The sequence below is a fragment of the Lathamus discolor genome, chromosome 4, assembly GCF_037157495.1.
Source record: "Lathamus discolor isolate bLatDis1 chromosome 4, bLatDis1.hap1, whole genome shotgun sequence".
In the NCBI taxonomy this organism is placed as follows: domain Eukaryota; kingdom Metazoa; phylum Chordata; class Aves; order Psittaciformes; family Psittacidae; genus Lathamus; species Lathamus discolor.
Window position 1 is genome coordinate 40,298,986 of NC_088887.1, and position 72,089 is coordinate 40,371,074.

Here is a 72,089-nt window from a genome sequence, read left to right on the forward strand (position 1 = left end):
TGGGCAACCTGTTCCAGTGCTCTGTCACTCTTACAGTAAAGAAGTTCTTCCTGATGTTAACGTGGAACTTCCTATGTTCCAGTTTACACCCATTGCCCCTTGTCCTATCACTGGAGTTAAAGTCCTGCCTGCTGCTGTAAGGGGTTTGACCCTGCAACCTGTGTGCTGCCGGATGCTTCCCCAAGAGCCGCTTCCCTGGAGCTGGTGTGTCTGCTTGCCTAAGAGCCCTGCACTGGTGCTTACACATGAGGGACACATCTCCTTGCCCCTCTGTTGTAGGATGCTCTGCATTGCCCCTCCAACAAAAAGCCTTCTCTGGCAAGGGTGAAGTGGACTTATGCCTCCTCCACACGTCTGACACCCTGAGCCTTACCTGAGGCTGCAGTTACAGCCACCAGCTCAATAACGAGCATCTGCACCTCTTCCTATGAATAAAGAAAGTCTGTACAGCTAGGTGAATATGTCTTCACCCAGCAGTATTCTTGGACCATTTTCCCTCTTTCTCTTCAACACACGAATAAACTCATAATTGTAAAGCTGCCCTGAGAGATGGTGGAGAATTATTTCTTCCATGCTGTAAGGAGAACTCCAGCACATAGATGTTGCAAATCCTTTGACCACATTTATCCTTATTCTACATGGAACTAAATAAAACCCTTGTCTGCCAGTGTTATGATTCATATAATCAGACACGGTTACTTTATTTGTATTTATTTTTATCCACTGAAAGAAAACAGCATCCTTTTTTTCCCAGATTAGAGTAATTTTTATTTTTGGGTTTTTTTTTCAGAAATAGCAGCATATCTCAGAGTGGAAGATGTACACTTAAGGACATTATAACACTGGAAATAAAGCAGCAGCCATAAATTCAGCAAGAAGTCTGGGCATTGCTCTAATAATAAAACAACATTTTACTGGTGATGATGCCTATTCTAGACAGACAGCGACAGCTGAGTGTCAGTGATGAATGAAGCAGTTCCTGTGTGTGTATACATAGACGCTAGCAAAGCCACCGGGACTTGGTATTCTTTCAAGTGATGTTAATTGGGGTTTTGCCATTAAAATTAGCTTGAGCAGATTGAGCCCCCTAATTATGCTGAGTCTAATTGTAAGGATCTACAAGAAAGAATTTAAATAAATAATATTTTTAAGCCTCTTCAACAGTATGAATGAGCATTTGACACCCGACCAAATGATTTCAAAGTGAGATAACCAGAAACCTCTCAAGCTCAGACCTAGCTGGAGACTAAGAATGAATTCACTTCCAAAGGCAATAACCATATAATTTCAGGGTGGCTTGATGCCACCTGGACAAAAGTACCCTGATGAGCTGCAGATGTCAGGCGTCCAGTCAACCTAAACAAAAACCAAACCAACTGCACAGTGCAGATGGATATAGCATTGTCCAGCCTTGGCTTTAGAGAATGTAAATGTCTGAAGAGATCATTAACACTCAGAGACCAAAGAATGAAATATTCCTCTGGTAAGCACTTGGTTTTAATTAAATGGCAGCTGTGTGAAGCTGCTAAAAGATATAGAGGATTACAAATCTTGAAAAGATACATTAATAAGACTACCATTGGTAGTATATCTAACTACCACTGGTACATAAGCACATCCTCTTATCTGCACATAATTACTGCTATTAAAAAAACAAATGCTGATGAACCAGTGTTGCAACCCCCTTTACCTTTATTCCAAGTAGGTTTTAGTTTATCTCTGACTCACTGAGTTCTAACATGGGGAAAAACATTTAAAAAGGACTCCGGTCTGAGAGACATAACTGTTTCGGAGTCTGATGCTTAACCAAAATGACAATTCAGTTTTTCTATGCCAACTACCATAGCTCAGCACTGTAATCTATTATTTCTTCATTGTGACTACTTAATAGCAATCTATGCACAATGCTCAAGTCTAAAATGATTAGATCAGCTATTATAAGAGAAGTTTGGTTGACAAAGTCTTGATAGAAGACAGCAATACCAGGATTCTTGCTAATAGCTGTACTTCATGTGTCTAAACTTACCTGAATGGGACTAGAGCACCAAGGTGTTCACAAGAAGATACATTAGCAATGATTCATTTAAGGCACTGAAGTCCCTCTCAGCTTGCCCCACAGGACATGCATTTCATCCAACACCTTTGAAATGAGAAGGGAGAGTAGCAACCCAATGACAATACTACAACTAAAGTTTACTTTCATTTCAAAGTGAGCTTAGGCATTTCAAACTGGCGAAGGCATCTAATTATATTTTTTTAGGAGTTCCATATTAGTACACAAAATCAGAGAATTTATAGTCAGTTGAGAAAAGATTTTCCATTTCTATACAGGCCCGTATTTTCTGATTTATTTATCCTGAGCTGTATCAAGGTTAATAGAGTTATAAAAAATCTCATCACCTATGAATGCAATTACCAAAATGTTTGACATGTAGTTAAACAGGACCCTTCAGCAGGTCCTGCTGCTGAATACATGTTGCTTCATTGGAACCTCCCTGCTGAAGTGCAGACACTCATTTTTGCCAGTGTTTAAATTAAATGTTTGATTCTGCACCACAACAAAGTAAATTGAAGGGAACAGTGGGGATCGATGCTATTCATATTATTTCTACATTATACATACATCTGGGGCTTTACCAAGACAGAAAAATATGATTTTTTTTTACAGTTATTCTTTTCTTCCTCCACTTAAAGTATGTATTTATAGGCAGATTATACTTAAGCACACTATGCATATGTCATACGCGGTTTATACGCACGTGTGTATATAGATTTGAGAGTAAAGTGAAACCATTAAATAAATTTTCCCTTCATTTAAACAATTTTCCACAACAAATAGTTGAAAGGTGATTAAAAAATGCTGCAACTCAAAACAGATTATCAGGCAGTTCCCTCATCTAAATGAATGCCTATGTTTCTGGAAAAAATAGATGGCCTTTCTAAAAGGATGAAGGTACCTTCTGCTGTGACTAATCTTATCCAACCATCTGAGAAAGGCATAGCAGCAAACAATTTACTGAGTGTAATTATTCAGTATGCAGGTAGCAGTAAATAACAAACATGAGTTTCTTAGAGTATACAGTCAGTAGAAGAAATACCTAATTACTGAGGATTTTAGCAAGTCTCTTTTTAGACCACAGTCAACATCCAACTCTTAGGAATAGTGCATCAGGATGTGCTGTGGAAAGACATTGGGCCAACAAATCAGCATTGGATACTGTTGCTGTATTTCTGTGATAGTGATATAATGATATGTGATATAGCAGAATATGGATAATGTAGCAGTCTCATTTTATGAAATACAAGAACTCGCAATCAATCAAGTTGTTAATAAAATATAAAATAATCCTAATTAAATGTTTCTGCTGCTTCATCATCTTCTCTGGTTGTACAAAGTGTATATTGTTTCAATTACAGTATTTTGGAATCTATCAATTCATTATCATCTACATGGCTATTCTCAGAAACTACATGAGCTTGAGATATAAGATGGCTAAAAATGTTGTTCAGACTTCATAGCCCTTCCAAAAGGAAATCAAATATTCATTACATTGATCTCTTCAGCATGTAGAAAGGGAGCCTAAATGTGCCTTCCAGAAATTCAGCATATGCAACATACAGAATGCTAATACTAATATTCCTCACTTCCTACCGTTCTGTGCCCCTTTTGTCTTTTTTGGCTGCTTCAAACAGTGAGATAAGTCTTCTGGTAAGAGGTTGGTCCTTATTTCTTGGCCTCATTCTCGTAAGATAAGAAGTTACTGGAAACAGTCCATAGCTGTTGTTCCCCTGAGAAAGAAACTTCCTGTTTTTTGAATGGCTTCCTTCCTGACCCTCATGTTATCAATGTCTATCAATGCTAAATTATCTTCCAAGGATCTAAAGACCCTTAAATTTTATAATTTCATTTTAATCCCACATACATTTTTACCTTCTTTTAAGTCCTAGGGTATGCAAATGTATTAAAATAATAATTTTTATTTTTAATTAAATATTTTAAAAATTTTTAATTTCTTAGTGCTAAACTGCTATCCTAAGCGCCTTTATTGTAAACATTAATGAAGTTTAAAGCAAAGACAGTGCTGGTAGCATCACCTCTGTATTGCACCTCCTCTTTCAGAGCCTTGAAAGATTTGCAGGTACATCACATAGACGGTTTACTTTATACTGTCTTTTAGATTCTTTGGTGGATATGTGGAGAATTTATATGTCTAATAATGATGTAGACAATGCCACATTACCTAGTATTCTCAAAGCTTGACCAAAAAAAAAAAAAATAAAAATACAAATACATTAAATGTGTTAATGGGCTAGTAAACAGTCACAATAGGGGTTTGCATATTTTCTTCCTTGTGCACTGGTGTTTTTAATAGTGACAACTGTTCAGATTACAATTTTATATTTAAAATCAAATTTAATCACCTTTACCTAAATGCAGACTCCATTTTGTCATCCTTCTTTATTGCTGATACCATATCAAGAAACATGGAATAATTCCCCAGTAACAGCGTTTTATTCAAGACTGTGAAGTGGGTTTCTAGGTGACCCAGATGCATTATTGCATATTCCATCTCATTCATTCTCTCTCTTTTGCTCAACATATGTATTATTTAAACTGTAGGTTAGTGTTTTCCTTAGTGTCTCCATATCTTTTGCAGTTTTCTGTCTTTCCACCTACACATATTTTTTGCTTTTCCACTTTATGGCTCTTCATTGTTATGGTATGAGCTGAGTCCCATTGCTTCTCTCAGTTTTGTCATTCTCATATCTAAAGTATCGGTGTTATTAGATGTGGTATCTCCTCTGACATTAGCATATACAGTCTAGTGCTGGTGCTGCTTTTTTATGTTTGGCGGGGGGTGGGGGTGGGGGGAGGGGAGGTAATGCTGTGAATTGAGTTATAGCTTTCACTGGTATTAGTCTTTGCTCTGACAACTTAGGATGCCTTGCAGGATAAGTTTGGATACCTATCAGGTATCCAAACTCTTGAATTCAGTAATATATGAGTATATCTGAGTTTCCATAACATATTACTCTTAACACGGTCACGAGGTTTTAAGTCTCACTGCATTGCATTGACATTTCTGCAGTTTTAGTTTAGAAGTTCAATCTTGCTCCTGGAACACAATTATTCCTTTTTTTTTTCATCATTTTGTTGGTATTCCTGATGGTTGTTTTTTTGTTTGTTTGTTTTTTGTTGTTTTTTATTTTTGCTCAGGATCCTTGACATTTAATGTCCACTCTTCTTCAGCTTCCATTCCAGCCTTCTTAACTTCCCATTTCATTTCTCCATTTCCCATTTCATTTCTCCCCAACTTTTCATCAGCTTTCCTCAAAGCTGTAAGTACAAAGGGGTTTGGAAGGCTGCTGGATTTTCTTTTAATTTCTCTGTATTCTCTTTCTGAAGAAAAACACATAGTTCTGAAGCAAAGAAAAGGCAGAGTTCCCAGCCTCCTAAGTATGAAAGGTCAGCCTGATACAGCAGCTTTCAGAAAACCTTATGAAACTCCTGCTACACATTACATTACATTGTCTTTTAAATACCCAAATGCGAATATAACAGCCTCCAAAAGCAAGACCAAATGCATATGACTTATTAATACAAGAAATAATCCAACAGAGTGGAAGTCAGAGTAACCATTTTAAAGTGCTTTGAGATAGAATGTCTGCTAAATATTTGACAGAAATTATCGTCTCCAATTTGCATGGCTATTTCTAATTCTCAGAGCAGACCTTTGTGTCCTCCTCCCATTGGGAAATACTATGCCACATAATTCATTAATTTTGCCACATAATTCATTAATTTTAAGTAATAAATCAATTTGAAAAGAAAAAAACAAAACACATTTTGATACATTTTGAAATTCACATTCTTCTTTCTTCTGTCTTGAAGTGGGAAGAGGAGACAAATTCAGTACGGCAAACCTGAATTTGCATAGTTTTAAAGCCAGAGACATGGAGTCACTCCAAGTGAATATGGAGATGCTAGTTTATCATGTCCATGGATACTTGTTCATACACAGCACCATCTGATGCTTATGTGCTGAAGAGAAATACTGGTGTTAAACTTAAGTTGTCACACAATTCAGCAAGGTTTGAAAATAATTATGGCACAGACAGTTTGGATCTTATCCCAACCCTCAAAGATGTCACACAATTTCCATAAAGCTGAAACTTAAAAAAAAACCAAAACAAAAAGAAACATCCCACACCCAGAAACCCCAAAACCCCATAAATTTGAAACTTCGGTTGGTTGTAGACAACAAAATTGAGCAACTCACTTAAAATAGCAAAGAGTGGAGAATTCTGGGTAAATACTTTGAAAATAATTTCTATTTTTATTGGTAATAGTCAGGCCAAATTCTGCAGTGCTTCAAAGTTCCAGCTCTCTGCTAACTTTCTTCTGGCAGCCTGTGAGGCTGTTTCCAGACCTGTTCTATGCCAGATGGAGTGCAAAGAGGGAAACAGCTGCCTCTGTCTGCCAGGGCACTAAGGACATGTCTAACCTAAAGTCTGTGAATAGTCCTTCCAGAGTAGGAATTGGTGCTATAAAGCACAAAAGAGGCTAGACATTCTTTTCTTTTACATCAGGATATCTTTACATCATTGCACTTTGCTGAAGCAATGTAAAGTGAATTGCTATAGATGAGAGAGGCTGACCCAACACTGCTGTAAAATCATTGGCATTCACATGGAGAACTTCCCTGTCAGGCACACTCTTTCAAGGGGGGAGGCAGAGTTGGGGGATAAGAGTTGATGTAGGCTAAAAGGAAAAATAAACATTGCCAACCAACTCCTTTCTCACATCCTTCTTTCACATTGCTGAGAATTAATTTGGTTTCTGTATAGTGTCACTATTTCCAGTCAGTTTCCAAATCCCAAATGCTATTTTTATAGAGCCAGACATAAGATGCAATACAGCTAGGGAACATGTTCTTCTCAGACCCCAGACCTGCGGTTCCCTTCATGCAAAGGCAATCAACCAGCACATGGCTGCCCTGGCTCCTAATGCTACTTGTACATTCAGGCTGCATTCATTTGTGAATTGGTTCCTTCATCCTTTCTACTACTGGGGCTCTTTAAATAGCTGAATCCTACTCAAAACAGAAAGGCAATTTCTAACCCACATTTTGGAGATGGAGGGATGCATAGGTCTGTAAGGGTTCATCTCAAAATGAGCAACATACCACAGACATCTGTTCTTAAGTGTGCCTCTGCTTACAGCCAAGACTCCAGCAGCAGGACAAAACCAGCAGCACTGGTGCCAGCAGTTGGCTGTCAGCCCACTGTGGTCCCAGATGAATATAAGGTTGTGGGGATTATATAATGTTTCTGCAAGTGGTAAAAGAAAAGGGAAAATCTCAGCACACCCCTGCACTCCTGAAATTGAAAAGGATCTTAATTTTTATTTATTGATTTTTAAAAAAGCAATGCCAAAACCCAAATGTTTGATGGGGCTGTGAAGGGAAGAAAGAGGAATGAAATAATACTGCAAAAAGGTATGGGATATTTATTACCACTGCTTGTTCTGCACCTAGTCTGCATTCCTAACGTATTCATCTGAGCAATAAGAGTTTAGGGTATGCAAAGAATCTCGGTCTGGGTTTAAATTTCATGCTAGTCAAAGTGATTTTTCTTCAATATATTGTATACTGTATTTGACATACAGCTTTTCTCTCATGAGTGCTTTGTTCTCCAGTGCAGGTAGGTTCAATACACAGGACATTGGTGTGAGCTATTTTTGCCTTTTGAATTATAAATCAATTTTTTATAAGCCATATTGTACTATTGTTCCTACTAATTTCAGTTTCTTCACCAGCTCTTTGGTCCCGTGTTTCATAACTGACGTTTTACTCCAAATGAGCAAGGATCTTGAAGACATCAAAAGCGCCTTGATATTTCTCAATAGACCATGACAGCCTCCTTCATTCTTCATATTTCTTGAAGCAGAGACATCCAGTGAAGGAAAAAAACACAGGACTGTAGTAAACAGACATCAGAAAAGTGACTCACTGTGTTTTCAGTGATGTGACCAGTGGATTTTCGTTGCAGAATTAAGTAGACTAGGGGATTGAGCAATTTACCTAATCACCCAGTGGAGAGAAGCCCACATTAAAAGAAAGTATAGCAGCCATCTTCCATCTAAGATTTTTTTTGGTTGGTTTTGGTTTTGGTTGGGCGTTGTTGCTGGGTTTGTTATTTTTCGCTCAAACTGACTTTTTGTCTCAAACTTAAATCCATTTTTACAATTTTATTTTGAAACCTTGTGTGTGTGGTTTCTTTATGAAAATGAAGGCTTAATGAACAAAATTCTTAAAAATAGCTTAGTGTCCTAATTAACAACCACTATTTCCTCAGTCTTCAAAAAAATTGCCCTATTTGCTATTTGCTATTTGATTTTCGTAAGAATTTAAGTTCTTAAGACTGCTCACTGCAAGCCTTTCTTGGCTGTGTTTCTGACTCCAAGCTTCCCTTTATCTTTACTATTTCTTATATGACGGAGCAAAACCAAATGAAAATCTTTTACTGGCAGTCTTAACATGAACAAGAAAACAACTGGAACACTGCTTCTTGGCTAAAAACAAGTCATGAACATACAATGTGGATGAGGGTGCAGAAGGAAAGTTTTCTTTTTCTTAAATGCTAAACATGCATGAAGTTAATCATGTCTAAGAGGAGACCACAAGAAATAGGACGGGTCTAAAATATGTGTTACAGAGTCTCAGGGTATTAAAAAAACCCCAGACAGCTAGGATATCCTAAACAACAGCCAGGAGACTGTCCTTTCCCTCATTTAGGAGAAAGATCAGAACAATTTGCTTGAAGGCAGTGCAAAGAGCACAACTGTAATTCTCCCATATAATAATAAAACAATGCCCTTGCTAGACTACTAATGGGGGGGGAGAGGGAAGGAAGAAGGGGGAGATGGGGGAGGTTTAGAATTAGCCTCCAGGATTGCTCTCAACAAGGATTAGCTGCCCTTCCTCATCTGCATTTCTACTTAAGGGCAACACAGAAAAAGAGGAAATATAAGGAGACCAAAGAGCTGGAGTTTAGGAAGAGGGAACAGAACTGACTTTGGGGGACATCTTGTGCCTGGTATTTGTGGTGCCAAATGGACCACAGGAAGGTAAAAGCCTGAAGGAGCAAAGACGTGGGATCTGTCTCACACCTAGAATAGCAAAACTTCCAGCCTCGGCTGTCCTTCCCACTAGCAGCGGAGCTAGATCCATAGTACGGATGCTGGGTAGGAATGGCTTTCTAGGTGACCTCCACATTAACCAAAGAAATCAAGGTGCATAGGTATAGTGCAAACAGTGATTCCTAGCTGTGTTTTGTAAATTCCTATATATCCCTTTTTTCAAATGCTGATTTTTGTCATTAATTTTAATGAGATTAGTTCTAACATTGCAGTTAGAGGCATTCTCTTAATACAGCAGAATAAAGCTTGCTCTCTAAATACTTTGCTATTTTAAGTGAAGTGCCAGGACAAAAAACAAACCAAACAAAAAACAGAAAACACAAAACAAAACAAAAAGGAATGTCACATTACAAATGCAATGAAAAAAACCAGCAACATCAATCCAGCCAATGAAAAATGTGTTTCTGTTGATGCTCAAGGGCATATGAGAAGTGTTACAATATATGACTGAGGAAATGCACTCAGTCAGATGTACAAATGATAACAATTTGGGGAAAGATTCAAAACATTGTGAAAGAAATTCCAACAGGCATCAACAAGCAGAACAAATACACTTTCGCAGATATGATGTCTGGGAGGTTTTGCAGTAGCTCATTTGACCATAGGAGGTGATGATGTATCAGGAGATAACATTTTTACAATCCCAGCCTCTGCAAAAGAAAAGGATATTAAAATTTGCAGTAATGTTGCTCATCTCCTTAGTTTTGGGTACATCAGTCACATTGAATTTTCTGTGTGTCACTAGCTTAATCATACATTTTCTCTTGCTATATCTACCACCTGTTGCAGAGTAGTTTCCACTTACCTTTTTTATTTTCTTTTAATATGTCACATTCAGCTTCATCACAGTCTTTAAATGAAACGACATTTTGTTTTCTTGCATGGAAATAACACTATTTTCCAACTAAGATAAACTTTTCCCATGATTTTTTTCATTACCTGCTTCATTTTTTTCTAACTTACTGTGCATTTTGTGGCACAGCCAGTACTAAACCGCTACTGAGAAACTAGAAGTTTTCTTCTGCTGCATAGTGACAGGCTCACTGCGGTTAAGGAAAATGCAGTAGCTTTTAGGTGGTGGTGATGTACTTCCCGGTTTGGGTGCTATTTGGCTTTAGAATCTAATTTAAAACCAAGCATGCTAGCAGCAGTGACCTCAGCCCATGCATAATTCAGACCCTGTCCCACTTCAGGGAAAGATAAGTGAACTGCTGCCTCAGTACTACTGCTATTATCTCAGGGTCTGATCCAAAGACACTATGCACAATGGAAGAAGTCCTACAGAAATCAACATCTTGCTTGCATGGATACTTGTCTAAAGGTTGCAGGGCTGGAACCTCCTCTAGGACCTCTGCCATACAGATCTTCCTACTGACTCTGCAAAGAACTGACAACAGAGAAAGCAGCTCACTGGGTACATTTGGGTTTTGACTGCTTGTTACTGCTCTCCTGTAAGCGTTCCTGTTTGTGACTGAAGGGGGAAAAGGCTTGTCTCCCTCAATTTTCCTTATGACTCAGTGTCTATCATTTGGGTCAGTCTCTTCAGCTTAGAAGGACCCTTGACTAGGCATACAGTTGTTGAAGCTGTGACTTATGAAAGCATGAGGCATACTCTGCAAATCTGCAGACAATGTTGAGCTGGAGGGGGGACTGGTCAACACAGTAGAGGGCAAGACTGGTTCTGCATGACCTGGTCAGGCTGAAATAATGGTCTGGCAGGAAACTCACAGAGTTCAAGAATGCACCTTGGGGTGGGATTATCCCACGTACCAGTACAGGCTGGGGTATGACCTGCTAGGAAGCAGCTCTGCGTGAAACAACCTGGTGGTCAAGGTGACCAGCAAGCTGAACAAGAGCCAGCAGCGTTCCCCTGCAGCAAAGCAGGCCAACAGCATCCTGGGTTACCTGAGCAAATACGGGAGCAGCAGGTCTTCTGAGAGGGCAATTCACCACCATTATTCAGAACTTGTGAGACCCTTTCTAGAATACTCTGTCCAGAATTTTGCTTCCCCAGTGCAGGAAAGGTGTTGAGATACAAAAGTGAGTCCTGCACATGGCAATGAGGATGGCCAAGAACACTTGATGTGTGGGAAGAAGCTGAAAGAGAGGGTTAAATTGAGCTCAGAGAGGTAAAGGCTCAAGGAGATCTTACTATTTCTTTACCAGAGACAGAAAAATGGTGGTGCCAGACTCTTCACAGAGGTGCGTGGTGATGGGACATGCGGCAAAAGGGAAAAGTTGGAACATGCTAAATTCTGATTACATATTAGAAGCTTTTTTACAAGAAGGGCATTCAAGTGCCATGGCACTGGTGCCGAAAGAGACAGTGGGATTTCCATCCCTGGAAATGTTCAAACCACAAGTGGACACAACCCTGAGCAACCTGATCCAATCAGACCTGGTTGTGAGGAGCAGGCTGGGCTAGATGACCATTGAAGGTCACCTTCCAGACTAAATTCCTCTTTCAGTCCATGGACATAGTGGTACAATGGACAAGAGAGAGAGTGCAAAAGGAAAAACAGAGAAAGAGAGAAAGTGGGGAGAGGGGGAAGTTATAATATTCAAAACACAAAGTGAAGTAAAAAAAAAACAACAAAGCAAGGGCATATGCTGATGCTGTAATAATGTCCTAAGAAAAAACACCTCTGCCACATTTCCGTTGAGAAATGGGGCATCATTTTAGAAAGGTACTATTACAATGTTAGCTTTTATAACATCCTTAAGCATCTCAGAAATATACTACTCATTGGATTTATTTTTAATTTAGAATTGTTCTATTTTAAGCTATAAGGCGAATAATGTACTGTTTCAAAGCGTAGCACTTGGAATTTTGCAAATGACAAGATTTGGAGTGATTTAATTCAGCTGTTTCTACATATGTACTGAATAATGTTAATGGTGACATACTAATTCAATACATGAGCATGAGCTATGTTTCCAGAGGATCCCTGCCTCCCCAAGGAAACAAAGCAGGCACTCAGTACTTCTTAGAAGCTTTACTATTTACTTATTCCATTTTACCTCCATACTGACTTTTTATTGAATACAACAGCATTAATTCTCTTGGAATACTTCTATGATCTTTGTAACTTTAGCATATGGGTTCTGATGAACAGTAATTAATATCTCTGTCAGATTTGGAGGGTTTGGGGGTTTTGTGTTGTTTTTTTTTTTTTTTTCCTTGTTTCCTAAGAGGTATTTCATGTACAGACTGATCAAGGTTCATCAAAACTGCCCATTGATGGTAAGAGAAATCTGGGTGCTTTGACCTGATATTTGGGAATATTTAACAAGCTTGTAATATCTTACATGCCAAAACATCCTTGTGACTCATTTCCTTTGTCAACATGAGCTCCAAACCTGAATTCAAGCAAGTCATTCAGACATTTAAAAAATGAGTGCTTTGTACATTGGAAATGCACATTGTGTGAAATTACACTGACCTGCAATTTATGTCATCAGCAAAGGTTAGGTCTTCATAGTGACACAGAGGAGATCCTTATCACTTGAACTAATAGTTTCAGTATCTGTTCCTTCCACAGACTGACCCCCCAGGGAGGCAGGGCAGAGACTTTTCCAGTTGATTTCATATCCATTTGCTATCGGAAAAAAGATGGTCACAGTACTCCTTAAGTCAAAGACAAATTCCCGAGGCAATGGTGCTTGTTACTTTGTTATGAACTCTGCTATTTCAGTTTTTCCTTGCTGTCTTTTCTCGTTTTCCTTCTATTCACTTAATCTTTGTTTGTACATTTATGCTGTCTCTGCCTCCTTCTTTCTAGCCCTCCTTGCCCTCCATGAGGCAATGCAGGCTGCTTTCCTAACCCCTGAAACCCATGATGTCTGACAGTGCTTTAGGACCAAGTGGACCTGCCAGTATGGGCTGTTTCTCCTGTGCTCCTTGAGCAGAAAATCTCTGAGGTGGGTGGACATCTCGTGTTCCTTTTCAGGACCTGAGTGGGCTCTCCAAGGTCCTTCAGGAACAGTGGGTGGTGGGAAGATGGAGACTGGAGCATGCCCAAGCATGCAATTGCCAATACACTGATCATCCAGACACAGGAGCTGTAAACGGATGCAGCATGCTCACTACAGATGAAATCTTCGGAGAATTTGAGATGCTAACACACCTCTCCTGAGCACAGTAAACTGTAGTAGGGTATGTAGGTTGTGGCTGGGTTTGAGTTTTGAGGTGGGCTGTACACTGCATGTCAAATTTGAACCTGAGAACCCTGATGAAGTGTGTGGTTTTTGTAGACAGTGAAAATATTAATTTTTCAGACTGAACACGACTGAACTTTATCTGGAACTTAAAAAAAAAAATCAACCTGAGGCAGGTATCTTGCAGTGGCAACTCCAGCCCAAACAGCAAAGGTTTAATAAAGCAAAACCAAATTGAGTTTTGCACAGAAAGTGCTGGCAACATTCACTGTAGGTGCCAGTGCTATTTCTGTATATAATACCCCAAGTTTTCATATATACTAGTAAAATGTTGACATTTTCTCCTTTTTATGAAGTACTAGAACAGAACCATGATTCTGCATGTCAAAGTTTTGAGATAGTGTGCTTAGCGTGACACATATATGCTCTTTATCAATTTTAAAATCCTTTCTCATTTAACTGTATTTACTATGCTCTTTCAATAACACATTTTACAATTGAGGGGCAACAAAAACATGACTCAAACAAACAAGTTAGCTAGCATATTAATGTCTGGTACATATTTACTGAAGTAATACCAGACATTAAGACAAAGATAAAATGAAACCCCACAAAACCCCAAACATCTAACTTTCTTCCAAGTTCTAGCAGTAACAGCTCAGAGAAATGCATTTCTTATTTGGGATTAATGATAGACCAGTGTTGGGTGATGCACCTGTGGCTAAGAACCCTGAGAAATGCATCTCACTTCTGCTAGCATCAGTGTGTATGCACTCTGATACACTTACTATGGTAGCAGGGTACTGAGCTGTGGTTGTGTTTTTAACACAGGAAGCACCTAAATACTTAAGGAGAAATTGTTGCAATAAATCTAAGTGTTCTCTAACATAATAGCACTGGGAAAACAGTGATAGACCTCATACACTAACTCCTATGAACAGCTGTAAGAGCAAAGCTGTTTCTGCTTCGAGGAGCTTTCAGTGTAAGTAATATTCTTTCTTCCATTTCAGACTTAAAGGCCTACGAGTAGAGTGAAAAGCAACTTGGAACAAAGTTGCGTAAATTTAGAATTTAATCCTGGGCCTTTTGCAATTAATGAGAACACTTCCACAGTACGATGATCATCTTAGAAAGAAAACTGAAGCTTTGGGGAAGAGAATGGTGGAGAAACTAAGTAATATTAGTAGCGACAGAATAATTAGCCCTTATGGAACGGATTATTTTTTTTTCTGTTTCTTCCCTAAATGATGGGTTTCCCAGCTTGATTTTTCTCATATTTCTCCCTCAAATGAACGCAGAAGCATTCACTTTAAAATCTGTGTGTTGAATCTTTCTCCTCTTCCTTTTTAATAATCCTTAATGGACATTATACTCTATCTTGGTGTTTGTGTTTCTGTCTTACGAAGACCTACTTTAAAACAGCAAATCATACTACCCGTGTTTAATGACTAACCAAAACATTTGCCCTTGACATTCTCAGCACCGTAATGCTAATTAAGAAAAAAAAAAAACCCAGAAATGAAATGAAAGTCAGGCAAAGCAGTTATTATTTTGGGATCAGCGCAGAAGCGCCACTGACAGGAGAAGGAAGCGGGAACTGCAAGCCCGTCCAGCGCACCAACAGTGAAACGCTGAATTCTTTGTTAAACCTCCCAGTAAGAACTTATGATTTAAAGGTCATTTCAGAAAAGGCATCAGGGTCAGGCACCGCTAATCCCGCATCCGAGGCGGCCTTCCTTCTCTCCCGGTTTCTCGTTTCTCCCAGCAGCGCCGCGTTACGACGGCAGCGGGCGGGAACCGAACTGCTCGGCCCCCGCTGCCCTCCCCGCTGCAGCACGGCACGGCTCTGCGGGACACCCTCCGCTTCCACTCGTGACGCCGGGCCATCCGCGCGATCCCAGGTCCCCCGGGAGGTCCGAGGTGCCCCGATCCCCACGGTGCGACCGGGGGCCGCCGCTCGGGGGCGGCGGGGCGGGGCAGCAAGTTCCTCAAACTTTGCCCCTGCGGGGCGGACGCGGAGTCGCACCCGACACCGCTTCCAGCCGCGGCCCCGCCGCCGACCCCCGCACGCTGCGCGGCGGCTCGCCCCCACCTTTCTCGGCGGAGCTCGGGCAGGGCTCCGCCGCGGTCGCCGCCCGATAGGGGCGGGCACGGGGAGGAGCGCGTCGGGCCGGGCCGGGCCGTGCCGGACCGGGCGGCGCCGGAGGGGCTAGGGGGAGCTCTGCACCTGATACACCGAGGAGGCAGCGCGGCGGAGGAGGGAGGGAGCGAGCGACGGTGCCCGCCGCCTGCGAAAGCCTGTCCTCGCCGTTAGTCAGCGCTGGTCTCGCTGCTTTTCTCTCCTCCCGCCCCTTCGGCGCGGAGCTGGGCTTTCGCTCCTGTTCCCCTCGGGGCTGGCGGTAGCGCGTCCTTCTTGTCCTCCTCTTCCGTCTTCCCTACGGGCCCTATGGCTTCGTCCGGCAGCGGCATGGAGGAGGTGCGCGTCTCGGTGCTGACCCCGCTGAAGCTTGTGGGGCTGGTGTGCATCTTCCTGGCGCTGTGCCTGGACCTGGGAGCCGTGCTGAGCCCCGCCTGGGTGACGGCGGATCACCAATACTACCTGTCCCTCTGGGAGTCCTGCCGCAAGCCCGGCAACTTGGACAGCTGGCTCTGCGAGTCGACGCTGCACAGCGGTGAGATACGGCTGCCCTGGGTCTGCCCCGGGTCTGCCCCGGCACCCCCGCGCTCCACTCCCCTCCGCCGGCGGCATCACGACCGCACTGCCCGGCTCCTTCCCCGTTCCTCCGTCCGCCCTTTCTCTCTCTACCTCGGTCGCCTCCTGCTCCTCCGGGTCTACACCCCGAGCACTGAGGCTGACACCCCACACAGCCCCCGCTGCCCCCCGTGCCTGGCGGCCCCTCCAGCATACCCCGAGCCACCTCCTTCACCCTTGTGCCCTCCGGGACTGGGTCGCAGCCCCTTCACGGGACCAGCCTGACCGCTCCCTTCCACCCTCCACCGGACCAGAGCAGTGCCCGGGGCCCTGCTCCGCCACCTTCCCGCTGCCCCGCCGGACTTCCCGTCTCGTCCGCTGCCGTCCCTGCTCCCCGCCCTGCTCCCTGCGCTGGCAGCCGCCGCCAGGGAAAGTCGCCGGCACCTCCGTCCTCCCGACCGCCGCAGCCCTCCCCATCCCGACCTGCTCCGTCCATTCCCATCCTCCTCCCGGTCCCGGTGCTTCCCCCCCGCCCCGGGCTGCGCGGCCCCGGTTCCACACCTCCCAGCTCTCAGGTTCGGGCGCGGGCGGCGGCAGTCCCGGTGAACGGCGGGAGCGGGGGGAACCGGGGCTCGGTCCTCGGCTCGTCCCTCCACCCGCGGCATGGCCAGAGGTGCAGGGGGGGGCGTGAGGCTGGATGGTGTGAGCGACAGGGGTGGCTGGTTCCGTGTCTGCCCTTTCACTGTTTTCAGGAAAGAACTCGAGTTTGCGCTAGTTTTGGTTGTCTTTCCGTGTCGTAGTTGTACCCGTACAGTGAGAAGCTGTATGAGACGGGAGATCAAGTATTTTATAATCCCCCATACCCCGAAATCACTAATCTTGGAAAGTTGGGGCTTCCTAAGGCAAACCCGATTGTTATTTTGTCCAGAGCGAGCACGCCTGGAGTCTGGCTCCTTACATCCCCCTGGGTTGTGCTTGTGTGTGTGTGTCTTTCTCTGTCAGGTACTGATTTTTCCCTCGCCTTACATACTCCTTTGCCTGTTTGGCACAGTAGCCGTTTTGATTTCTTATTGCTCATTTGTTTTTAAGCCTTCTAGGTTTTTGGTCATCGATTTTTCTGTCCTTTTTTCTATTTTTTTTTTTTTTAATGTCATTTCACTGTTGCCCGGAGTACTTAAAAACCGGGTTGTGAATGATATAAACAAGCTGCCTGTTGAATATTTTTCAGTAAATTGTTTTGTAGTGCCATGATTGTTTTGGTTTACATGGGTTGTTTTAGTTACTTTATGCGTGATAGTAACTTTGGAGTCCCAATAGAAACAAAGACAAATGAAGCCAACCTCTTCCTCTCCACCCCCTTCCCCTTTTCATCCCCATCCGTGTCCTCCGTGCACGCACACTCGCGTTGCTAACTCATCCATTTGGATCACTGTGCTCTCCGGTGGGTAAATCATACAGGGACAAGATGCTGGGGGGGGGGGGGGGGAGGGGGAAGCAAGGGGCTTACTGTGTATTCTAGATGCTTTCCTTTTTCCTCGCTTCTCTGAAATCTTTGTGTAGGTTCTCGGAAACAACCGATCTCTGCTTGAGTAGGAATTGCACAGGTTCCTTTGCTGCTGTGCTCTTTTTTTTTTTCTCCTGTCATTGTGTGAAGTAATATTTGAGGGTTTGAATTTGTTTGGGTTTTTGTTCCAAATCACATAATGCCAAAAGAAATTGTAAAGAAATGTCATTTTCTATCAGTTACCAGGGTATCTACACAAACTTCAGAGAGCTTTCTTTTCCTTCCCCAGTATAAATGGAAATTTATGTAGGAATGTCAGCTTCTGTGTGTCTCCTTAGCAACGTGAATCCTTTGTCCCTTCTCCCTGTCTCCTGAAATAGTATCCCCTTGATTGCAGAAAGACTTTTCAGATGGCTTGAATGAGAACCTGCTTAGAATCCTGCCCCCCTTCCCAGTTTATTGGGTTCCCCCATCAGTCCATCTGCCTGCCATGCATGCGTATGTACACACACACAAGTGGAACATTAAGACACCTGTACAGCTTATGGAACAGCATAAAAGGACACTGATCTCTTTTGTTGCTTAATTGGTCACCTGTCTTTTATGGGAAGGTGGAAGATGAATGGGTGAGGATGGATAGGAATGAAATGTAGTTTTGTTACATGTCATGTGTTGAAAATGTGTTCTCTCCTGGTGCTTCTTCTGTCCTGTGCAAAAATTCCTGCCTGTCCAGTTTTATTCAAGTTCCTTGTATGAGCTTTACTCATTTTCCTCAGGTACTTTCCAGTCTGATCAGGCCAGGTTTCACAAGCTACTGGGGAAGAAGTGAATCGTTGTTTTATTTGAGGTGACTGGAATAAACCTTTCACTTTCCTTATGTTTGACACACAGCTCTGCACTCTGAGGAGACCTGGAATACAAGAAACTGTACTGTTCTCGCTTTGCCTTCTGCTAGTGTGTTAAAATTTCCATTAAAGTCAGTAGGAGGGCCCCCAGTAAGTTCACGAAGTTGGACTGTGCTCATCTTTTGAGACCATTTTTGTGCTTGCCTTAATATTTTAAGTGCACTTTCCTCCTACGTTGAAAATCTAGCAAGCAGTATATTTTGGAGGTAGTGGAGAGCTCCCACAGGGAAAGCTCTTTAGCTTGATACCAGTGTAAAGAGCTTTGTAGCTAGCTAGCTGTGAAAAGCAGTAGCACACACAGGAAAAAGGCATCTTCACCCTTGGTTTTAAAGAGATTTACTTCATCATCCCTTGAAGGAGAGCACCTCAAGTGGCACCATCAAGGGCAAGCTCACACTAGAAACTGTTAAAGCATGTTCAAGGTTTAATTAAAAACTTTTGTTGTAATTAGATTTAGGACCCCTGACTGCTATCTAAAGGGCAATGTAGTGATGGAGAGAAGGAGCTGTACAGACCATGATTACACTGGCTGCTATAGCAGGAAATAATCCCTTGGTTTTCTTGAGTGTTGCTGGTGCTTGGAGAGTGTGTGTGTGCATTCATTCATTCACTGTTTTCAGAGCCTTTTTTATAGCTTGCAAGCAATCCCTTGCTCTCATATACTACTGGTAAAGTTGTGCATGTACTTCATAATAGTGATGGTTCAAGTATGTAAAATAGTCAATTTTTTAGAAATCTGAATATTTGTTTTTCTTAATTTGTTTTTGTTCTTTTTGGGTCTTTAGGGTGTAGGTAAATCATCTGTTCGATTCTTTCCTGTAATTTCAGAAAGGTATTCTTGCATATCCCTCGTCTCTCTTCCCTTCATGAAATTAAAAAATTCTCACTAATAGCAACGTAAGGAGGAGCTGAAAAACCTGAAACTTACAGGGTTTGGAGTGTTCCTTTGGTGTCTTTGAAGAAAATATATTTTTTTTTAACCTCATTTGAAGTGGATTATGTCTAATTTGTGATGGTTCACTTACGGATTTATCAAGAGTTAAGAATTATGTATGAATATTTATTTCTATCACAGCATCTGCCTAAAATTAAGTGCATCTTGTGTGCAACTGTCTGGTGTGTCTGTACCTGTGCACACAGTTGTCATCTTCCTGCAGAATTAACTACAGTAAATTTGAATTTGTACAATAGGCTGCAGCCATTACAGTTCACATGTTATAGCCACATAATCAAAGATACACAAATATGATGTGAAAGACATAAATTATTCCATAGAATCTGATTTATAGGTAAACATTGTGTATTTTGTCTTCAGTACACATATTTGCTGTTCATAGAAAATAATGGCTCCTTTGCAGCATTTCAGTTTATTGTGAAAATAGTTTACAGAAGTTTGAATGGTTTTCATTCCAATTAGCTGTATTCATTCTGGTGGATGGGGATATGTAACTTTGTTACTTAACAACCTGTATATCTGTTTATGGAGCATTCAGGGTTTTTTTAAGAATATTATACTCTCTAAGAACTGTCCATCAATGTTTGAAAAACAAAACAAAGTTCTGAAGGAAATACATGCAGCAGGGCTTCTGGGCGTGTTTAAACTTAGTGGTGAGCAAGCCACTAAGCTGAACTTACAACATAGTGCAGTAAAACAACTTGTGTCTGGTTTTACGTATATAATTGTGTTATAATTTGTTCTTAAAACAAAAAAGGCTTCAGAGGCTGTTCATTCAGTAGCACTCAAAGGGGTTTAACCTTAATTATACATTAGATGCAGATATCTGAATTGACATGGCTCAGTAGTCTTAGATGGCATCTGCTTGTTTTGAATTTAAGGAGTTGTTCCAAGGGGAAATTGCTAGCTCAAAAACAGCTTTCTCATTAGAAAATCTGGACCATTGCTCAGCGTTGATGTTGACACGTATTTGTTAAAAGCTCAGCAAGCCTGATAGTTCGACATAAAATAAGAACGTAATTTTACTAAGTCTGAAGAAAGTGGTTCCTGCAATGTAAGGATAAATTAATAAAACATTCCTTCTGGTTTTGAAAGCTGTAGTCTGTCATTTTGCATATTACTCTCTTTAATAATCATCCCCAATGCTTCATCTGAAGGTGGATATAAAATCAAAAGCCATATGACTTCAAACTCGGCATCTAAGACCCTAAGCAAGCTGATCTAACTTTGAAGTTGAGTATGACTTGGAGACTGGTCTGGCTTTTCGTGGGGAACTGGACTAGAATGACCTCTGGAGGTTCTTCCCAACCGAAATTACTTTGTGATTCTGTGATGACTGATACTCTGTTTATACCGAATGTCTACCTGGTTCCTTCAGTGTGTTCAGAATGACTTGAATTTGTTGACTACCCCTCACAGTAGCCCTAGATAGAATGTGTTTAGATATGCTCCCTCTTTTACAAATGGAGCAGTTATTTTAGCCTCAGACTTCCCAAGTGCTGTGGGAGCAGCTGATCTAAAAGTCCTGCTTAGTAGTCTGGACTTTGCAGTGTGATGGAGGCTACGATTTCATCCACTGTTCTCCATTTAGCTAAGAGACACGGTTACAGCACATTTGAGTGTAATACATGAAGTTCGTATGTGTTTATTTGGTCAGGTCAAGAGCACCATGCTTTATCAGTAATAATACTACTGAAAAAAAACAAACCTAACCCCATAAAAACAAACAACAGAAAAAAGACTTCTAGCTTTAATGGGATATTGTTACTGCTGTGTTTATTGCAATTTTAAAATCAGTAATGTATCCTGTTGCTTTAAGTCTTGTTTATTATATAAAGAAGTTTTGCACCAGTAAGTTAAAAGATGTTCCTTGTGTTAGCAATAATATAGTGGTTTAAATATTTGATGAGATTTTATATTTGGAATCACGTAGAGAATAACCTTGTCTCTGCTACTGATTTATGGCCAAAGATGACCACATAAGATTCAAGGTAGAAAGCAGGAGATGGGATAAAGTCTATACAGCTGTATTGCTTCAATTGCTTCATGTGATTTTACTTGTTCCAATTCTGTAATATAAAGGCCATAGTTTTGATGGGAAGTACTCCTGGCACTATTTTAAATGGTAATTATTTTTTGCAAGGAACAATGGTATGAGTTATGAATATTGCAAAAGATTGCCAATTTGCTTGAAGAACATCAGTAACTGTGGGAAATAATTGCATTCCTGCTCCAACCTGGAGTATACTTCTTCCTTCAGATTACTAAAATGTAGTAATATATATAGAAGAGGTCAAAAAAGGTGAGGTTTTCTTGGAAAGCTGGTATAACACATCTCCCACACTTCTTTCCTAATGACATAATTCTGAGATTTCCAGGTTTTTGTGAGGTTCTTGGAGTTGTAGATGTGTGCATTTTTTTTATTGAATGAATGAATATCCAATAATTAAAATGGCATAGTAGTGAGCTAATCTCAGAAGAATGCTGTGTATCCAATGGAAGAAATGCCTGGGTACATGCTGTACTATTCTGTGAATGAATTATAGATTACATGGTTTTCTGTAATGCTGTGCTTGTCTTGAAGTCCTTTGTTGGCAAAATGATGTGCAAGGCATGCTGCCTTTAAATAATAAAGATTTATATAATGGTACCAATTAACTCTTTATTTGAGGATGAACTGCATTTAAAGGACTTTACTCCATTATTTTAGAAATAAAGGCAGGCCATGGCTCGAAGAGTGGGTGTACAGCATGCCCCATTTTCCCCTCCAAGTGTATATGTTTTGTATAAATAAGGCATCTAAGCTTTAATCTTCAGGAGAGATGTGTGTCAGTGGGCAGATGAATAAGCACCTGCTATGTTTCAAGTTGCTCATACATCTGTAACACTCCCCCAGGCATTAGACTGTCTTGTTGTCTTGCAAAATCCATCTTCCTTGCACAATAGCAGAGTTGCTTACCATATTTCTGTTGCTTTTGTTGTTCAGTCTGATCTGTAGAGACGGGAGATAAAACTTGCTGCAGTGTCAAAGCACACAGGAAGTTTGAGTCCAGCAGTCTTAGAGCCACACATAGTCTGATGAACATGGCAGCTGTAAAAGAGACATCAAGCAGGTGATGCCTAGTTTTTTTGCAGAGCTGCTGTAGAGACCACCCTGAGAAACTGAGGGCATTTCTGCTTTGTGTGTCGTTCAGTTCTCTGGGAACCAAGCTATGTTGTGTATGTTCAGTGGCATTTTTGGGTAGAAAGCAGGGGAGGCCCTCTTGCCATTGAAAGGTGAGCAGACTGCCTAATTATTCCCCTGACTTAGCAAGCACCTCCTTCCCGGGCTGAGGAGGTTAGGTAGTAGAGTACCTACTGCTCAGAGCATCCTGCCAGCAGGCTGTTACCTTCCCTGGAACAGATCCAGCCTCTTCTCTGGTGGAGGTTTTCTTCCTGTGGAGAAAAGGAAAGCCATAGGATCAACCCAAGCAAGAGGGACTCTATAGCTGACTGGTAAAGGCTTTTTCCCTCAAAGGTGAGAGAGCCCTGAGTTTGGGCTGAGTTACAGTAATGCTCAGCTTTTTTGTGTGTCAGTGCATAAACAGCCCCATGAAGTTAGAAGGGACCAGCTAGGTAAAGGGTGCTTCAAGACTCAGATTTGGATTCCTTTGTACCTATTTTTTCACAGACCTCATAGATCTCATGCCTCTGTTTTTCCATCTTGAGTCTAGTAGGCAGGAGAGCAGTTTCAGTCTATCCTAGTGGTTAAGAAATTATTCTGGGAAATGGGACTAGAGGTTTGAGTCTGGAGCTGGGAAGCAAAGACCTTGCAGTTTCTGGGAAGTCCTCTAGCCTGGGTATGTTGCTTCTGAGGAGAAGCTGTGTGCCTTTCGTCCTTCATTAGTCAGCTCTGGTCATTAGCATTCTGCATCTCAGCAAGACACAGGCATACCTGGGTTTGTACCCGTTAGCTGTTTCTTGGACACATCTCTGTGTTTGTTCTCCTTTTCTTTGGCTCTAAATGACTCTCCACGCGTTGTCAGGATCACTAAATCATCCTGCAAAGTGTCTTGTACAGTAAGTGGAAAGTGACTGATGCCTTATGTGGAACCTCTGAATAATCCACAGCAGGGAATTAGGGATTTTGGTACCCAGCATAAAATGCTCAAATTTCTGTCTGGGAGTTGTCAAAATTCTGGTGAATTTGAGCTATGAGACAGCCTTGCTCTTAAGCCCACTTGCTTTGTTCAAGACCTGGGTTATCAAGGGCTTTGTCCCATGTGCTGCTGTGTGTGGATGAGGGCTGATTTCTCAGGGACTAGCTCAGTACATAAATCTGGTGAAGAAACAGAAAATAGTTTTGTCTCTTCCATGAACAGCTTATTTTTAACGTATCTGTGACCTCATGTAGTTATTTTGTGTGTTCAGATTCATGGCTTTCAGAAGAATGCTTTGGTGTAGAGTGTTTGAGTTCTGTCTTAAGGAAATTATGCATTCAGCCACAGCTGGCTGGTTCCCACAGCTCTGGCAGTGCTTTTTAAGTGTCTGAGTGACTTGAGGATCCACTTTAGACAATCTTATTCTCCATCCAAAAATGTATGTCTGTGCAGCAGCTAGTGGTAATAAGCATACTATTCAAACTGACAACATGCAGGCAATATTTAGTGTTATTTTTGTATAAGGGCTCACTGTAGAAAACTGACTAGAGCAGCTTACTGGATGTTTGGTATGGATTCTGCCAGAAAGTGCTTCTCGCTGCAGTGTGCAGAAGCACATGCTATGGAGTCTCAAAGGCTCTTGTGATGCTGGCTGTACAAGAGTGGAAGAGTATGCACTGACTAACTTAGGGACACTGGGCTTCACAGCTTTAGCCTGTATCTCCTTTGTCCAGAGCAGAATCCATCTGAGCAGCTCCTTAAAACCCATCATTTTGGCTCAGGTGAGGTTCCAAAGGACTGACTTTTCCGTGGAGTAATTGTATATGAGAACTTAATGGCCACTGCAGTACTCACTTTACCTTGGTATATCCACTGAGTTCAGTAGAGCTTAGTTTTCCACAGAAGTCTGTGCATCTGATCATGCTGAAGAAAGAAGACAACTTACTGGTTGTATGACAAATGCGCTTTCAGAAACTAGATTCTACTTTTGTGGTTCCATGTAATCACTACACTTTCTAAACTTTTGTTGACTATTTGATGACTAAGTTGATGGGTGTTTATAAACTTAGTAATAGTTTTGAATATGAAGCAATTAGGAGGATCTCTAGCTATCTTATTTATCTTAGCTGACTGTTATGACATTCAGTGGGTTATATTTAATTTCTTACGCGTGGGTGCCTCAACTTTCTGTGCTGTACTTGACACGTTCTTTCAAATTCATTATTCTTGAATTTAAATGCTATAATTTCTAAGAATATTATTGGCTGAGTGCAGGTACATGACAAGTGAAAGCTTTGCAATGAATCAGAAAAACTTAACTAAGAGTGTGTTGTGTTGTGTTTTGTTTCTTACCAAGGTTTTGTTTTGTGCTAGGAGAAGCTCAGTCATTGCCTTCATCATGTAACAGCTGCATGCATTTTCTTACTTCAGCCTCTATGAGGAGAGGGCTTGGTGGAGAATCATTTTATGAAAGAAAGGAATACTTGATAGTTTCCCAAGAGATTAATTCAGTTCACTTGTATTATCTGAAAGAGCCCTATACACAAATGTTTCAGGTATTCTCCAGTATGTTTTAATGTCCATTTTTTCTTTTACTATAGAGTACCACATATATGAAATATGTAATTTGGGGGGAACTCACTGGAAACATGAAATCTATGACAATCCTAGCCTTTTGCATTACTCTTTCTTGCATAAAAAAAAAAAATCTAGTTATTAAAATAAACATTTCAAAACTCTGGGATGTTTTCTTCTTCTATTATGGCTTTTCCTGGTTTTATCCTAGTACAGAAGTATTATTTTGCCTAAGAAACAGAGCAGATAGAGCCGGTCTTAATTAAAAATGAATATACAGCTTAAAGCCTTAGGTCGTTTCATCTGGGGGGAAGAAGGGAGGAGGGTCACACATTTCAATGTGCAATTAACCCTGTGCTTCCGTATCATTAAGAAACAGGCAGAATTTCCAAAGAGCAATCAGACAAAGCTGTCCTTACAAAAAGGCACTGACTTATCTATGAGAAATTAACTGAAAAGAAACAATAATGGTTTGTGGGTCTGGTTTTTTTTTTTAACCAAAGATGGTAATTCTAGTAAGTTGTACACCATATATGTTTTGAAAATGTGTTAAGTACCTAGGTTCATGTTTATATTTATTTCCAAATACTGAAATCCACGTCCCTAAACTAAAAGGCAGATTGTTATAATAACACTATCATCGCTGTCAGAATAGCAGTATATATTTCCCATGGTTATAGACATTGTGATGCTTCTTGTGTGGTACGAAAACGTTTGGATTTTCAGACCTAGAAATAGTATACAATAAGTGAGGCTTTTCTTAAGAAATCTGTCTAAAGTTGCTTAACGATGTCAAAAATGCATTCAAGTTGTTTGAATGGGATAGGTGGCATCATCAGTGTAATTCTTAACATATTGCTGAAATGAGAGAACACTGAAAAAAAACCTAAAGTTATGCTTTCTGTCGACTCTACAGTTATAAATCAACATAGTAACTTAATTTGCACATGATTGAGATGACAGTGATTTTTTAAATCTAAAACTTTATATTGTGGGAGTGCTTACACAAGAAGTGTTAATTTTTAACGTTTTTTTTAGTGGATGTGCAGTATAAATAAACTGTAGCGATGTACAGTGAAAAGTACTGACACGCATTCCTAAAGTGTACCCAAATTGTGTTTTGAATCCAAGAAACTAATAATTATTGTCTATAAGGTCCTGTTTTGCTCATGATTATGCATGTTTCTATCTCTGTGAGAACAAGCAGTCTCACCAAACTGCTGAGCCTCCTGAACTGAGTACAGTATCTTATTTGCAAGATTGGTGCATGCCTAGAAATGGTGCAAGCATATTTTGGATACTCTAAAGTAGGTTTATGATGTTTATACTCTGTGTACCAGTAACATAATGGAACAGAGCAATCTGCTGTTCCAATTTTGATGCTGTGTGTTATAAATCATTCTGGGGTAGTCCGAGGAACACTACAGATTTTTATTGTAGAAAACTGCACTTGCACTGTGTGGTTATATTGTTGTAGGTATCTAACTTAACAGACTGTTCTTCCTTTCAGGAGCAGTGATTCAGTTTTCTTCTGATGTTTCCTTTCTTTTGTAAAAAGTCTAGTGGCCTGGAGTTTTTCCTCAAAAGTAATTGCTGTTAAGTAGAAGGCTCATGCAGAAGGTACTGCTTCCTTAATCCAGCATAAGCTTTATTTTGTGACTGGATCAAATGACTTCAGAATTGAAAGTTAAGGTTTTTCTAAGATGACAAGGAGGCTTATACATGTAGTTTCCATGGTAGGTAATAAGGGAAAATTCAGTCCAGTATGCTTTGTGCATTAACATCTTACCTTCATGATATTCCTTAACCAGAATCAATCTTGGCTGCAGCTCAAGGCAAAGGCTGGTAGTATCGTATGCTCCTGCGAATGGAGTCTGGAGCCAAAATAGGGAGGCAGTTCCAGACATTGCAGCTCAGAGCACAATATTCAATACCAGATCCTCAGCTAGTAGTGAGGAACATTAGGAGCCTTGGTTTTGTCCTACTGTCAGCATCACTGAGTAGGCTCTCTTACTCAAGAAATTAATTTTGTTTAAGTCAGTTCTTTTTTAGTTGGGAGTGTAGGTGTCTCCCAACACTCATTTGTCCTTTTCCCTCCCACATCAGTACTGTAGTGAGGTAGTTTGTTTATTTTTTAACCTTTCCAAAATCCATAGATACGTGTCCTGAAAGTGAAACTGTATTCTAACCTCAGGCTTATATCATTTTTACCTTAGTTATTTTCATTTTTTGGTGGTCTTGCCAATGTGATTTTGGAAAGTGGTAGGATACTCAGCTTTTTTCCATTTAGCTGCTACTCCAATCAATGTTGCACACCTTCTGTTTGTATTAGACTTTGGCATCTGATCAATGTGAGGATAACATTCAATATTTTATTATTTATAATGGCTTCTAAAACTCTTAGTTTCTGAGTTTTCCCATCTGGCATTTTAATTCATTTTGTCAATTTGGTACGGCTTTTCACTTTCGGGGCAGTATGGATTTATGAGTCTAGTCTTTGTATCTATGTAATTTTCTAGTTCAAGGATGCCTTTCGTATTGTTCCAGAGCAGTCCATTCTGTTCATTTATTTCTGCATTTTATATCTGTAATGCACTCTGATATTGGAAGAATACTTTCTAAATCATCAGTCCACTAACCACTTGGTGTTTCTGAAGGATCATGTCAGCATTAAAAACCACTTTTCATAACATTCCTGTCCATAACTAAAATCACATTTTTATCTCAATAATAGTAAAGCTGTTAGGGGACACAGCAGACTGATGTTAGAGATCACATTGCTGATGGTAGAAGAACAAGAGATTGTTCCCAGCCTTGGATTTTGGGAGTATAATAGCTTGGAAGGTTGAGTACTTTTATAAGTATTAGCAAACAACATCTGGATGTCTAAAAAGAATGAAAATAAACGTGTACTTGCACAAAGCCACCTTTAAAATAACTTTTTTTTTTTTTAGCAGTGCTTTTATAGCTTTTCTGTTCACTTTCTTCTTTAATCTCCTTCATCCTTTTTCATATAATATACGAAGGCTCTTTGGTGATAATAGCTGCCAGCCTTCCATTCCCAAGCCTGACAGCTGCACTGTTGGTATCTTCAGCAGATTAGATCCTGCTTGAAATTGGATGTACTGTTTTTTAAAACACTGACTTTTGTTCTTTTCCAAAAGAGGATGTGGATTTTTGTCGTTCTTCTTCTTTTAGTAACCTCAATATCTCTAAATTTATTTTGGAAGTAATTAATCTCTTCTTGGAACTGTGTCATGCATTTGGAGATTTTATTCTGAATATTGTATGAGTGCTAGTATGTTCAAAGTAATGAGAGATGCATTGGATCCATAGGTCCTTTTCCCAAAAGTGGGTTTTAGATAATCTTCCTTGTACTAATAAATAGGAGTGATCTGATTGTTTTTCTTGACTGTTATTGGAGGGAGAAAAGATCTTACTTAGTCTTCAGCAGAGAGAGGCAGCACAAAGCCCATGCCTTTCTAAAATCCTATGGAAGTTCTTGAGTTGGATAATCAGCTTGCAAAAGGATTTTTCATTTATGTGATGTGAGACTGCAAGGATGTTGTTTAAAACTGCATTCATTATGTATCAAAATAATTAGAAAATACACTGGGCCAAATCCAGAAGCTGATTTTGGGGAAAGAAATTAAAACACTTAAGGATAACTGATGTTTTAAAATGGACTTCAGATTTAACTCACTCTACACCTAATGTTTGTTAACCCCTCCTCCGCCTTTTTTTTTGTGTGTGGAGGGGTTTTTTTATTCCTTTTAGCATCTCCTTCCTACACCTTAGTCTTGTTAGTCATATTATGTGGCTTCCCAAGTGCCAAGTGTGTATGATGAGCCTTCCTATGTCATCCTGATCAGCTCAAGTGGAGGTTTGACTTTCACTGTCTTAATGTGAGAAGGTTACGGCAGAAGGGGGGCTAGCTAATTGTGACCCGGCCTCAATTTCTCGTTCTAAATTGGACAAAAAACAGGGGACCAAATTATTGTCTTACTGGAGCCAAAATCCCAAAGAGGCCGCCTAAGCCTTAGAAAAAGTGTGGGAGGTTGTAGCATTCTGCTCCTGAGTTGGATCTGTTGTATAAAGGGGTTTCACTAATTAGGAGAAAAGAAATCTGAAGGACGGTTGTTTGTTTACTTGAGCCTTGATGCAGCCTCTTGTGTTCCTCATATTCTGCTGTTTCTGTCTGACCTATGGACTTGTTTTACTGAAACTGCATTGTTATTGTTTTCCTCTTTCTCTCTGTTTTTTCTCCCCCTAGACTGGCAGATAGCTACTCTTGCTTTGCTGCTGGGTGGTGCGGCTATTATTCTCATAGCTTTCCTGGTTGGGTTGATCTCTATCTGCGTGGGATCTCGGAGGCGGTTCTACAGACCAGTTGCAGTCATGCTCTTTGCTGCAGGTAAGCAGATTACCAGCAACGTGATGAGAGCAGCTTCACTTCAGTGGAGGAAGACATGGCCTTGTTCTGCATACAAATTCAGAGGCATTTGGTTTATTTTTGTTAACTCTAGTGAGGTTTTTCAGGATACCAGTTCTTCACAGCATTAATCATTTTTGCAGTTGCACTATTATTAGTTCATAAGAAATTATTTATTTGTGTTATATTTATTACTTTGTGAAGTACGTGCAGCAGGGGATATAAAGGATAAATCTCAAAGTACCATTTTTAATCTGTGACTTTGCGCTTCTTGATGGCCCCATTTTTATTCTTCACACAAGGCCATTTCTATTATTTTAATGTTCTTCCTTTTATAATTTTAAAATGGGAAAATTAATTCCCAGATGTGAACTCTTGAAGCCCTACGTATGAAAATAAATAGGATTATGTTGCAGGGTGTTTATATATGCCCCTGTGCAACGACGAATTAATTTCAGTGTGTCAGCTTGCTTACTTAGTTATTAATTTAACAAGCTGTCATAGTGTAGTCCCTGATTCATTTTAAAAACATGAAAATGAAACAGTTTATATAAACTATCACAAAATCTTAAGGGAGACCTCTAAATCTGAAATGTCTGTAAGACTGTTCCAGTGAGGTGTAATTACAATATCAAATCATCTTTTATACATGCTGGTGTTTTGGGGCTTGGTCAGCACGGATGTTTCTTTCTCCTGAGATTCTCCAAGCACAGTTTGCCTTCATCCTGTCACTCATATCTACATTGGAGCCAGCAGCTTAAGCCCCTTCTGTTAGCCCATAATGAAGAGGATGGCAGACTAGTCTTTGGGATGTATTATAAAAAGCCACTTTCAAGAATACAGAAAGATAAGAGAGCAGATTTTGCAGGGTATCTGGGAATGAAATGAAGCTTCAAGGAAGGCTCCTGCTGCCCCCTGCTGATAACGTTACCTTGGTTGAGCCACAGTGCTTCAACATGCACTTTTATATGCTCTAGAGATATTGGTAAGTTATATTTCATTTGCTTTTAGGAAATGAATGTAACCTAGGATCAGATTTCCTGAGTGGAAATAGTATCTTTTTGTTCTGTGTGTCACTTTGCTTGGTTGGTTGAAGGAATAAAGGAACTATTGCCATTATTTTAAAATTTAGTATTAATTCTGAGATTACAAAACACGTTGGCCAGTTAACTTTGAAGGGAGTGGGACTGTTGAATTTCTCTCGTAGTTTTTTGTTTGGCTTTTGAATTAATTTCTCATAATACTGTGTAGTAACTTAGCAATTACTCAACCATACACTGCCTCTCTTGACATGTTGCTCATTTAGTATATGGTTAAGTTTGTACTAAAAAAACAACTTTCCCGAAGAAAAAAATTCCCCAGATCCTGCTGTTTATGTTAAAGATTAATCTCTTGTCCTCTACACAAAATTAGTTCTAGTCTTGACTACAAAAGGTTGGGGGTAGAGGGGATTAATGCTTATGTGCATCATAAAGGAAAATACATTGCTGCTTTAGCTTATGAGGGGTGTTCACCTCTTTGCTTTGCCTGTGTGCATGTGTTGTGTGCATACATATTTTAGATAGCTATGACCTGAAGCATATAAGAAGAGAGATGATGAGGCCAAGACAGCCTGCTCCATTCTACTTCATTATCTGGCAGATGTGAGGAGAATCCTTTTGGGATTTGACACTGAAATTGTTACTGTCATTTCCTACAGATTTCATCTTTGATGTCAGGTATTTTTAGATGTGAATATGGACTGATATATCTTGAAAGAATCATGAAGAGAATCCCCTACTGAAGAGAGGAAGGTTAAGATTGCAGCACAGTAGAGTTTGTGGCTTATACAAATGTCCATGGATTCAAATCTTCACCTGGATTTCACAGAAGATCTTTGAGGATGTACCCTGCCCTGACCTGTGAGTCTGCTTACAAGACCCAAGTGTTCTGTATGACTCTGGTTAGGAGTCTGACAGCTGCCTCTGGAAGAAGGACACGGGATGAATTGCCCAGAGACATTTAATGGTCTTTGTGGGTGTCAGGTAGAAAACATCACTGTGTGGGAGAAGGGACAAAATGTAAAAGTATTTTCCAGGCACTTTAGAATCCAAACAGTTGGCTCCAGGCATTTTTTCTTCTAGCTTCAATTTTTTTTAAATTTCTTTCGGTTTTTTGTCTCAGCTTCACGTTTCAGTTAGCAACTCTGTAGGTGAGGAAAAGATTGGCTAGAGCGGAAGAGATGAAAAAGCAAAGGGACAAAAAAGAAATTCAACCTAGATACTGAGAATAAGCTAGCAAGAGATCAACAGGCATGAATGTGTTGAAAATACATACTGTCAGATCTGTGTAATGGAGAGAGGAACAGGAATAACTCAGCTAATGGAAAAATATGGAGCATACAGAGAGGCAGTTGCGGGACACTCTTGCATGGAGCCACCTTATACAGCTCTTCCCAGCTTTTTTGGTCTTGTAGAGGTCACTAGCTTGTGTACTTGCTGGAGTATCTTGGTGGTTATGAACCAAACTGGCCCTGAAAGCTGTATCTGCAAAGTACAAGTTCATAAACTTGCCAGTGGAGGAGTCTCATGATACAGTTACCAGTAACTGAGTGCCAACCAAGTCTTAATTTAGGGATAGAAAGGGAAAGTTTAGTTGTTGAAAGTCCATAAAAGCAAACAAAAAAAGGTATTGAAAAGATCTATTATTTTTTTTTGTGTGCCTTCTGAGTCTATATTTTAACAGTTTTAACAATGTTTATAAGCATAACCTGTTGAAGTTAGTAAGCTTTTGAGACATTTCACAGGATGCTTTCACATGTAAGCTAGGGAAGCAGTGGCTAAGTGAAAGTATTGTAGGTGAGAGAGTTAAAAAATTACAACAGTAAATATTTGGAGAATATTTAGAGAAATAGATACATATTTAGATGTATCTTTTTCTTCTGACAGAGAGTCAGAGCACAGTCTGGCTGGATTGCTTCCTGAGTTCTGTTTTGATAGTGATGTGGAAGATAGAATAAAAGTCTACTTGTCAAATTTTACAATGTAAGTAGAAAAAAACACAGATACATTGGAGGACAGAATTTGATTCTGAGAAATTGATGGAATGGTCTGAAAAAGTCGGACTGTAGTACAAGTTGCTACAGGGTGGCAAAAAGTGTCATAGCATCAAAGAAATATTGATAGGAAAGAGATTTTATAGGTCATGAGGGCCAGCCTTCTTGTTGAGGCAGGACAGTCACTAACACTGGGTCAGTCAGCTGCAGCTTTGGACCAGTCTTGAAGAGCTCCAAGGATGAAGATTCCACAACTTCTCCAAGCATGTTGTCCTACTATCATGTTACCCACCTTATGATACATTTCTTAATGTCCATCCTGAATGTCTGAAACTCAGATTTGTGTCCATTGCCATTATCTTGGATTGCCATTATTTCAGGTGCCATTATCTTTGGTCGCTACAAAGGATGTTGTTTGGTTGAGTTTTTTTCTATCATTGTTGCAGCTACATTTTCAGGTAACTGTAGGCTGGTTTGAAATTACTCCTTAGCTGCCTCTTCGTGAGGCTAAATAAACCTAGCTCTCTTACCCTCTTCTCAAGAATAGTGTGCTGCAGGATTCTGATTATCTTGGCAGCCCTCTGGACCCTTGTCCTTTGGTTGGTGAAGCCATGTTCACTTGTGATGGCCACTTTGTTCTGCATCTGCTTGGAGGTGGACTCCAAGATGATGTATGCCATAATGACTCCAGGGATTGAGTTGAGGCTGACCATCTTATAATTCCATGGATTTTCCACTTCTAGCCTTTTTGAAGATGGTCACAACATTAACCTTTTCCCAGTCATCTACATATTTCCTGATCACTATGATTTTTCATAGATGATAGAGGACTCATGATGACATTAGCCAACTCTTTCATCACCCTTGGGTTGATCCCATCTGTTCCCATCGATACGGATGCTACTCCTAAGTAGTTCCTGCACTGCTGATCTGCTGACACCCTCTCAGACCTTGTCACTTTCACTTAGAGGTCTTGGAGAAAGCGTCGCAATACATTATCTGTTGCTAGACTGGCTTTCTTGTCCATCATTGTATGAATATGTTTGCTGAACTTCATTTTGCAGCTAGTGCACCTGTGGAAATTCTTCCTTATTACCCTTTTTGCCATTTCCTAGCTTAATGTGAGCTCCAGATGGGCTTCAGCCTTCCTGAGTTTGTATCTAAGTATCAAAACAGTATTTTTATACTCCTGTCATCGTTTATCCTTGTTTTCTGCTTGTATGTGTGTGTCCCTTTCTTACACATTCATTGAGAAGCAATTTGTTGCCTCCTGCTGAAATGCCTGGTCATCTGTGTAGTGGCATGGCCTGTGCTTGAGCTAACAGTATTTTAAAAATCAGCACAGACCCCCTTTCTCTTCATGCTGCTTCCCAATTAATTGCACAGGTTGTATTAAATGCAAACAACTTCTTAGAGAGCAGTTGCATGTGTGTTTATCTTTGAAACTGCAACACTCATTGGTTATTAATGAAGTGCTTTACCCATGTGAATGAACAGGAGGAGTTGTAGAGGGAGCAGAAACACTTAGCAGAACTTACTAGGCAGCACCACCATTTTCACAAATATAGACCAGTTAGAAAGGGCACAGCATAAGTTTCTTTTTGGCAGCAAAACTGTTTTAGTCAAACATTTGAAGAGAAAAAACAAGATGACTGAAATTAAATGTTGCTAGTTTTAAAGCATTTGTTGTGATTTCTGGGCGTTTAATACGGTGGGTATATATAATTACATGCGTTTAATGTAAATGGAATAAAACTAGTATTTCTGTTCCTGTGCAATTGTCTTGCAAGCATCATAGTGCTAGTCATGAAAACTGGTCTAAACGTGAAGTAAATAGTCTGGTTTGAGATGACTGGTGTTTTTTGAATAGCATTTTGAAGTGGAATTTTTTAAGATTTCTTTTGCAGCCTTTTTTTCTATGTGGAAAGACTAGTGCTTCTGAAGAAAGGTATTTGGCACACTTCCAATAAGCAGGTCAACATAACTTGGAGTGTCTTTAAATTCACCAGAAACAGATTAGTAGTTGTGAGCATTGTTTTTAACATCTTTTGGGGCCATAGTGGTCATTTTTTGTAACTTCACTACTTGTTTCTAGCCTATGCAGTTTTCTTCCCACTCATTCTAAAGGGAGAAACAGTGACAGGAGGCAAAAATAGTGCAGAGTGATAACAGTGTTATGCAGCGTGTCTGTCTCCACTGGCCAGTTGCTGCCAGCGCTTCCTTTGAGTTTTACAATAGTGTAGCTAGACAGTAGTACAAAAGCAAGAACCCTCACTATAGAAATGTCGAAAATACCTGTTGTGGGTGTTGCTGCTTTGGCAACTTTTCTATTACAAAATAATAACTTTTTTGTTTTTGTTGCCACAAGTCCAATCTGTAGATTAAAATTCAGCATACTTCATATTTTAGATTGAGGGAAGGTGGAGAGCTTCCTTGATTGTCACTTGACACAGACACACACACACACACAACAGTTTCTGGATTGAGTCAGCAGAGATGCTGCATGTTAAGGAAGCCACTGAAAAACCTGTTGGTTTCTATTCATCTTAGGAAATCCTTTTTGACTTTGAATGGTCTTAAAGATGTGTCTGAAAGCTGAACATATGTTCGGGTGGTTTGAAGTATAATGATGTTCTCTTTATGCAAAAGTGGAATACATAATCTTTTCATATGAGTGGGTGCTTCCTCTAGTTATAACCTGTCAAAATTTCTCCAGTGTTGCACAGTGTATTGTAAGCTGGGAGAAAAAAATGATACTGAAATGGAATAACACAGAATAACACTTCAATAACTTCAGGATTGAAAAAATCCTGTGGATTTTTGTATCCACATCAAAAAATCCATTATCCAAACATTATTCAAATTGTCAGTCTCAGGTAAGAGTCCCAAGACTAGTCTGTAGGCTAAGGGCATGGGGGAGTTTCCAATGAATGTTTTATAGTGTTATGGCAAAAGGTGTAATGAACACTGGAAACCATCTCCTTGTACCAGTCCTATCCAGAGGATAGGTAAGCGTTAGTCATCAGGGCTAATGAAAGGTGCCGGTTTGACAACACTAAAGTGTACATGTGGGAACAAAAAGGCAATGACAGATTTTGAGTGTGTGGAATATTCAAGCAGGAGGAGAAAAAAATTAACATTATTTCGTTTTCCTGTGTTTTCTTAGTATAATTTCAGAAGGACTTCTGTAGTCTAGAGTAGTCTTCCTCTCTGTTATCCACTGGCCCTTTGTGTTGGCACTGGCTTTGAAACAGTTCTCTAAACAGTGTTTGTTCTTCTTACAATACCTCATTAACTGTACAGAATGACCTTGCCAATGTTAAACAAAAAAAAATAAAAATGTAGCTGTTATGGCATTACACTGTATACCATTGAAATTTCATCAGAGTGTATCTATCTCAGGTTTGCAAATGCTTATGCATGTGCTTAACTGTGTGGATGCGCCCAGCCTGCTTGTAATTGGCAGGCCGGGATAGTTTGCAAGAGGCAGTCACAGGCTGGAGTCTTGAAAAATTGCTAGTGTTACATGTTGGAAGGAAGCATTGCCATAAGGCTATATTGTGTATTTGAGGGGCAAAAAGGATGTTTGGTATGTTCCTGTGATGTTTAGTCTTGTGGGAAGCAGAATTAGGGGCCTGAGTAATTGCTACATCGTGTGGCTTGTTCTTGTCTTCAAGTATAATTTTCACCTGCTTACCATAGAAACTGTTGTCCCAGTTTTCTGTTGAGTGTGCCTGAATTTAAAAGGGAATGTGTGCCAATGAAACTGAAATCTTGTGAAAATTTGGGGGATTCATCTGTGTGTTTTCCTTTGCAGATTACTGCATGGGGGTGGGTTTGGTGGTTCGAGTGTTGGTTGGGGTTTTTTTGTTTGTTTGTGGGTTGTTTCTTGGGTTTTTTTTTTGGTAGCACAGCATTTAACAGGTTTCCTGAATTCCGGTGCAGATGTGTGGATCAGCCTGCATGAGATCTGGCACTCTCAGAGACAGTGCTGTAGAAATAACTATTTTTAAGGTTTTTTTACTGCCTTGCATTTGATCTGTTTTATTAGCTTTTTTCTTTTTTTTTCCTCACAAAGCACTTCTAAGAAGCAGCACTTCCAAGTTTGTTATACAAGGCAGTGTTTCGCCAGTAGGAAGTCTCATGACTGATCAAACTTTATAGATTCCTTGGTGTTCTTACAATAGCATTAATTCTGATTACAGTACACAGTAATGCATGTGAAATATATAATTCAGTAAGTCTCTACTGAGCATAAATATGTATAATATGTATCGCCTGCTACAATGAATTATTTCTAGGCTAAGTAAATTATTTCTTTCTGAGCTGTATTTCTCAGTAGTCGTTTATTCTTGATTCTCATTTTGACTTACAGCTATAGAACAAATGATCTTAGTTTTGTTGTTATGGAAGGAATAATTACTGCAAACTAAAACACTAAGAAGAGACAGAAAAGAATTGGGGAAAGATTGGTTTCACTGTTTATTTTGTGGATATCTGAAAGGTCATCGTTAACACCATACCAATAATGTGTGTTCATCAATGAGGGAATGTGGAAACTGCTGTGTTCTCTGTGAATGAAATGAAGGTGATATTTTTTCCGAAACAGAGCAGTACTTACAAGCTTAACATGCACCAAGAGCATTTAAAATATGTTATGTGATGTTTTCCTTATTTTATGGAAACTAAAGAAGGCTTCTTCTGACATTTGGGTTTTTTTCTCTTTCAGTTGTTCTTCAGGTGTGCAGCTTAGTCCTTTACCCAATCAAGTTCATCGAAACGGTCAGCTTGAAAATATACCATGAGTTCAACTGGGGCTATGGCCTGGCTTGGGGTGCAACTATATTTTCATTTGGGGGTGCCATTCTTTATTGCCTGAACCCTAAGAACTATGAAGACTATTACTAGAATCATTTAATGAAAGAAAAATAACAAAAGGATTACCCCATATTTTCTAACTCACAGTTTTTTTAGAACACTTGTGGAGCACCAAACAGTCTGCTCTGTTGATAAAATAGCCTTTGCCTTTTGGGTGTGAACACTGTAACCAGCTTTTACAACCATTTAAAAGAACTGCAAACACTAGGATAGCTGATCTTACATAGGCAGGTGCTGCAAGCTGCTGATACATAAGCTTCATTTTTCTGACAACAAGCAAAAGGATCTACGTGACAGCGATCATTGTGGAAAAACTAGTTGGAATGAGAATGCAATGCCAGCATCTGCTATTGCCTTCAGGAGAGCAGCTGATATAAGCTCCATTTAGAAGTTTCCCTGTATCATAGAGGAGTCAGATGTCTGATAAGCAGGCAATGACGTCTTGTACAATAGGCTGTGTTGGCCCCTTGTTACTTGCTCAACAAAGCTCTTAAGGAATTAGTTGCAAGTGGCTGTGTTGAGGGCAGTGAATGTAACTGGTTAATGACTTGTCTAATATCTGCATTCAACAGTCTTCTGGGAGAAGAATAAAAAAAAAGAACCCCAAAACGAACAAGCCACCAACCTCACAGGATTTCATGAATTGGTAATTGAGATCACTATGCCAGCTGTAGCAGATTGTTGAAGGGAGTCCAAACCTGGAGACGTGTGCTTCTGACTGTTTAGTCAGAAGTTGTCTCAGCTCTGAGTATTTTGCTGGAAGGGTGGAGAAAGGGGGGAGTAGAAAAAGACCTCATCTGTCCCTGGGGCACCTAAAATGTATGAATGAGTTGTAGTTGTCCTAAGTACCTGTTTAACTTCCAAATCCTGTCATGAAAAGAATGCATATGGAATGAGTTCAATTATATTTTTGAAAGATATTCATTAGTATAAATATATATAATACAAATATAAATGCAGAGGGAAAGAGATGATTAGTCTTAAAGTTGTAGTATGAGCTGTGATGCAATGGTTAAAATACTAACTTTGTGCACATTCTTGAAAGTCTTGGATTGGTACCCTCAATTTTGGTTGGTGTTACAAAATAAACATAAAATGGTTTGTCTTCTGTATATGCCCTTGTAGAGACTCTGTGTTATGAGAAATGCTTGAAAGTTCACATCAAGTTAGGGTAGAAGTGGACAAAGGAACTACCTGCTATTCCCTGTGTCATCTAGTACTTATTAAAAATTCTTTTCTAAGGCTGTTTCAAGGGAAAAAACTGCCATTTTTAAAAAAATCTAGTTAGGTTGTGAGTGTCTCTGATCATCAAGAATACAGCTGAGACCCTGTCATGTCCATGTTAAAACATTAGTACTTCAGGAGGTTATCTCTTGGTTTTAAAAGCTGAGTTTATAATGGACGGGCTGATGATCATGTAAATCTGATTACTCCTTGCTTAGTATGTTTCCCACTTAAAACATCCAGAGGCTGTACTCATGAAATGAAACTCAAGATAAAATAGAGAACTTTCACATGAATTTAGTCTGCATCACTTTTATTTTTATTTTTATTTAGATATTTTTATTAATTATGAACATATTTTTATACTATTCTAATCTCGAGAAATACCTATTTTTTTTTAATGGAGAAATTTGAAATATATTCTATGTGGACCTCTGCAAAAGCAGATATGCTGGGGTTGCACATTGACCTCTACACAAATGGTTTTGCTGGTTCCACAGAAAAGGCTGCTGAATTACTCAATGTTAAGACCACATCTACAGTTTTAATGCTTGTTCCACTCTTTGCAGGGCGTAGAGGTTCTGCAGTGACTGTGGGAGCACAGGGCTGCCTTTAGGAGGTTATTGTGAAAGTATTGCTGATGTACAAAGATGGTTTATAAAACTCTGGGTCTCTCTGTTAAATATTTATTACCATGGCAGAGTATTCCATATCAGCAGTCTTCCCAGGACCAGTGGTGAGCAGAGCAAAATGATAGCTTGACTTGGAAGGGATTGTATGGCAATGGCTGGAGAACAAAAAGGATGGGGGCAACAATTAGGTCCACTTGTTTCACAAGCACCAGACAACTTTGCTTTTTTTCCTGAGACTGACTTTTAAGATGGGTATTTAGTATATAGTTAAGTCTGTATCTTTCTGAACAGCTGTGTAATTCTACTTTTATTTAGCAGCATGGAGAATGTTGTAGTTTGACATGGGCTTTAGGTTAGCATAGAGAAACTTGCTGCGAGATGTCTGTATCCTTCTAGGAGGATGGTGTTTTTGTGCTGACATTGGGTGGCACTTCACCTGGTCTAACAAGAAGGTACAGTGCTGACCCTGTATCCTATCCCACTAATTTATCAAATTATTTTTCTTTATGTAGAGCTTGAGTGAAAACAACTGTCAAGCCTGAGGCATATGCAAATTAATGACATTCACTCTGAAAGTCATGTGGCTGTTAATACGGAAGGTGTTCAGGCAAAAGATTTACAAATGTGAATGCCTAAAGACAAAGTTCTTAATTCATATTTGAATCAGAGATCTGATTTTCAGTCCCAACACTTGCTTTTCCTCTTGAAGATAATGCAGTCTATTAGGACCCATCTCTCACGCTCCTCAGGTTGTTTGTGTTTGAGCATCTAATATATGGTTTTAGGTACCTACCTTTAACTTAAGTTCATACTGCTGTTTCTTCTTCCCTTCTCCTTACCATTGCCTATTTTGGCAAATATTTTGTTTCTCAGCACTGAACTAAAAGTAAATACAACATTATGCTTTTTTTTTTTTTTTTTTTATCTAGCCACAAAAAAGATACATATCTGTGTCTGGAGTGTATGTACGACACATAAATCATTTTGTATGTTGTGCTTGTGTCATGGCACCATTATTTCAGTCTTTTGGCTTTATCTCATAGGCAGGATGACTCTCACAACAAATCCATTGGTTTTCTTCCAAATAAATATGAACAAATATATAGCAAACTTGCAAGCAGGGCTAGTTATTTGTATTTTTTAAGCTTGAAGTATACCATCCGGTGCTGATAAGTACCTAGCACCTCTTCTGAATTTCTTGCACAACTTCATTTAGCTTTTGTAAATTTTAAAAACTAATATAGAGAGACCTATGTGTTTGAAATATAAATGATATATATATGGATTAGCATGTAACTGTATATTATTAAACATGCAATGAACTGACTGGTAAGTGAAGTCTAATCTTATGGCTAGCAATGTAATTTATTCAGACTGTATTTTTGTACAGCGCAGTGCACACTAACCTATTGCCTCTGTGTCCTCTATAATGCCTAAAACTGTGCCTAGAAATTCCATTTCTGTCTTTAAAGGAAAAAAAAAGATAACTAAACACTTCATGTTGTTGATGGTATGGGTTTTTCTGATGTTGTTATTTATTTTTGAGAAGTGTATGGTATGTTTATTAAATTAATCCATCAAAATATGGTTCTTTTTAAATGGTCATTGTTAACAGGGAAAGACGTGGGTTTTTTATCAAAACTTTTAAGTTTGCAGTTTTAATACCATTTCTTCATTTCACGATTTTTGTAGCTTACATAGTTTTATGTGAAAAAGTAACTGAAATAAAAAAACCCAACTGTTACACAAACCAAAATGTGCCTGTTTTGCTCTAAGTAGAATATGTACACAGCTGAAATGACATAGTTGTCTGTTGAGCAGGCTGAGAAGGAACAGTCTGCTTAGACTAATGAATATGTCCTGCACTCAGTTAACTATAATAAAGGAGTCATATGAAAACACACAGCAGAGGGCGAGGGAGGGGGGTTAGAGAGGGAGTGGTGTAGGATCTTGCTGTGACCCCTCAACTCACCTGTCCATAGAACAAATAGCACAAGGTACGTGTCTGGGTGTCACAGAGCCCATACTGCCTTTATAGAAATGCAAGTATTGTTACATCAGAAAACCAAATTGCTTTTAATGTGCTAAATGACAAGGCCATATGTTGAAATGGGAATCTATACTGAGCACCTTGTTCCAATGGGGGAATTTATTCATGATATACAGGTTTCTTTTTCACATTTCCAATAACTTATACTTTCTTTCCATTTTAATTCTGAAAGCTTGGTTACTTTTCACCCTGGGGAAAAAACAAAACAAAACAAAAAACAAGTACTTTTTTTGACTCTGAAACAAGTTGTTGCAAAAATGGAAAAACATGTTTAAAATACTAAAGACATGACACTGTGATGTTTCTATTTTTTGGTAATTTACTGTCATCCTCTGCATCACTGAGTGCCTCCCGTGAACAGGCGGCAGTGTGAAGAAGAGACCGCCAGCCGAAAACAACAGGAGAATGGAGGGCAGAAACCTTGTAATTGGTGGACTGTCACAACAAGCAAGTAACAGGCACGAGGGTGGAGTGCGCAGAGTGGAAATCACATCGTGGAAAAGGAATTTAGAGCAGGCAGCAAGTATGGCGAGGGTAAAGAAGGATGGGGAGGTGTCTGAAGATTTGTTTTCTTGTGAAATACAAGTACAATGAGGGAGGAAGTTCATGGGAAACTATGAATCCACAGCCACTGGAGAGTGGGCAAGCAAGCCAGAGGTGATGGAAGGTGTACTTCCTGAAATCTGCATTAAAATACTGGTTGTAGTGTGTGTGGCTTTAGGGGGCATATTCTCCAAGGGTTTGAACTGGGCTCAGGGCCCAAATTTTAGATCTTTTGTGTGTCTACATGTTGGCACAAGGTCAGAGGAGCCCACTGGTTTACTGGGGGAAGTAACAAAGTGTAGGGTGAGGATGCCTTACTCAAACCATGCTGAATGCTAGGAACTGGCATGCCCAAAGATGTCCCAGCAGTTTGACAGTCCTGAGCACTTCACAACATGTTTGGTATCCAATATAAAAGTAGGCCTGTGCTCTGCTGCTAACGAGATGAAGTGTGGCTGGAAGTATGACATGTGAACAAGAGAAAATGTGTGGAAAATGGTGTATGAGCCCATGTTTGTTCCCACAAAATGCATTTTGAACACGAGCAAGCCACAGAGCAGTTGGTGGCAACAAATGGTCTGAGGTACGCAAGTGATGCTGAGCACTCCAGTGAGCAAACTCAGGCAAACAAGGCTAAAGCAAAACTCTCTGAGACGTTACAAAATCTTTTAAGTTGATATTTTGGTGTTTTGTCTGTAGACAGTTGTAATGCTTGCTTGTTTCTATACCTTAGAGGACTACTTCCTAAGTCAACATTTTTGGAGATACTGAGGATTTTCTTCTTCTGTGTTATTAACTTCCTGACGCTCCCTTCATGGAAAGCAGTACTCCTGAGCTTTTCCAAAAGGCAGTAGCTTTACATTTTCCAGGTATCAAAAAAAAATGAGTGTCTGGAATTTGACACAAGAAGCATTGCAACCTACAGGAAGGCTGAGTTTTACAATTTTTTTTTTTTTTTTTTTTTTTTTTTTTTTTTGAGTTGATGCACTTTTTTGATTTGTGAGGAGAAACACTGGATCAGGCAGCCAGGTGGAAAATGGGTTCAGTGTCTCATGAAGAGCATGGTCTGTATGTAGTTCCCCCACAATAAAACCGTACGGATCTGCAATCCACTGGGCCATTGCCTACTCTTAGAGCACCTGGTTTGACTGGTATATAGAAGCTCATCATTCCATGAGTATATGAATTGTGAGTGAAATACAGGTATTCAACTAAGTTTTGAATTGTAATAGCAAAGTAACACAATGTATATTCAACAATACCTTTTGTGCTGTCAAATAACAAGATGCTATCCACTATTGCCTATTTTACTTCTTTCCTTTCTCAGTCCATTTTCTTTTGCTTTTACAGACCCATGATATCATACTATTGAAGTATAAGATTTGATACATAAATGAGTGAAAATGTTAGGCCTGCCACTGCAAGAGGATATCTAAATGCATACAGCTAGACAGCAGGTGTTCATGGTGGAGAGGAGCTGGGGGAATGATATCCCTGATGGTGGGTTCATCTTGGAAATAGATGAATGGTGACTTCTGTATTTTGGGAATGGTATCTAAGTTGGGTTCAGTTCCTGACTGCCTTGCAGATCCTCTGCCTTGCAGCCCCCTCCCCTGTGAGAGGGAAGGCAGTAATTTGGCACTTTTCTGTCAAACATGCTGAAGAGTAAGACGACTGAAACACCTGAAGTGTGAGTTTTGGGACAGGCAGCAGAACTGTTTTATGTATCTGGTCATGGTTACTGTAGTGGTACCATGTACGTTATGTCACACTGAAGCAGTTGCACAACAGGGCAGCAAGGAGATGAGTTGTCTGTCTTTTACATGCTGGGTGGGATATAATCCTCTTCTGAAAGGTGACTGCACTTCTCTGGGGACTGCTGGTCACACTTGACTTGGATAAGGTTTTGGAGTTCAGGGTAAAGTTAACAAAGAGAAAGCAAGAGCATGAGTGGGTGACAGGGAGCCCATGGTCCCACGTCAAGGTCAGAAACATCTGGGAGAAGTGACCTTCCTGTCTTCAGAAGAAACAGACCCAGAGCCAAGCTTCAAGGGTGACAAATACTATAAGACTCCCAGAAGATCTCTGGAGTTAGTTTCAGTTCCCTGAGAGATGCTGGAGCTCAAACCCTGAACACATTCCCAATGAATATAAACTTCCTGTGACGCTTTTGCCCTTGTAGATGCCTTTGGTCACTACATACCTTCTGAGCTGTGCTGTACTGTGCACCATAACTAAAACCCTGTCTTGGAGGGAGATGTGGCCCACTGTGCAAAGCTAAGCTGGGCAGGACATGGTGGGATTTTGGATGTTCCTCAGCCCTGTCACATTTCCAGATTAGATGCAAACAGCTGTCTCTGGATGAAGATGAAACTAGCAGTAACTGTGATAAATAATAATGGTACAGCAGGATACAGAATTTCTGCAGCAGCAGACAAACCTTGATATATAACCATGATGAATGGATTCATAAATGCCTTCCTAAATAAGAGGAGTATTTTCTGACTCAGAGCTGCTGTGGGCCTATGTACTTCGCTCCAGGTTGCTGTTCTAACAGCTATCGTAGGAGGCAGAATCAGAGACATTATCTTAAATTCTTTCCATTGAGAGCAAGTTTTTTTTTTCTCAGAGAATTTTACAATATTAGTTATTTAAAATGTATTCAGCTTGTGAAGATTCAACTCTTTTAAAACAGTTTCTAAGCTACTACATCTGTTTTAGGTTTCGGTTTCTTTTTTCCCTTTTAACTGCTTATCTAGTTTTCTTATCAATTGGAATAAGAAAGTGAAACTATTCGAGTCACTTGGAAGTTAAGAAAATAGGAAAGCAAGGCTCAACATTATACATATCTTGAAATAACAGAATGGCAGGGGTACTAATTTCAACTCTATCAGCAGATAGCTGAGTCATGAAAATGTCTGTGAAAAAGTGAAATAAATGGCAACTGATCAATGTGACACACACACCGTTTCTACACACACATTTTGTTTCTCTGTATTCCCACTTCTTTCCTTGATACTACAAAGAAAGAAACGTGTTTCAGGATTTGTAGTGGTTATCATTTTTTGAAGTAATTATGCCTGCTATAAAGCTGTATAACAAAGTACTTGTTAAACTAATATCAAGAATTTCTAATGTAAATGTTTAGAATACCTAATTTCCAAGGCCTAATTGCTAGCAACTTAAATTATTCCATCAATGAAATTTGGTTGAGGGGAAGCCAAAAGGGATTCATGTAACAAAATAGGAAGTCCTAGCTGGAGAAAATAATTTTCACAGTGTAACATCCGAAAATCTTTGCAGCTGTTGTATTAAAAGAAAAAAATGCTGAATTATTCTGAATTTTCTAACACATGGTCATTTTAACATAAAAGATCATGCAGCTTGCAAAAGGAACAGGCAAAGGTACTGAGAAGTGTAAGTGTGAACAGATTACGCTCCATTTGTTTGAAAACAACCCGTACCTGACTGAAGTGCAATGCCATTATACTCCGTACCAAACATCTTGTAATTCTAACATGCTTATTTTTATGTCTCTTTTTAAAGCTGTAAGAGTGTGGCAACATGGTGGTTTAGGTCTCAGGTTTTAAAATGCCAGTTCTCTTGGGAGCTGAAGGTGCAAATCCAGACTTCGCTCAGCTCATGCTTTCATCCTGGCAAGGTGCATTTGATGCTGTTTGCAGCTTTCGGTTCTCAAGTCTGGTGGACAAAGGCTAACCCCCTAAGATTTTGACTGTTCTGTGTCTACACAAAAGAAGGCTTTGTGGCAGAAGTGGGAAGGGGGTTGGGAGGGAGCCGTTTCATTTTCCTTACAAATTCTCTCTCTCTGCAGTTAACACTCGCACCTGTGCAAGCCTGTGGGCAACAACTCTCCAAATCAGAGGGGTGTGCAGTCCAGCCCACTGCTGCTACTCAGGGGCTTCAGCTGTGAACTGGTTTTTCCCTGCTTGAGTCAGTGAAGATTGCTGTGCGTAAGATCTGAACAAGTAAAGGTATTACAGGCTATTCTGATGGTGTGGTTGACCAAGTCCCCACCTCTTTAACAAAGGTCGAAATAGTCACTAAGTGGGCAATGCACATGTGTGTCTAATAAATGACCTGTACTCACACACTGAAGACGATGAAGCTTTTGCACAGGTAGAATCTTCTCAGGAAATAAAAATATATTATAATGTTAGCAGGGAAGGATATGTAACTTTCATAGCCTAGACTTATTCTCTATGCAGAGAAGCAGAATACCATCAAACACACATACATGCTTACAATGTATAAACTTAAAATACCAGGGTATGTACCAATGGAGAGTATAAGGACACTATTCTAGGATGCTCTTCACACTTACTTTTTAGCAGAGCTTAACAGTAGTAGGTGGCCATCTTGGTAAGAAGTTAAGAACAGGGAGAAGAAAAATAGAGCCTCACAAAAAAATAGCAAGCGTGAAAGTTTCATTATTCGTGGGCTACTCCTTTTTCCCACAAAAACTGACAATTGGAGGATGTTTTCTCAAATTAGTATTTTAATGAGCAAGTTTTCTTGCTCATCGCGTGAAGTTTAAAGCTAATGCTGCTTTGCAAACCTTATTTTCTGAGAGGTCTGAATAGATACAGGTTAATTATTCTTACAGTAAAGCTCTTCACACCTCTGGTTCAATTTTGTAGGTCTCCTGCAGCTGACGCTCCTGAGAACAGTTACAATAGTTCTTTCAAAGATCCCATTTTTAGTATTGCAGCAAAAGTTTACAAAAAAGTCAGATCAGCAGCCTCTGCCTCCCAGTGCAGTCACATATCTGCAAAATTCAAAGCATGGTTCTCTAGAAGCTGTTAATTGCCTGTCAATCATCTGGCACACTAGCAGTTCACACATTTTTGCTATGGACCTAGCAGATTAATAGTGTAACCCAAACAAAGGAACAAAAGCTAAACTGTTCAATTGGGAAGGGTAATGTGTGGTCTTTTCAGGCCAAGATTAACAGAGAAACAGAAAAATGGTGTTCTTTGTAAAACTAAAGCTGCGGTGACCTTAACTCTGGCAATGAGATGGAATGAGTTCAGCACTATTTGCCAGCAAAGCCTGAAACAGCAGTGGGTTGGGTTTGGGTTTTTTTGGTTTTTTTTTGTTTATTTCTTTGGGTTTTGGTTTTGTTTTTTTTTTTTTTTGTGGTTTTTTTTTTTTTTTTTTTTTTTAATCCCAAACTTTGTATTGAAAAATCTTTCCAAGCAAAATGAAGTATTAGAATTAATTTGATTTCACTTTTAGGAGTCAGCAGCATAGCTAGAATTGTTTGGAAGGCAGTGCTAGAAACTGTTGACCGTTATGCCACAGCCTCATGCTGAATGTATTTTTAGCATCTCTGTGAGTCTATTTTCAGGACAAAACAGCACTGTTTAAAAAAGAGTGGTTAAATTTTCCTCTGGTATCTCTGGGACTTGTATTCTTGGATTGAGGTCAGTGCAAATAAGGGTGCTATTATTACTGACATTAATATTTTTATAGTTACTTATATATTCACCATAGCTAGGAATTTTAACTGTGACTAGGACTCCAGTGTGCTAAGCACTGAGCCAACACCAAAGGCAAGCCCTTGAAAATTTCCAGTCCCTCTATATTGTGGATTTTCCAGTCAAAGCTTCATAATTAAGATTGCAGTGAGATTTGCTCTCTAAATAGACCAGAGCTGTATGAAAAGGGTGACTTATGTGTAGATTGGCTGCTCCAAAAAGAATTTTAGCTACCTTTACTGACATTTAGTTGGTATTAATTAGTTACCATCTGGAGAGAAAAATTCAGGCTGAAAGAGAAAATATACGAAATGGGCCCTGGCCTTCCTAGATTTCTTGAAGCAGATTTTGTTTCCAAGGGTCTAGTTCTCCCTTCCGACTTTTTGCTCCTTCTCACCATACCTGTGTCCACAACCTTCATTGTTCTAATACAGTATTTTTTTCCCGGATTGCATGATTGATTTGAGTCACTGAAGTGGTCAACTACATAACGAAGCAATTGGGAAATAAGTGTTCTTAGCCCAGACCATTTCAGCAACAGAGGAGCAGGGGTGAACACCAGCAAGTGGGCAAGGAACAACTGGCACCAGCTGCATTGCTGCAGCCAATGCACCACACTTTCATACCCTCAGTCTCTGTGTTGCAACCCCTTACTTAAGAGAACAGATATCCTCTTCATTGCTGCTGTTGCCACTCCCAAATAATATCTGCTTCCCAGGCCAGGTGAATCAAAAGACCTTGGAAGTGTTAAAAAGCAAAAATCAGAGAGTATGAAGCAAGATTCAGCCATGGTCTGACCCCTAACAGGCCCAGGAGGCTCCCCCAATAGTGTCTGCAGCAATTGCTTGAATTCCCTCTGAACAGTACCTCCAGCCTCTGCACTGCTCCCAGTGGCTTTGGCTCAACCTTATAATGTCATCCTTGCTTGTAGTCTCATGATCAGCTTACATCTTCATTTGCTGTCAAAGAATCAGTTCCCATTAAGCAATAGCCATGTGTTCAGTCATATTCTTGTGTGCCCACATTTTCTCATACGTGCCACTATGCACCTGGGAGGTTGTGGCAGCGAATACCAAAAAGGATGAAACCCACAGTCATGAGATTTCAGCAGGGCTCTTACTTAGGATAAAGCAAGGCCTGGAGTCAGTGTGAAACCACATCCCAAGTATCTTAAAGATTTGAGCTTTGTCACAGACAAACAAAAGGAGGACCAGGAGTGGCAGGGTACATCTGGGTGAGGAGCCTGGTGGTTTGCAGGTAGTCCTCTCAGGTGAAATCACTGCTTCCCAGTTGGATAAGTGGCTGAAATACAATCCTTGGAAAGCAATAGCATTGGAAGTTTGTAAGGTGCCCGCAGATATTTCAGCTCGTGGCAGGAATGGCTGTATGAGCTCCGTGTTTGGGGACCTGTCATGTCTGTCTTAACTGTCCACAGGCCACTACTTACTCTTCTGAAAAGTTCACGTACTTCCCATGGAAAACCTGTAATTTTCGTTACGGATACCCTGCTGCATCCGTGGCCTCCACAAACTGTACAGTGGATGAAGATGTGGAAACTAGCTTATCTTTCAAAATAATTATTTAAAAATTCTTGTGACTATATGTTGGTCTCAAAAGTGCAAGTCAGCCAACCCGAATAGTTGGCTTTGAAATTTCAAGATAATTTAAATTATCTATGTGATTCATAGTACTGCCATTTTCATTCGCTGATTCAATGCGCATAATTCATAGAAAGGGATTTCTAAAATGCAGCTCTATGGTTGAATTCAAAGTTTGGGTTTTTTTGTGAATATTCTGCAATATTAATTTGAAATTTTTCATTGCTAGAGATATTCAATTCAGTAAACTCATTCATTGATCTATATATTTTTGATGAGTAATAAGGTATCCAACCTTCTTTAGTGAAGGATGGAATTAGCACTATTTCATCTTATAGTCATAAAAAATAGGAAACTTTCCACCTGGAATCAAAGCCAGGAGACTTTCAACTGCAGTCAAAGAAACTAAAGTAAGGACATATATTAAATGTATGTGGAAGAATATTTCAGACCTTAGAAAATCAATCCAGAAGTAATGAACATTGATGAACATATAAAACTTGCAGAAAGTCTCATTTATTCATTGTGAGCTTCAATAAAGGGCATCTCGTTTGTCTGCTACAGAGCTGGAGCAGGATGGATTACACTGCATAGCGAATATTTTGTTTTGCTTTTTATTGATCCGAGTAGGAAATACAGATTGTACTGTAGAGCATGAACTGGATTCAAAGCCACTAAAGTCAATTGAAAGATTTCTTTTGATTTCAGGGGGTTTAGAACAGCTTACATCTGTGAAGTATAAGTTGCATAATCAATGCAAATTGGTTACATAGTCCTGGACTAAAGTGAAAAATATTCTCTGTCTGGTTTTGAGATTTCTCACCACACACACATACAAATGAACCCTAGCTACTTCCTAGCCTTTTCTTCTATGAATCTAATGGAAGGGTCTGATTGGAGAAAAACCCCAGTGCCGGAATCTGTTTCAGTTTGTGATCCCAAGAGTGAAATTAAGACACAAATGAGGTCAAGTACCATAATCAGACAGTTTGGTTATTACAAATTACAAAAATACAGTTATTGTAAAAAAGGGAAATTATTGCAATAAAGGGAGTAATGATAGGATAGATTGGAAAAAAGAAAATGAAGCAAGGACTTGGGGTGCAGGCAGAGAGGGAGGGAGAGTCACCACCGTGGATCCAGCCAGCGGTGTTCCGGGCATCCGTTGTCATCATCAGTGGTGGGAGTTCTTCAGGGTTCGTAGCTGGTAGCAGAGCAGTGTCCCCAGGAGTCCATAGTAGCCATCAGAGGTGGATGTCCTCATGGAGGCGTCCTTCTGGAGTCATCCCCTTGAAGGCACCCCATGGAGTGTGTCTCGTGGAGGTGCCCTCATGGTGATGTCTTGTGGAGGGTGTCCCTCAGGGTCCGTAGTAGTCATTGGTGGAGAGTGTCCTCACGGAGGTGTCCTTCTGGAGTCATCCTCATGGCAGTGGGTTCCTGGTGATGTGTCTTTGGTGATGACCTTTTCCCACTTTTATAGTGAGTTGGGAGAAGTACCTCTGTTTTTCATGTGATGTATCCCACATTCCTGGTGGACCAGTTTCCATGGTCTCGCAGCCAGCTCTTCAACTGCACGTCTGCACGCACATGTGTCTGCAGCAGTTCTTGGGATAAAGGGTAGCAATTCCTCACACCAGTCCTCAAGGTAATGGACAGAAGAGTCAGCTATTTCCCACTCATCCCTTAGGCAACAGATGGTGGAGTTTTATCTCAACTCCTCCCACCCATCTCTGAGACAAAAACAGGTGGATTTCCATCTCAGCTTCTCAGACCAATCTTTGAGACAATGGACAGTGGAGTCTGATTTCAGATCAGTCTCTCACATCTAATCACATAGAAAAAGATGCAATCTTTAATTTAACAGATCATCTCAGATAGGAGAGGTTACATCCAGTCTGGATGTGCCCATAGGGACACACACATGCATGTATCCTCCCAACTTAACTTAAAATCATAGAATCACAGAATAGTTTGGATTGGAAAGGACCTTAAGATCATCAAGTTCCAGCCTCCCTGCCATGGGCAGGAACACCACATGCTGAACCATGGATACCAAAACTCCATCCAACCGGCCTTGAACACTGACAGGGATGGAGTATTCACAGCTTCCTTGGGCAGCCCATTCCAGTGCCTCACCACCCTTAGAGTAAAGAACTTCTTCCTTATATCCAATCTAAACTTCCCCTGTTTAAGTTTGAACCTGTTACCCCTTGTCCTATCACTACAGTCTTTAGTGAAGAGTCTCTCCCCAGCATCCCTATAAGCCCCCTTCAGATACCGGAAGGCTGCTATGAGGTCTCCACGCATCCTTCTCTTCTCCAGGCTGAACAGCCCCAACTTTCTCAGCCTATCTTCAGCCCCCTGATCATCCTCGTGGCCCTCCTCTGGACTTGTTCCTACAGTTCCATGTCCTTTTTCTATTGAGGACACCAGAACTGTACACAAACTTTCTGGGCTGCCTGTAGAATATGGGTCTAAAAAAATACATTTTTGGGCAGAAATAGTTAGATGCTAGATGGGAATTTTGTCCACCATCTTAGAACAACCCTTCACAAATAAAAGACAACCGTAAAATAACTGTAACCTTAAATGCTAATCCAAATCGCCCAATAGGTTGTGCCTTGGTGTAGCAACACTCGGAGGTATTGTTGAAGAGAAAAGGAGAGCAAGCACCAGGTGCCTGGAAATAGACAATGAACATCAGAAAAGGTATCCTTTGTCCCTTGACTGAGTCTGGTTGGAACATCTCCAACAGGCACAAATTTCTTCTTTTCAGCCTCCTCCATCAGTGTTTGTTTGAAGACTCTAAAGGTAACTCTAAAACTGAAGGAAAACAGAGACCTCCCATATCAAAGTACATGGATGATGATTCACAGAGACACTGATTTTAAATATGTGTGCTCTATATCTTTTTGTTCAATTGTTATTTAAAGGTAGATTTTTTTTTCTTCAAAGAGCAGCTGCAGAGTAGGTAATGTTTGGAAGAGCTACTGAACTTCACTTCCAGTTGCATCTGACGGACAGTAACTTGAATCAAACTTGCAGACTCTTCTTTGCAATACATACACAAAGACCATGAGATAGCTCTTTTCCTCTTTCCCCTTTTTTCATTTTCATTTCAAGGTACTAGAAAATTCTTTGAACCCCAAAGCAGCAGGACATTTCTCCTGATACTTGAAGGGGCACAAAGAATGACAGTGGAGTTCAGCTCCTATATGTCCTCAAATATCAGAAAGATAAGATAGATATAATATGCTGTGTGTCAGGGACAAATTTATCATAAAACATGAATATATCACAAAGACAGTCCTTGTTCTTTGATTTTGACAACTGCAGTTTGCCTTTAGTTACTCATGATGAAATATGCTGGTTAAAAGCAGCCATATGCATATTTAAAAAAAAAACCTTTAAACAGGCATTAGAAATCTCTCACTATGCTATTTAGTCTTTACTGAGAATTGATGAGTCCTGCTGAGCTTTGCTTCAATTTTGGTGTAAGTCAGAAGTGAGGTGTTATTTGTTTTAGGAACTGATGAGGTTTCAGATATGTGCTGTTTTTGGAGGGAGTGTAAATTAAGATGGTTGATGAACATGTGGCTACTTGTACTCTTGCAGTATAACTCAGTAATAGAAATGCACTTCTGGGAGCAATAGGAAGTGTTGAATGGGCTTGTAATGTTCACTTAATGACAAGGAGAGAGAGAAGGAAGGTTTGGACTACTGCAGAGAAAAGATGCTTTTGGCAAGATGAGTGATTGTGTTTCAGAGCCGGTTTTCAGTGGGACTGTGGGTGGCACTGGCAAAGCTTTTCACAGGAAGACTGGGTAATATCCTCTATTCAGATTGTGATGCTGCTCCCCTTGCCAGAGCTGCTAAGAAATTAGAAATATGGTCAGACTTATACAGCCTGTCACAGAACTGCATTTCATCACTTTCTTTTCTCTACGTGGGAGCCCTTTGTCTCTGCTGGCTTGTACCTTTCTTCCATCATGCTGTTATCAGTCATGCAGGGGGAAAGTTGAGCTCTTGGTGTGCTAGATGCTGGACAGCCTCATCAGAAGAAGAGAGTCGATGAAAGCCCCTCACCTCAAGGCTTTATTTGGGGTTCAAAGAGAAGGATTTGCAAGTGATATAAAATCAATCATTGCAATTGTCAGTGTAGGCTAGAGTCTGGCTCTAAATTGGCTTTTTCTTTAGTATCTCTTCAACAGTGACAAAGAAAACTTTTTTTTCCTTTTATGCTATGTCTCAGAAAAGTCAGCTTTAAGTAGTTCTTGAATATTTCGTTATGTCATGTGCTGCATCTTTGGATCTGTATCTACTTCTAAAATTTCCCATTACTACCGCACACAATGGATTTCTTGCACTTCAGATCTTGAAACAAGCCAAATCCTACTTCTGCTTATTATGTTCTATAAGCACCAGATGAGAAGAAAGCTAGTATGGCTTAACCCTTTCTTAGTTATATGTCCAATAGTTACAATCAAGAGAAGTGGGAAAGATTATATTTGACTCCCAATAGCTATAGTAAGCTCAAATACCAAGATATCAGCAGCTGCTCAGAAAATCTATTCCTGATGCAGTCTGCACATTAATTTTCTGGGAATGGGAAAGGAAAATGTCTTTTCCAAAGATATTTATGGTGCTAGAGTGATTTATTCACTTTTCTTCCAAAGGATAGAAGACTGAGCTCTTGAACCATCCTAGAAAGGGTGCTAATGAACAATGTGCACAACGGAGCAGGATAGGCAAGGAAAGCAGGGAAAGCAAAGGAAAGTATTATTATTACTTTTTGTAATGATGGTGACTGCCAGAGCTAGTTAATGGTCTTTAGTACATAACTTCTACACACCTTTCCCACAATTTCCTCATATCATAAATGTCGAGAATTATTATGCCTGCATCTTTTCTCAACATACAGCAATAGTATCTTTCAGAAAGCAGGGATACCAGAGGGATACTACTCCATACAGTCACATTCTGGAAATGAGATTTAACGAACTAGGTAAAACATTAATTTCCATGAGTTCGCTACTTAATTACCATCCAAACTGCTGCAAGATCATCAAGCATGACGAAAAATAAGAAGAAAAAAGTTGTCTTCTGTATCTTACATTCAGCAGCAGGCACATTGCATTTATCTACAGTAAAAATTCTTGTGCATCTGCTTTCTTCACAAGGCCTCAACGCATACTAATTATTTTCTCATGTATATTAACTAGGATTTTATAGCTTTTGCTGCTTTGTGCACTGTTTCAAATCTTTATCCCATAGCTTTTCTGCTGTCTTGTTTGCTTAGAGCTGAAAATACTTTTTTAAAAAGGTCTGCTGCAAATTCCTTTTTGTACATGGGCAGTCTTGTAAGTTTACTAATACTGCATAGTACAAAGACCATACAGTTTAGAGGAGCTTTATGTTTCCTTGGTGAAGTGAAGCACTGAAGTATACTAAGGTGATTTTCCTTGTTCTGTGATGTTTTATTTGCCTCCAGCCACAAGCTGGACAGGCCATGTCCCTCTGTAAATGTCAAGGTCCTCATTACAAATCCCCACACTGGTAAGTAACCTTAACAACCCGCATACTTGGTACATATGGTTCGCAGATGATACAGACATTTAAATGAGAATACAGCACTAAGCTTTATCCTCATTGTCCTGGTTGTACTTCCCACCATTCTTTGTCTCTATTTATTTTGCTTTAGTTGAACTCTTAGTACAATATCATCTTATTTGAAATAATTCACCAGTCATTGATGTTTCACCCTGATATTTATTGAGATCTTGGTCTGCCTTTTTCATATCTGTAAGTCTGTGAGAAATGTCTGTTTTTTCCTGTTGTTCACAGAAAGAGAAACATTCCTTCAGCATATCAAGCCACGATTTTTTCAGCATATCAAGTCAGCAATTTTCTCCTCTCCTCACTTAGCCAGCACTGGAAATAGCCTTTTCTATATTACTGCTTGGCCTAAAAAATATGTAATTCACAATTGGTATTAATATTGCACCTGGTTATTACACCTTGCTCTGCTTCAGTAGTTCTCTACATGGTCCAGGGGTTGCCTTTATTAGCAGGTCAGCCTAAGAAGTGAGCCTGCTGGAGAAGAACTGCAAATAGGTGTCCCAATCCCCTCCTAACTGTCCTGACATATTATCTTATGTTTGCATGACCACGAAACTTTAAGATGAGAACTACCTACACATTTAACTTTACAATAGTCATACTTTGCTGGTTTTGAGCTTTCTCCACACACTCACACATACAATTCAAACAGATCCAGGTTTTAATTTATTGTGGGAATTCAGGGAGTGAGGATAATATATTCCAGGTAATGCACTCAAAACATTTATCATTGCTAGTTAACAGCTAGAAGCTTACTGTGTTATATGTTGAAGAGCTTTTTACATTATCTTTTGTAGTCCAAGGGATATGGCCTTGTGCATGAGGCTATATGAGCATATGTCTAGGTCAGCTCATCTCTTTGAAAGGCAGAATCAAAAAACATGGCTTCTGTTCTGAAAGAGTTACATTCACTCCATGGTACCCATGACTGGTTGGCTGATTCAACATATTATGCTTAAAATGAGGCTAAACTTTGGAAATTAAGTTTATAAAAGTATAGTATGGGGACATTTCACATTTGTAGTGTCATATGGCATTTCTTTCCCATTGCTTATGCATTACTTTTATTTCTACCTTCCATTTTCTAGCTCTGCACCTTGGCCATGGCAGTCCTATGCTGCCACCTGTAATAATCTACCCCAAAATTACCTCTTTTTGGGTAATTTGAGGGAGCTACAGATTTTTCAGAAGGTGCTTTACCTTTCCAAAATTATGTCCGCTTCCTTCAGTACAAAGAAAAAACACCATAAATTTCAGGTAGCATAGGTGGAATTCCCAGGTCTCCCCAAAAAATCTTGCGTGATTCTGGGAGCATCTCTGCATCTTTTCATCTTAGTCTTCTTCATTCTTACAATGGGGAGATGGTTTGATACGTTTCTGCTTATTAGGGTTAGGAGCCAACAGTAAGAAGATACACACCGCGTGATCAGACAGACTTACTAAAGAGGATCCAATGATCATTTCAGTAGGCAGAGTCCATTTCTAAGGCAAAATGAACCATCATTTTACAAGACAGTTCTGTAAACCATTTAGGGCGAAACACCAAGGCACATGGGAGATCTGCAAAGGTACCTCATTTACCTCTTTTTTTTTTTGCTGAATCACAGAGATAAAAGCACAGAATCATAGTCACCATTTAGGGCGAAACACCAAGGCACATGGGAGATCTGCAAAGGTACCTCATTTACCTCTTTTTTTTTTTTGCTGAATCACAGAGATAAAAGCACAGAATCATAGTCATCATGTAGTTTGGTGTGTCCTCTGGAGGCCAGCTGGTCCAGTCTTTACTCAAAAAAGTGTCAAGTGTACAAGGTTGTCCAGCTAAGATTTGAATTACTCCAATAATGGAGTTCCCAACAGCCTCTCTGGACCTCTGTTCCAGTGTCTGACCATCCATTTTCCTTGTGTGTAGTTTCCTATGTTCCAACTTGTCCCTTGTGCCTCTCATCTTTCCACCGTGCATCTTTTAGCAGTCTGTCTTCTCTACATCCTGCCATTACATAGCTGTAGACTGCAGTACATCTCTTGACCTGTCTTCTCCCTGGGCTTAACAGACCCAGATCTCTCTGCTTGTCCTCATGGGCCAAATGCTCCAGCCCCAGGACCATCCTGTTTGTCCTGTGCTGGACTTGCTCCAGCATGTCAATATTTTTACTGTATTGGAGCACAAAACTGCACAGTGCACCAGATGTGGTCTCAGAAGTGCCAAGCAGAGGTGAAGGATCACCCTCATGCGACTGCTAGTTGCAATTCGACTAGCCCAGGATGATGTCTTTCAAGGGCCCGTGACTGGCTCATGCTGAATGGACTATCAGGACTATCTATCAGGAATGGAAGGTCTTTTTTAGCAAAGGTATTCACCAACCAGCCATCATTCCCCATCTTGTAAACCTGTGCAGCAGGCTGTCCCATCCCAGGTGCAGGGCCTTGCTTTTGATTCACGGTTCTCCTGTCATCCATGCTACCAGTCATCACAACGGTAGATGACTGATAGAAGGCAGTCAGGTTGGTCAAGAACAATTTGTTCTTGATAACTCCATCTGGCTATTCCCAGTCACCTTCTTGATCTTGATGTGCTTGGAACAAACGAAAAATTAAACTTTGCACCTTAATTTTAGTGAATCTGAGAAACTGGTATCTAAGTTACAGGATTTGTCTGAATGTTGACAAAGCAAATCTACTGAGATATTTCAGAGTAGAACTGTATTTTGCTTTTAGCATTGCCCAGGCTTATCTAAGTGTAAAAAAAACCCAACCAAAACAATACTTCATGCTGTCTTGTGATAGCAAGAGACATAAAGCTGTAGATGTAGCTGAAGGCTTTGGGGACAACTGCAGTATGGATATGTTTAGGCTTCCTCTATACACACAGTTACTGTCATCCCCATCTGTTAATCTGAAGAGATTACATTAGCTCAGACCTGATAACTTGGATTCAAAACTTATTATATCTCTACAGCTATTGAACTTTCTAAGGTGTAGGGATTGCAAATAATTTCATTTAGAATTACAATCCATTCTAATCTTAGCTGCTTTCTTAGGCTGTTATATTTAAATTCATACTCAAGAATCTCATGTTCCTTATATGAATGTTTCTTTTAATTAAACAGGATACTGTGAGTGGTATTCTGAACCAAACAGAAATTGGATTCTGTTATCTCTGGGTGAATGTCTTTTGAGATAATTCCTATTTGCACTGCCTCATTAAACTTGTCTAGCACATATTTAGCTCTTTTTTTTTTAAAAAAAAAAAAAAAAAAAAAAAAAAAGGGAAAAGTGACCTTATAAGTATTCCACTTAAACCCATTTGCTTGGTAGGGTTTGTTCACCTTGTTTATAATTATCTCTACTTTTTAAATGTCAGTGTTATAAGGATAACAAGTCCCACTTTCTGCAGCTAGTATCTTTGAAGGAGACTAAGTAGATGGAAAAATGCTTCCTCTCTCTTGAAGCTGCTAAGGTGGTACAGGCTGCTATCAGCTGCACCTTATCAAGTACCGAGAGCACCTTATTAATTCCTTCAGTTTTTGCACTCTAGTTTTACTCTTGAGTGACTTATGCTATGGATTATATTTATGTTTATTTCTTTAAGGTTAACTCACAAGAATTCAGTAGGATTTATTTCTGTTTATAAATTATTGCCTAATAAATATCAGTGAATACTCTCACTGCTCTTTCATAAGAAAAGCATGTGCAGTTAAGAAGCAATTGTTTGATTACTGGGAAAAGATTATTTTTTTAGATTGTTGTGTCTTTTTTCCTAATGTATTTTTAGAATTTCTCCTAAGTAAAAATAACTCTGCTACTACCTCTCTAAGCATCTCTAGTTAGAAAATCTTTAATCTTCTGTGACACCTTTGTTATCATAAATAAATGCCACAGCAAATGCAAAAGCTCACACTAATGAAATACCACTTACTGAAATGAAATGCAGGCTTCTGTATGTTTCAAAGGTTTGTTAATGTAGAGCACAGCCATTAATTTCTAGGTCACCCATTTATATCAAACCCAAGTCAGAGGTGGTAAAAATCATTGCATTCAGATGACTGGGCAGTGACCCCAGCAAAATGAACACAACTACCACCTACTTTCCAATGAGCAGGTGTTAAATTACTAAATCATTACCATAACCGCAAATCCTATCTCCTTGTTTTCCTCCCCCCTTCTTTAGCTTCAAGGAGAGACACATCAGGAAAGAGAGTAATGCAAAAGTGTGGACCAGACACCCTCCTCTCAGAGGTGCAGCTGGTGTTTCTTGGTCACTGTTAAGCTACATTGGCTTGTGTGATGGTCTGCTCCTGTAGGAGAGTAAATTTTCTTTGTGTTGAAGGAATTAATGACATATTTCCTAGATTTCCTCATCTAGGTCTGTTAATAGGGGTCGCTCCTCTCTGTAAGTACCCACTTTTGAAGATGATTGGGATTTTTATGAGTAACTCCAGGTATAAAAGCTCAGACACCCAACTGAAGAGATCTGAAGAAACTCCATTCTTTAGAAAGTGAAATTCTCTAACCAATCTCAAGCAGAGTATCAAAAATAGCACAGGCATATTAGGACTAGTCACTGTGAAAAGTCTTTGTTGTGATGTAAAATATTTTATAGAAGCAGTGATATATAGAAGGGCTATTGTTTATGTAATATCCATGAATAAAACTCTGGCTTGACAAACCTTTAGCAAAGCTGTAGTGTGGAAAGAGAAAGCTCCTCTAAGGAGCTGAAAATGAAAATACCTGGCCATTATTAATTCAGAACTTCTCTATGCATCAGGTAGTTTTGTACAGCTGCCTTAATAACTACAAGGTTTCACTCTTACATTTATGACTGCCGGCAGAGGTCTTCAGGTCATTCTGCAGTGTTTTAACATTATGAATTCTGTGACACTTTTGAAAGATCGGAACTATGTAAGGCATGTTTATATGCATTACTAGAAGGACATGGGTTGTCTGGACAATCAGATTAAAACCACAAACAAAACTGTGTAACTGCCTATGAGATAACTTGATGAACTACTCTACGTACATTTACTTAAATGTGTAGCGTCTAGCTCTTTTCTGTTGTTCTTGTTTTAAGGTGAACATAGTAAAATAGATGAAGAAGAATCTTTGCTAGCTAGTATAAATTTACATTGTAAACATCTTTATATGTCACTTTCACTTATAGTTCTCTATGATATATTCTTTCTGTTCCTACATTTACAATCCCTCCAGCATGCTTTGTGTCATCTCAGTCATAGGACATGTGTTGACTGTGGTCTTCCACTGTGTTCTCAGAGTAGTAGAGAGTACTAGTAGAGTCCTGCTTCCATGCCAGAAGGAATGACTTGCTTCTGAATTCCCTGAAGACAGTAATAAAGCCTCTATTGTCTCTAAATTGGAGAGATATCAATTTGATAGATGGACCACACAGTGGATAAGGAACTGGCTGGATAGCCGCATGAAAGATGTTGTGGTCAACAGCTCAATGTCCAGTTGGAGACCAGTAAGGAGTGGTGTCCCTCAGATACCAGTGTTGGGACTGGTCTTGTTCAACATCTTTGTCGCTGACATGGACAGTGGGATTGAGTATGCCCTCAGCAAGTTTGACAATGACACCAAGTGTGTGGTTCAGTTGACATGCCGGAGGGAAGGAATGCCATCCAGAGGGACCTTGACACACTTGTGAGGTGGGCTGATGCCAGCCTCATGAAGTTTAACCATGCTAAGTGCAAGGTCCTACGCCTGGGTCGGAGCAATCCCAGGCACAGCTACAGGATGGGCAGAGAAGAGATTCAGAGCAGCCCTGTGGAGAAGGACTTGGGGGTGTTGGTCAATGAGAAACTTAACATGAGGCGGCTTCAGTGTGCACTCGCAGCCCAGAAAGCCAACCATATCCTGGGCTGCATCAAAAGGATTGTGACCAGCAGGTCGAAGGAGGTGATCCTGCCCCTCTACTCTGCTCTTGTGAGACCTCACTTGGAGTATTGTGTGCAGTTCTGGTGTCCTCAACATAAAAAGGACATGGAACTGTTGGAACAGGTCCAGAGGAGGGCCACGAGGATGATCAGGGGACTGGAACACCTCTCATATGAAGACAGGCTGAGAAACTTGGGGCTGTTCAGCCTGGAGAAGAGAAGGCTGCGTAGAGACCTCATAGCAGCCTTCCAGTATCTAAAGGGGTCCTATAATGATGCTGGGGAGGAACTCTTCATTAGGGACTGTAGTGGTAGGAGAAGGGGTAATGGGTTAAAACTTAAACAGGGGAAGTTTAGATTGGATATATGGAGGGAGTTCTTTACTGTGAGGGTGGTGAGGCACTGGAATGGGTTGCCCAGGGAGTTTGTGAGTGCTCCATCCCTGGCAGTGTTCAAGTCCAGGTTGGGCAGAGCCTTGGGTAACATGGTTTAGAGTGAGGTGTCCCGGTCCATGGCAGGCAGGTTGGAACTAGGTAATCTTAAGGTCCTTTCCAACACTAACTATTCTATGATTCTAAGATTGCCAGGCAGAGTGGTTTTTTAAGGGTGCATTTTCCTTTTGCCATCTTTTTTGGTTTTGCCTTGAGATTGAAGGGATAGCATTTCATTCTTAAGATATTTATTTGAGTCTATAGAAGCCAGATCTTATCTGATGCAGTCTTTCTAAATGTTGAACAAACATCACTTGCCTGAAAGAACTGTGCTTGCTTACTTTTTCCTCCTTTTAGTCCCAGACCAGAGGAGATGATGTTAAAGGACTATAGTCATTGGCTGTGCAACACAACAAAGTAAACTCAGCTTTGTCCAGCTTCCTTTTTGTCCAACTCTTCTTTTCAAATGGAAGTTTTTTCTACCTCCCTCTTTTAAAAACTAATTATTTCCATGCATACCCTTGAATATTTTGATCTTCCTGTAAAACCTATCTACTTAACGGGATTTAGGGGAGAATGTGGAAATGTTTTCCAGAATTACGGTATAGGGTTTTTTGTGGCTTGTCAGATGAAGTGAGTTCTTTGTTCCTATTGAATGGTTGTTCCTTAGTGATGCTAGAATTATGGTTTATTGTAAATTAATGTTTCCTAGTAAATGATCTTGAAAAGACCATCTTTACTATTGAAGTCTTTTGGCTTATGGGTGATTTGTGATGACTTCACAGTTGTTTTCTATGCAGTACAGTTCACTTAACTGGAATCATTGCAAAACTCATATCGGGGAATATTTCTGATACAGAGCAGTCTGGTTCCATTAGTACCTAAACGGAATGTCAGCATGTAAAAATCAATTGATACCTAATACTAGCATTGATTGAAAGTTGGAGTATTCTACTGGTACAAAATAGTACAAAATAGTAAAACGTAATTCTGGTTGTGTGATCCTTCATTTGTCTGACTCATTCTTTTTTCCCTGCTCTGCTGTGGCTATTAAACAAATCAATCCTAATTCAGTATAGATCCTAATGCATTTTGTGCAAAGCTTCTTTAAACTGGCTCATAAAAATAAAAGGTAATATACAGCATATAAACACAATGTCATTGAGCAAGCCAGTGGTACCTGTGATCACTTAATAGGTTGGGTTTTTTTGTTCTTCCCATCCCACTGATGTGAGTTAGTTCTCCTACATTTAAAAAATAACAATGAAAAAAACACCCCCAAAACCTATTTTCCCTGGGAATCTTCTTTTTATCATTGATTGCCTTAATTTGATTTTTATCCAGCAATTCTTGCAAGATTCACTGTATTAGATTATCAGTCTTGTATTCCTGCTAGCAAGGCTTAATGGGCTCTTAGTTTGAGAGCTGGCCTAATTATGGATACCTGCCTCACCAGCCCAAGTATTACTTAAAAGTACCTGTAGTGATTTCTCCCTGTCATTCTCATTTGTCTTTAGGCTGTGCAAAGTAACCCACAAAGTTATTGATTTATTGGTTTAATCTTTGCATTTACTATAGTGTGTCATAGTTTCTGTCTGGATGGCTCAGCTCGTCTGTTGCTGTTTGCCATTGGCACACACAACAGTTTTGGGGTTTGGTGGTGTTGTACTTTAAACAAATTCCACAAAATCCCACGTGCAATTTCCCTGTATACTTCCCTTGCTTATTTGGGCACTGGCTTGTTTTTTGCAGCACCCAGGTTTTTGAGAGCTAATTTGGAGCTTCTGAAAGGTCTCCGATTTGCACAGTCAAGCTTGTCTCAAGTTAGCTCTCTGAAGCAGTGACAACAGGAGAAGGCGCTACAGCTAAGCTAGCTTTTAACTAGTTTGCCTGCTACTGATAGCTCCGTGCTGCTAGATGAAGGAGCACAGTTAGCTGTAAAACCCACCTGCAATGCTGGGTACATGCTAAGGAGATTAGCTCATGCTGAGCTCTGTGCTGCTGTGGTTACAATGCCAACAAATGCCCAGATTGTCTGGTTTGAAGTGTGCCTGCACAATCTCTGTCACTGCAGTAGCTGCAGGACCACAGTGTGCTGCAGCAGGGAAAGAAATCCCAGGCTGAAAACAGATGTAATCACTGCCTGCTTTGCGCATGCTGTACTAATGTTTGTTTTTCACATGAGAGCTTAGCTCTACTTTCTCTTATGTTCATAGTTGTATCCTTCTATTTTGGGTAGTTGTAGGCACATAATTCACTACAATTCAGATACTACACTTATAAACAACTCCACTCCTACACCCAGAGTCCCCTGAACAGTTAGGTTTTTTTGGGAAAGTGGTACTGGCAATATCTGTCCAGTGTCTCACACGGCACATGATTAATGTGGGAAGCTATCGATATGGTGTTAGAGTGTAAACCAAAAGTTTTTGATCTCTGCCTGACCTTACTGGATTTTTAAGCTAATTGGTTAGGGCAAGTTTTAAATGGAGAAGTCTGCATATATGTACACAAATAGATTTTATTAAACCAGAAAAGGGGCAAATTATGGGCGTACAAGTGTTTCCTTGAGTCAATAAAAACCAAGCAAGCTTAAAATATGTTGGGAACAACACTGTTGCTACTTCCTTGTGTAAATCACTTCACCTCTGTCTGCATGTTTTTATTCTCCCTGTCTTTGTCTTGGCTTTTTAGGTCATAAGTTTTTCAGGAAAAAGATGTGTTCTTTTCCTATATGTTTGTATTAGCTATCGCAAGGAAGTGCCATTCTTGAATTGACAGAGGATGTGGGCAACTCCCTATGCTACATTTTTCTCTTTGTCATTTTGTTCCCTGTGAACAGAAGCTTGTTTTGCATGTCTGCAGCTGGTGTCAGAGGCTAGGTGAAATAGTCTTGCTCAGACCATCAATCATCATCTGCTCTTTCAGGTGAATTTTCCATCTCTCTGTGCTGGTCAAAGGATCAGTTTGGGATTATGGTGTGTGGTCAGAAGCACTGTGGAAGCTTCTTGCTCCTGAATGCATGATTTCTGATTTCAGATTGCTGAGCATGGTGAAAAAACAAAGGCATGTGTACAGTCCAATCAAAACAGTTAATATGCCCAAGGTAAATTCAAATGAGTTGGCTGGATATAGTAATACTCCTCGCCCTGACAACATGAGGCTTATTGCTGCCTGATTTACCACTTTATTCCAAGCAAATTTAGCAGCTGGTACTGAGGTCCACATTACTGGGGCTCATGGGAGACTGGAGCTACAGTTGTGGCTATGATGGAGGTACCTGGTGTACATCAGCTATCCCAGTCAGAGGAGTGAAGTTGTCCGTTCAGCCTTTAAGCATGGGGCACCTTATATGTTAATCAGTATTTCAAACAACTTTGGGATCCCTTCAGCAAACATTCTTAAATATGGCCAAGTTTGGGTTTTTTTTACCCCTGTGTGAATTCATCTGAACATCTTCTGAGGTAAGACAGCAGAAGTAGGCTCACATACTTAGCCACGTCTAGTTATTGCCTGACTACCTGACCCGTGGGAAAAGACTGCCATAGTGCAAAGTGGTCTGACTGTAGGCAAGTTCCTTACCTGCCATTCTGTAGCACAAGAGGCCCTTGTAGTTCTCACTTGACTGTCTGGTACCTGTGTCATATGTTTAAAAAATGTAAAGCCAATGCCTTGAGATTTTTTGCTTTGCTCTTGAAGCAAATGATGCAACAAAAACAGCTTTGCCCATTTTAAGGGCAACTCACATGAATTCCAGATCTGGAAGACCAAGTACTATATCTGAGTACTTAGGGAATAATTTTATTTGGTTATAGAAGATAAAAGCATGTGTGAACCATGGTTAAAAGCCTCCCTAATTCTTAACAATAAGACTTTAAATTTTAACATAGAAAAGGAATAACTTGTGTTGGAGTACCTGTATCCCTCTATGCTACTCTGTGTTCAAACAGCCTCAGTATTATGGGGGAAAAGAAAGCAAAATTCAAAGTAACTTTTATTTATTTATTATTAATATCAATGCTATTTCTACAACATGCTAAACATTATATGGGATATTCGTATCTTGTTCTGTCCTTACCCAGATATACAAACAGGACATCAGGAAGCTTAGGGAAAGCTAATGCCGTTAACCCTTTTGTATTCTTGACTGTAGTATAGTACATGTTAGATAAAATGGGACAGTATAAGGCATTTAGAAATACCTTTAAGGAACATTGCCAGTAGATGTTAACTTCGAGATATTATAACTTTGGAGCTAACTGGTCTGTAACTTTGTTTCTTATTTGTCTATCTTAATTGGATATTTTTTCCTGAATGCAAAAGTAAGCCAGTATAATTGTAATTGCTGCTTAGTCACTGATAAATAATTCACTTAGGCTTGAAACCATCTCACAAGCCAACTTCTATCTGTTGCAGATGTTTTTTGTTCATCTGTCCTGCTTAGGTTATTAGGGGCACAAAACAAGAGCAATCCTGTCTAGTGAGGGTGAAGGGAAAGAGAAATTTTTTCCCCCTCTTTGCATTAGACTTCTGTCACAGCACTGAATTGTTCAAATTACAACATGTCAAGTTACATTATTTAGTATCAAGATACATTCCTGCTTTACTTTTCCCAAACCACTGTATCTGTTTTTTCAAACAATTACTGTTGGCTGTTTTTAGTAAAGAGCTTGGGAATATTATAAAACTTGAAAAATCACTAATTAATCCAAAATTAAATTTTGAAGTTAGGCTATCATGATTTAGATGTTGGCATGGACCTGAAGTTAGCCACACATTGTACAGAAATCATTCTGAAGAAGGGAGTCTGTTTTGCAGGTTTGGTATCAATCTGACTTGAACTTGGCACAAGAACTGTTCTCACCTGCTAAGCACAAATCCTATTTGCAGCCATGCCTACATAACAGTAGCAATAATGTTGACTGGATCTAGTATGACCAGATGTTATGAAGAAAAATAAAATAAGCAGGAAGTGACATTTCTTCTGGCCTGAGACTGCCAACTTCTCCAGGACACCAACACCCATTACTGTGAAGTACTGACACCTGGGGCCTACTGTTGCTGTGCCCTAGGCATTCACTATGCTACATGCCTGCCTGAGGTTTTCTGCAGGCAAAAATGTCAAACTTGTCACCTTTTATCTTCCTATGTTCTGGCACATCACCTGTTTCACATGGGAGTGTGGCCATTTTAGGGTGACTTTAACCAAATGGAGAAAAATTGATCTGTTTGGCTGCTGCAGCAGGTTGCTGCTTCTTACCCTAAGATATGCAACATCAGTGCCATGAAGTGGTGCTGATTGCCACCTTAATTTTTCCCTCTTTGCCTTATCTGTCATTTGTATGTCCTTGCACATCTGCAAGGTTCATTGACTGATGACAGTTTCTAGACACAGATGTTCTTGTGTTCAGATTTCTGTTGAACAAAATACCAGCTAGTAACAACCCAGACATCATTGCTTCTGTAATGTAAATGCATTAAATACGGCATTGAGTCTACCTTAGTGCTCACAATTTGTTTTTTTCTAAACAGACTAAAGAGGAGACTACTAAAAAGGTGGTTTCCATATGCACATTGATAGGAAAAACAAAGAGAAAAATGTACTGCACTTTGATTTTTACCCTCTCTGTATGGTTGGTTGGTTGGTGTATGGTTACCCTCTCGGTTGGTTGGCTACTAGTGGTTGATGGTAAAGATTTAGTCAGAGTCCATAATTCATATAACAGTTGCCCTTTAGTTTGCCAACTGTTCATAGTGGCTTCCTGATGACATTTTTGTGTCTTGTTCTGACTTTGAGCAGCTCAGAAAGTGATGTTGGTGTGGAGGAGGACTGTGAGTGCTCCCTCCTCTGTCTCCTTTCCATAGTCTTTGTTTAAGTATGACAACTGCTTCACATTTGCTATTCCTCCACTTCTAGGAAAGTGTGAGAATCAGCAAGGTCCAGTCTTTTCCAGTAGGAAAGCATCAGACCTTAGAAATGGAAGGAAATTTCATTGTCAAAAGACACTCGCTTTCAAAACTTCAGGCTCTGGTACAAATCAGCTGTCTTTTTGTAACTAGAAATATATACGGAGTTCATGTTCAGGAGAAAAAGCTAGCTTTGATAGTTACTTACTAACTAATTTTCTCCAGAATTATGTTCTCCTCGTTGTACTTAATATATTTTTCTCCATGTTAATTGAAAATATCTCTTTGTTAGAAAACGAATTCATAGTCTACCATTGTATTGACAAAGGTGTAAGGACTTAATTGCCAATTTGTTCATTCCAGTACAGGTAGTTGTACTTTTGAAGCAAAAGTCATCATTTTACTAAATTAATTGAGCTTTTAATGAACAAAAGTTCTCCTGAGCTTCATTCAAATTTGAGGTAAATGTTTCTTGTAGATGTTTCTCAAGTGGTCCGTTCTCAGGCAATACCTACTAAAGCTGAATTTAATATGCCATATAAAGATCTTTAGCTCCAGGATATTTCCATAAAGAAATCTCAGGAAACAAATAATTCTACATGGGAATATTTGTTCCAATTAACTGACTGAAATCCAATGTTTTCTCCAGGGTTGGTTCTCATTTTCCATATTATAAACAAGAACTTATTCTCTCAACTTCGCCTACAACTTGGCATAGACAGAAAGCTTTAATTGCACCATCAATTTTACTGTTTGTTTTAGTCATTTCTTACCTTTCTCTTATGTCTTGGAATTTTTTAACTTCTCATCCTTTTAATGATTTAGTAATCTCTGTCCTGATGGCTTTTAAGTAAAACCTGTTTCAAGACAGTGCAGCTGAAAAATACTTATTGGGGCACTATAAAAGTAGGCTCATTTAGTGCATCTGTGTATTGCTGAAAGTTTCCAAGACTTCTATGGATATTTTTCCTTTCCTTTTTTTTTTTCTTTCTTCGCATCTGTGAAGCTCCAGATGTCTCTTACAAAACTACCATCATGCCAGTCATCCACAAAGAGTTTCTGCAGAAATTTGTTTTTTTATGTTTGTGGCCAGTGAGTCAGTGATCAAATATATATTCACCGACAAACATAAGGTCATTCCTAGCTCTGAAATTAGAGGTTGTCTGAGGTGGTGGGAGCAGGAGGTGTATTAACCAGTGCTGGTTAAATGAAGACCTAAGAGTATGCCCTAAGCTATCAAATTCCCACTGCTATTTCTCACCAAATAAAAACTTCAATATAATTACTGTGAGCTCTGTAGAAAATAAAGGTTTAGGAATATTTCTGCTTACCTTCAAAGGAAATGGCTACCTTAAAACATCTATGCTAAGTTTAACAGAAGGCTGACTAAAAAATGACCTTGTTAAAAAGATATAACTAAAGATCTGTTTCATTATTGATAAGAACAATTCAGTGAAGCAGAAACAAAAAGTCTGGTCTACCAGGGGAAAGAGAAGCCGTTTGAAAATACAAACTTCATATGTCATTGTGTTGGTTATGTTTTCTTGAATACTGGATTCATATGAGAAATCAGCTTCTACGCATTAAGGATGGCTTCTGAGTCGGAATGTGTTTTGTTTTATTGATATCCAAGCTAATAAAAGGGCAGCTCCACAAACTCCATCACATGAGCTAGCACATGCTCTTGGGTCTTCATTTAACCAGCACTGGTGAATAGATCTTTTTCCTTCCCTCACCTCAGGCAGTCTCTAATTTTAGAGGTACCAGAAAGCCTCATGTAGACTGGCGGAAAGGTCCTTGACCATTGACTTCCTGACCACAGATTAAAAAGAAATTCCTGCAAATACATGAGTAAGTCTTTCTTTCTGTTTTGCTGCAATACATTCACTTAGCAGAAGTGAATCCTGGGCAGAAATCTAATCCTAGCAATAAGTCTCCATTTCATGTATCTTACCCTGCTGTGAATGCCCTCCTGCTCTTAGTGTAGGTATTCTGCTTGAGATGTTATGGGACAAATTTATTTTCTTCTTGTGGCAGTGATATGCTGCAAGATTTGTACATTTCCTTTGGGTAAAGAATTACCACATACAGAAAACTAACAAATTCCATTTGTTAACTAAACAATATAATATTAATCTAGAAATAAGGGCCAGGCCCGCAGCTGAGGGTAAAAACCAGGAGGAGTGGATTTTGGTAGATCCTGCCCATTTGTTCCAGCTGAGAGTTTCATTGAAAGACTGCTGTAGTGACCCAGTTGTCAGGGCTAGCTTGAGAAGAAATCTTTTTACTGTGGCATTTCTGGGTTAGAGTTTGACACTTGCCCACTTGGAATGAGAAAGACAATCTCTACCTGGTGTGCTGCATTATCATACACCAATAGTTTCTCAAACTCTTTTGTGCTTCAAGTTAACCCTATACCCCCGTATTAACGAATACTTAGAACCCCTTCCCTCTAAATGCACACCCACCATGATACCAGAGAGGTCAGAAATTATACTCCTTCTGTAATGTTGTTGAGAACAGGTAGTGAAGTTATGAAATAACTGCGGTAATTCATAAGTGTCTGTTAAATGAAAAATCACAGAGCAGAGAGAGAATACTTCAAGTACTCTGCAATTGCTGTAGTGCTTTTTATTACCCTCAAAGGCAAGCAGAAGATCATTTCAGTGCTATGATAGTTTTCACACACTACTAAAAATTGTTCTTCGTTTAGTGTTTTACTAAAAGCAGCTGCTTCTCAGTTCTTTCAGGTAGCTGTATTAGAAGTTAATATTTGACTCTGGCTGTAACTACAAGGATTTTAAATGGCTTCAGGACCACATTTACAAATTTCTTAGTTGCCTGAGAGATTCTGAAATAGTCACTGAAGCTACTGACCTAAGGGTGATGTTTGTAGTTTGTGTTTTGATCCACCTGGGCTAATTACCTCTTGCAGAGATCCAGACTAGAGAAGCTTCTCTGTCTCCAATACTCAAACAAGTGTATTCAGAGGCAGCTAAAAATCATACTAAGGTCACCTGCAAGTCTAAAGCCAAGTGTGAGATCATAAATAGACAGGAACTTCCAAAAAGAAACATATCCTTACTGTAATCTGTCAGGATTCATCTTACATATTTTAGAAGTTTACAAAGTAGATTCTTTTTCTAGTCAAAGGAGAGAAGTGACAATTTTTGGGGCCAATTATTGTCACTTACCTTAAGCATTTACTTGAGGACTTATGCCTTAAAAACTCAGCTGTAAAGCTCTGCATTTAATCTAATGCATCCCACCAGTGACATCTAAGTGCTGAGTGAGTCACCCATCATCACTGCATAACTTCTAAGGCATCTCATTAGTATTTAGAGGGGTAGCCCTCCTCACATCTGCCAGCCTGTTGCTGCTCCAGACTCAGTAAACAGCTTTCAGATACACCCAATAGGTTTCCTTGAAACCCATAAACAAAGGTTTATCTCAGTTAAATACCACTTAGTGCTTCTTTCTGTTACCTGTTTGTGAATGTGCAGGCAGTCATTCTACAGCACTTACTATGTAACTGTCACTGGGCAAAAGTTTTTGGGAAAATAGCGCAGAAAAGGTCTTGTATTGTGCAAATATAATAAAAAAAGTTATACTGTCTCTAGACAGAAGGAAGAAAACATTTTGCCTGTAACTAGGCTAAGCAGTTTTGTGAGGTGCTCTGCATGATGTATGGAACTGCTGTGTGACTCACTGGCATTTCCACAGATGTGAATGGATAGACGAAGCAGGGGAGGTGAGCTTTTCTCTGATAATTTTTCTTTAAATTTTATGAATGAATTAACATTTATTTGATTTTCCAGGGCTGTCTGAGTCAGGAGTCTGCAGCACAGATTACTCTTTTTGTTTCTTGAGTGCCTACTTGTGTTCAGAAGAAGCCATTCAGAGTTGTTCCCTTTGAAAAAGCACTGTGTTTAGTTTGCATGCCTGCTCTTTCCCTTTAAGGTAGTCATAAAATCACACAAGAAGCCTTATAGGACACTTTTACCATGAAGAATTCTTACCTGGTTGTAAGGAAGGCAGTAAGTAGGTTCATACTATTAAGGTCTGTATATGAAGGGGTACAAGCTACTGTACTTCTTCACATGCAGAGTCCTGGATTACAGACATAGCAGTTTTTCCTAAAAAGAAAAGTATAATTGTCTTGTTTTAAATATTTATTATTTTAAGGAGAACTGTAAAAGGTGACTGTTTACTATTCTCCCAAACAGAAAACACCATTTTGTAAACTACTATATGCATACTTACATTGTATTTACACATCCTTAGGTGGGATGTATATGAGTAAATATATAGCTCACCTTTGAGACCCTGAGCAACAATAATAACTGTCAACAGTTGCAGCAGTAATTGTGGGTGTCATCAGAAAGCTCTGGTCTTTCATCCTAGCTCGCTTATTCTTTTATGTGTACAGCAACTTCCCCACAAAAGAGAACAAAATTGTACTGACTAAGATCAAACTTAGTACCTGAGATCAGTGGTCTTGAAGCCTGGGCTTTCTTTATTGACACCGATTTATTTACACTTATCCAACAATACACTTAATCTTCTTTTAATAGTTAACTCTGCCATGGACAAGATGTAGGAAATCCCAGCAATAGCAAGGAATCACATTTTTATATTTTGTGTTTATTTTCCCACTTCACCATTGTAAATTTATTCACAGCCACTACAAGAAGAGATATGGTTTGGCAGAAGGTAAGTTTCTCTTACAATTTTCCTTGAAATCCCTGGGCATATTTTCCCTTAAGAAAAAAAAAAAAAGAAAAAGTAAACATTAAGAGTTTGCGTTACTCCCAACTATACTGTATCATGTGGCCATTTCCTTTCTATTTTTGACACAAATGAGCATTATGATCAAGAATATGAAAGCAACATACTCAGGATTTCCTTAATGAGACAAATTATTTTGGAACCATGCTGGTTGCATAAATAATTGAACTGATGGATCACACCTGAGCTAAGGGGTATTGTTGCTGGTTTTTTTCTTCTGTTTTCGTTGATGTGAGAGTGTGTGTCAGGCTGGGTCCCTTGAAAAGAGCTGAAACCTACAGGGTTTGCTGATTCCCAAAACTATTTTTACACGTGAGCTTTCTTGGAAAGCTTTTTCTATATATCTATAAAGCTTTCTTTTCTTCCCTTGACATTTCTTCTATCATCTGATAAAACCATCTTACAGGGAAAAAGGAAACTGTTTTTCCTCTCAC

At 39.7% G+C, this 72,089-nt stretch overlaps 1 protein-coding gene and 1 long non-coding RNA gene across 2 annotated transcripts; one reads left to right on the plus strand and one right to left on the minus strand.

The window, feature by feature from the left end:
• Nucleotides 1-14,884: 14,884 nt before the first annotated feature.
• Nucleotides 14,885-16,783, minus strand: LOC136013433 (uncharacterized). Its single transcript, XR_010612248.1, has 2 exons — nt 16,614-16,783; nt 14,885-16,022 (listed from the first exon to the last, which is right to left on the minus strand). It is a non-coding gene; the product is annotated as an uncharacterized LOC136013433 (long non-coding RNA).
• Nucleotides 15,456-40,656, plus strand: TMEM47 (transmembrane protein 47). Its single transcript, XM_065677209.1, has 3 exons — nt 15,456-16,032; nt 29,404-29,544; nt 37,326-40,656. Exons 1-3 carry the CDS (start codon nt 15,807-15,809, stop codon nt 37,502-37,504), a joined length of 546 nt encoding a protein of 181 aa, XP_065533281.1. The 5' UTR covers nt 15,456-15,806; the 3' UTR covers nt 37,505-40,656.
• The last annotated feature ends 31,433 nt before the right edge of the window (nt 40,657-72,089 follow it).

What these genes read in the sequence shown, in the direction of transcription:
- TMEM47 (XM_065677209.1), top strand. Translation starts at nt 15,807, where the DNA reads ATGGCTTCGTCCGGCAGCGGCATGGAGGAGGTGCGCGTCTCGGTGCTG. An exon ending in CGAGTCGACGCTGCACAGCG is followed by an intron (nt 16,033 to 29,403) that starts GTGAGATACGGC and finishes TTCTCCCCCTAG; the next exon opens with ACTGGCAGATAGCTACTCTT. An exon ending in AGTCATGCTCTTTGCTGCAG is followed by an intron (nt 29,545 to 37,325) that starts GTAAGCAGATTA and finishes TTTCTCTTTCAG; the next exon opens with TTGTTCTTCAGGTGTGCAGC.